The following is a 60,948-nucleotide window of genomic DNA, read 5'->3' as shown; positions in this document are numbered from 1 at the left end:
ATAAAAGATGTTAAAGCTAAGCAATGAGAAGATATTAACAAATGTTCCTAATTCTACTCATTAATACATTCTTTCTCAATCTTTGTCCCAATCTTTCAGATTTCACTGATTTTTTTCATTTCCTTGGGAATCTGAGTTGTCCTATCCTTTCTTGCCTACAGCACATCTCTTCACATAGGTCACTCTTCTTGGCAGAGACGCCAGTGAGGCTCCTTCAACAGTACCAATGTGAACCCTGCCACCTACCTATCGAGTTACCCGGTTTATGAATTCTTTAATCAATCACAAAGCACTCTAGAATCTTGCGAAGTGATCAGTCTTGAATGGTCTAGGCCTGCTAGTCTGAGTAACATTCAAGTAAAATGAGCTAAAGCAGGCTTACCAATTCTTCAAATTAATTAATTACATGATTTAAAAGAATCATTCAAACCACAGAAACCCACCAAGCAATATGGAACCTTTATTTTTAATGTAATTTCTGTACATCTGGAGGACAGTAATTCTTTTACAAATGGAACTGATTACTAGAATAAACAATGACAAAACCAAACTGGTAACTGATGTGAATCCACAGGAAGTTTAAGCTTCAAATCCAGCCAAGAAATTTGTCACAATCTCTTTCAGCTTTGCATCTGACTGTTCTGAGATCTTTCCATCAGTCCTATTGGGAAATGAAAAGCAGTTTATCAGTTCTATCTAAACAAAAATTCAATGACTAGCCACAAAATTCTAAAGATTTTTAACAAAACTTTGTATCTTAAAAATTATAAAAAAGAGGCCATCAACTGTGTTCATACCTGATATTGCCCAACAGAGCTTGGTGCTGGCTGATAACATGAGCCAAGAAAGCCTGCTCAAACTTTGTGATCTTGCTGGGCTCCAATTTATCAAGGTACCCTCTCACACCAGCATAAATAACAGCCACTTGTTCTTCAATAGCCATGGGAGCTGAAAAACAAAAGAATGCCAAATGAGTTGCTCAAATAAACAAATGCCATGTTAACAAAGTCAGAGAAACTTACCTTTTCTCCCAATGATTAACACGCCTTCTCTCTGTATCGCCTACTCTCACATTCTCTACGACAAACCCCACACTAATACGCTTTCCTACTTCTCTCCCCAGGAAAAACCTGTCCTTCCATCGCAAGCCTTCAGGTGTTACCTCGGAGCATGTCCTGTAAGCATGGTTTGTCATCTGGCAATATTTCTACTGTTTAAGATATAGACAGCTGCTGACGTTTCACAGCAAGGTAAACACATACTAACATTTTTTAAAAACGTTCATTTCTGAGAGGCAGAGTGTACATGGAAGAGGGAGGGAGAGAAAAAGGGGAGGGAGGGGGCATGGGGGGGGGAGAGGGAATCCGAAGCAGGCTCCAGGCTCCGAGCCTTCAGCACAGAGCCCAATGTGGGGCTCGAACTCATGAACCACTAGATCATGACCTGAGCCGAAGTCCGACACTCAACCGTTTGAGCCACCCAGGGCCCCCCATACTAACATTCTTTTAAATCTGCCCAACTGCATTCTCTCAAAGCCAAGGTGGAAAGGGGCAGAGGAAGGGATCTGATAGATTTTAACTCTCAAAAGTAGTAAGTATATTTAGTAAGTTCTCCCGGTTATTTACATAATGACAATAACTGTAATACAATAGGTATCAATCACATCCAAAACACTCCATCTCTAATGAAAGAAAACAGTATGTATTATAGCTCATGTGTGATATTCCCAGGCCCTAACACACAGTAGGAACCCCATGAAATGAAAAGAACAACTCACAATACTGTCCTTGCTTCAGCAACTCAGTCAATCGCACACCACGGCTCAAGAGTTGTTGGGTGGCAGCGTCAAGGTCAGAACCGAACTGGGCAAAAGCAGCAACCTCACGATACTGAGCCAACTCCAGCTTCATGGTACCTGCCACCTGAAATACAGAAACGGTTAAGTCATGAAATATAAAAATACTTAACTCATTGACAAAGAGCAAAAACATTTTGGTTTTAAACTGAAGACAACCCTTCTCTTTGACAAAGTGATGCAGATTACCTGCTTCATGGCCCTGGTTTGAGCAGCAGATCCAACACGAGACACGGACAAACCAACGTTAATGGCAGGGCGGATGCCTTTGTAGAACAATTCTGTTTCCAAGAAGATCTACAGAGAATACACATGCTAATGAGCTTAAAGAAATCAAGGACTTTCAGAGTTAAGTCAAAAAAGTGAAACCCAACATCTCCAAGGAAGAATGTTGTCTTCTCATGGTAAAGAGTCCCTCCAACCTTCCACAGCCCATATCAAACTGTATACTATTGGTAAGATTAAAAGCTGTGAGATGAGAAAAAAAAAAAAGATTACGAATTTATATTAAAATAACGCAGATAAAGTGATATGACCTCTGAGATTTGCTTCAAAAAATTATCTAGCAGGGAAATTAGTAGCGGCTATAAATGAAGCAAAAATGAGACCCACTATATCATAAATTGAAATGGGTGAGAGAGAGGTGGGGTTCATTATACCATTCTCCTTACCTTCCTATAATATTTGAAACTGTCCACAATAAAACGTAAAACGCATTAAACTTATAAACACCAGCCTCAACTCTGGATGCCTTGGAGTCATCCAAAGCTTTACACTTCTTTTACTCGTAAGATAATACCTGTCCGTCAGTGATGGAAATGACGTTTGTCGGAATGTAAGCAGACACGTCACCAGCCTGTGTCTCTATGACGGGCAGGGCGGTCAAGGAGCCACCGCCAAAAGAATCGTTCATTTTGGCTGCCCGCTCGAGCAGCCGCGAGTGCAGGTAGAACACATCGCCCGGGTAGGCCTCGCGGCCAGGGGGCCGGCGGAGCAGCAGAGACATCTGACGGTACGCAACGGCCTAGAGGGTAAAAAAGGGTCGTGAAGTGTAGTCATGAGAGGCCGAATCTGTCACCTTCCACTGCGGCGCAAACACACAGATTCTCAAACCATACATCCTCTGACCTGCTTGGATAAGTCGTCATAGATGATCAAAGCATGTTTGCCATTATCCCTAAAGTACTCTCCCATGGAACAGCCAGAGTAAGGAGCCAGGTACTGAAGGGGAGCAGCATCAGAAGCAGTAGCTGAAACCACGATGGTGTACTTCATGGCATCTGGGAAGAAAATAAATTTTAAGTTTTACTATGTTATCAACGTCTTGATTTTAGAGACTACTGCAGTAAGAATTAAGTGCTTCAGTAAGCAACCTACCCAAGCCAGATTAGCCAGAGCTTCTAATGGCATCTAAAGAAACTGACAAAAACCGTAAGATTTATCACTGTTTTACACTATTTTTTACTCGTTTTTGTTTTACTTATTGAATTAGACTAGTAGAAATTTCAATTCATTAGGGAGTAATTAAAACCAGTCTTCATTTAGTAAACGCTATCCTAAGATTAGCAACAACAGGACTCCCACAGAACAATAATGAGACAAAACAACTTCTTATAAGCAAACTCTACCTCCAACATAGAGCTCGAACGCACAACCCTGAAATCCACAGTCACACGTGCTACCAACTGAGCCAGCCAGGTGCCCCAGGACTAAAGTTCTTTAATACCTGCATCTGTAAGCCTCTTCACCAACTGGGCAACAGTGGACCTCTTCTGACCAATAGCAACATAGATACAGTATAGCTTCTTCTTTTCATCAGTTCCATCATTGAAACGTTTCTGGTTAATGATTGTGTCAATAGCAATTGATGTTTTGCTTTAAAAGAGAAAATAAACGTGAATCTTAGTAAATGCTTCAAAGGTTTTAACTTCAAATTTCAATACCACTGCTAATCCTTATCACATTCCATTCTCCTCATTATATACAAAGCATTTATTTACCATTCCAAGCCTGAAAAGTCATCTTTTCCACAAGCATATTTTAGTTTGAACTTTTAACAAGCTTTACCCAGTCTGACGGTCACCAATAATCAGCTCACGCTGACCACGACCAATTGGCACCAAGCTATCCACAGCCTTAATGCCGGTCTGCATTGGCTCACGCACAGAAATTCGAGGAATGATTCCAGGGGCTTTCAGGCCAACTCGCCTACGGGTCTTGGAACCAATTGGACCCTGGTAAAAAATAAAAAGAAGCCCCCAGAACAATTAGTTTTGATGTCTGTTAGAGGCTACAACCACATCTAATAAATGTTAAACATACCTTTCCATCGATGGCATTACCAAGGGCATCTACAACACGGCCCAACAGCTCCTCACCAACTGGAACATCCACAATGGCTCCTGTTCTCTTCACAATATCTCCTTCTTTAATTAGTTTATCATTTCCAAACACGACAACACCAACATTGTCAGGTTCTAAGTTCAGAGACATACCCTACAGAAAATACACAAACACCCATGAAATTTTAGTACTTGTTCCCCATAGATCAACACTACACATTATGAAAATACCTAATTAAAAAAAAAAGTAGTCTTGTCCTTTAGATCTGGTTTACTAAGTATTTTTCCAACAACCTTCTTTGGTCAAGACTACGTTATGATAAGCCTAACAGGCTACTTTGTCACATCCTCAAAGCCCTAGAAGAAGCAAAAAATCTGAACAGGTTAAGTCTATTTCATTGCATTTCTTTTGTCTATGGCTTTGAACTGGGTGATCAGTATGAAATAAAATGATCAACTGGAAATCTGAAGACACAATTGATTTACATCTTTTTATCTGTGAGAAGCTCCATCCACAATTTAAAGAAATATCTACTGAGAACTCATTACACTAGTAGACAGTGAAATTAAAAGCTACTCAAACAAGAACAAACTGCCATCTTCTAACACTGATGGGTCATCACTCATCATTACAACCGTATTTCAAAATGTTAAGATTTTTAGGTCCCTGATCTAAGGAACCTAAAGAAAAAATGTTATTCCAGGAACAGAGTCTGGTCAGTAATGGAAGCTTTGTAGAAGTACCGAGAACAAATACAGAGGAATATCATGAAACACCACTGGAGATACAAAATCTTTCATCTAAATCTTAGATATTCAATACAATAGTCATGAACCACACATGACTATTTAAAATTTGAATTAACACCATCTTACCAAAGTCAGAATAACGTACTTCTCTAATTAACACATCTCTACACATCACCTACTCTGTGAGAAACTCCACATTTTACACAGTCAACAGCCTCACATATAGAATAGTTACTATACTTAAAACAGCAAAGACAGGGGTGCTTGGGTGGCTCAGTTGGTTAAGCGTCCAACTTCGGCTCAGCTCATGATTTCAGTTTGTTGGTTTGAGACCCGTGTAGGACTCTGTGCTGACAGCTCTGAGCCTGGAGCCTGCTTCGGATTCTGTGTCTCCCTCTCTCTCTCTCTGGCCCTCCCCTACTTGTGCTCTGTCTCTCTGTCTCTCAAAAATAAATAAATGTAAAAAAAATAAAATTAAACAAAGACACCGAGTATTTCCATCACTGCAGAAAGTTGTATTAGGCAGTACTAGACTAAACTCTTAGATCTTAAAAGCTGAACAGACGGAGTTCATTAATTTCGCCTCACCTTTCAAAACTATGTCATATATGTACACCGAAGATAAGGGAGGTTAAATTTTTAGCCAAGGCCTAACACCAGACACTAGCGAGAGGACCAAGACTGTCTTTTCCCGTGTGCTGAGTGGGTAATTCACTCCCGTGGCCCACCCAGATAACATACTCTGCTTTCCTCAGAAAACAACAAGGTTCAACCTAGTAGAAAGAAGATTCTATCATCAGAGAGTTTCTGATAACTAAACCATTACTTTACCTCAACAATACGTCTACTCTTACTAGAAATACAAACTGAACGACTTTCAACTTTCCACCAGAAATGAATTTTACGATAATGACGCAAACACTGATTTGAGTCTCAAAACAAGTTGAGATTTAAAGTTAAAAAACAAAAAACACTGGCAATCTCTGAATTACCAAATGAACAACTCAGAGACCAATCCTAAAACACCAAAATCTCACTTTATAATTTACCTTTAAACCCGAAGAAAATTCTACCATTTCTTCTGCCTGAACATTTCTCAGGCCATGTACACGAGCAATACCATCACCAATGCTTAGGACACGCCCGGTCTCTTCAAGGTCGACAGAGGTGTCAGCTCCAAGAATGCGCTCCTCGAGGATAGAGGACACTTCGGCAGTGCCTATTGAGGACATTGCAAAAACAGCCTGGGCTCAAGATCGTAAACCCACCTCCCCAACAGTGTAAGAACTATCGTTTTGTAAACACAATAATCAAATTCTAAAATGCAGTATAATAATATATTTGGCTCTATTCAAAAAACCTTGGTATCTACTATTACTATAAAAACAAATCCAAGTGATTAAGAATTTGTATCTATGTTGAAACCATACTTTTTGGCTAACTCTATAGAAGTTTAAACACGCAATCTATTTTTAAAAGCAACTGTTAATGAAGTATAAGTATCTTTCTTTTCAAAAACATGCAATGGCACACTGAGGATGGGGTGGAGGTAAAGAGTGAAGAGGGAGTTTGTGTGTTCCAGTTTTTACTTCTCTGTGCTGTTGGAATTATTTCCATTTGATGTATAACTAGTATAATACATACTTGTATATCATTCAAGTTGTGAATAAAAAGATGACACATCGTCACATTTGGTTATCTATTTTACAAGGAACATACCAATGCCTATGAAAAAAGAACATGCAAATACTATTCATCTTAGCCATGTGAGAGACTTATGGATTATTTTTAATGTTTATTTATTTTTGAGAGAGAGACACAAGCTGGGAAGGGACAGAGAGGGAGACACAGAATCCAAAGCAGGCTTCAGGCTCTGAGCTGTCAGCACAGAGCCGGACACGGGGTCAAACTGAGGAACTGTGAGATCAAGAACGCTTAAGCAACTGAGCCACCCAGATGCCCTTATGGATTCACTTATTCAATCTTTAGTTCAAAAGCTCCAATCACACAGCTCCAAAAGAATTCCCTAACCTACAGCATCTTCCTATGCTCCCCTCCTTACTTCTCTATCCTTTTGCAATGTGTAAATTTATAGACTGCCGCATATAGATTAGCAGCTATCACTGCCTTTTACAAAGGTAAAAACTGCTTACTTTTTTCTAGGAGAGGAAAATGAAATCTTTCATAGTTCAGAAAGGAAGCCCAGCATCAGATATGCATACTTTCCATTTCCACCCAAGGGATATTATATCAGGAGGATAAAAAAAAAAGCTATAGAAGAGCCTGCATGGCTGTTAGTTGGGTGTTGGACTCTTGATTTCAGCTCAGGTCATGATCCCAGGGCTGTGGGACTGAGAAGTGCATCAGGCTCCACACTGAGCGTGGGGCCTGCTTAATATTCTCTCTCTGCTCCTCTCCCTTTCTCGCACACACACTCTCTCTAAAAATATTTTTTAGGGACGCCTGAGTGACTCAGTCCGTTAAGCCTCCGACTGCGGCTCAGGTCATGATCTCATGGTTCATGAGTTCGAGCCCAGCATCAGGCTCTGCACTGACAGCTCAGAGCCTGAAGTCTGCTTCGGATTCTGCCTCTCCCTCTCTCTCTGCCCCTCCCCCATTCAGGTTCTGTCTCTCAAAAAAATAAATAAAACACAGTAAAAAAAATTTTTTTTAATATTTTTTAAATAAGTGAAGAAAGGAATAAAGAAAAAGAGCTGTAATAACATGATAAAAGAAATATTTCACTAGAATAAGAAAACCTACTAAGATAGGGCTAAATGGCACATTATGGACTAAGAATCCAAGATGTGTGGTAACTAAATTTGAAAGAAAGAATTATCAAATGAAAATTTAAAACCAACAGTTATGTAACCTATGCAACTTATTTTTTGCTTACTGACAAGGCAGTAACTGTGGTGTAGGCACACTTAGAAATCCTGACTTACCAGTCTTCTGAAGACGAGTGTTAGAAGCATGGAGGTTCCTTGCAGCAATGAAGGATGATCCCAAAGCATTTTTGGAGACCTAGCACATAAACATTTTAAAAAATAAGATTTTTTAAAAAGCCTTTATAAAACTGGCATGCTTAAACAAATGTGGGCTTACTCTGATCAAGTTATCAGTGAAAAGATTATCAAAATATTTTGCTTACAATTGAAAGACTATTAATCACATACCAAAGTAGCTTTTGATATGAGAAGTTTTATTATGCAGTTCCTGACAACGCTGTAAGTACGCTATAAAAAGCAAATTTTAAAAATGCAGTCTAGGTGCACCTTGCTGGCTCAGTTGGTAGAGCATGTGATTCTTAATCTCAGGGTAGTGAATTCAAGTCCCAAATTGGCCATGGAACCTACTTTAAAAAAATAATAATGGTCTATTTTTTAAAAACGTTTCTAAATCATCTTTTCCTTTAAAAGCACCAGTTACTATTATTTCATCTTTAGATATATTTCAGTTGAATTGTGAAAATTCTCAGTAAGATAAACTCCTAATAGGGGCAAATATCAATAACATATCCTATTTTACTTAAAAATAAGAAAAGGCAAACAAAACTTGAGTTGTAAATGTTAGCGTCTGATTAGAAATGAAGTATGGCTGTTGACTCTTTTTTTTCCTGCCTTGGACAAAGCCTATAGCACTCTGGACCCCCTTCTTCTCCTTCAAGTTGTAATCCCCTAATTTTGGTCACTGTCAATTCTAATTCTACTCCTTTCTATAGGCCAGATGAAATACGTTAAAAATGCACTGACAATAAAATAGGCTTATTTCACCTTTGAAACTGAGATTATGTCTAACATGGAAAAAATATGTAAGCCTTAACTTCAAGGGCGATAAGTAATGCAGGGAGGGCACTGACCTTCACAGACATTTTCTAACCTACGTTCTCTTACTTGGGTTCTCAATCAGTATCTAACGATCCCTCAAGGAGGAAATCTTAAAACATGTCTAAGTACCACAACACAAAGCAAAATCTTTCTGCCTGAGGCAATTTAGGTTTCGCTGCTGTCACGGCATCTGCCACATGAAATGCACATTTGGGGCTGTGTTTCGCCATTTCAGTATTCAGCACTAAGAGCTCGCCTACTGTAGTGTTCAGAAAAGCACCTTCATTTACTGCTTTCCCCTGAACCGACCTCCGGGCAGAGGTGAAATGCCGGGGCCTGCTGACCTTCATACAATGTCAGGCTTCCTTAGACCGCTTCAACGAGACCTAGCTAGCAACAGTGCTCTGACCTTCAGCGGCGCAGACCCGGAGAATCAGCGGGGACAAACCTCGCCGTTTCAGAGGCATCGGAGAGCAGGCGCTCCAGCATTGACCTTCACGCGAGGCCTCTCTTGGGTAGAACTCGACTAAGTCGGGACCCTCCCCGAAGCCCCATCTCTGGCCAGCATCGAGGTCAGCACCTCCCCCGCACGGCTCTGCACCGTCCCGCACGGATGGCCAGCAGCAAGGCCGCTGCGCCGCCTCCCAGCCCAGCCCGAGCAGCCAACGGTGCAAGATGGCGGCGCCCGGCAGCCCCTCACCCTCCTTGCAGAAAGAGCTCTCGAGACAGCACACCATCAGCCACCCGCCGGGCCACATCCCTCTCGCCGGTTGCCCGCACTCACCAGCCCGGCCCGCCTAGGGAGGGCGCGGGCCACGGCCGCAGCGACGCGCACAGACAGCATCTTTACAGCTTTCTTTAGTGTGGTTCCTCTGCAGCCGCAGCCTCCGGACTGACTGGGACAAAATGGCTGAGCGGCGAGGAAGGTCAAGGCAGCCGGGCCACCTGACCCGGAAGTACCGCCCCTCACGTTCACCTCCGGACGCCAATCTGCCTTTTGGAGGAGGATTGGGGGTGGAGTTACTTTTTTAAAACATTGTTTTTAGATTTTAACTTAAAAATGAGTGATTAGACCTTTGCCAGCTCCGGTCCAGGCATTCGCCACATATTTATTTTGGCGAACTGAGTCGACCTTATGGTTGCCCCTGGCGACCGTGTAGGTAGCGGAACCTGCTATGATGCGGCTGTCAGGCCCTGTCCCCACAGGGAGACGGTGTTGGAGTCACGCTGTACCTGGGCGGCTGGTTTGAAGGAGACTGAAGGTTGATGATGTGGGGTCTCAGACTACAGCTGTTAAAGCCTTGGTGCTGTAGCAACGGTAAACAATCATCAGCCTGGGCCTGCTGAGCTCCTTAATGCGAAGATCGCTGGCCCCACCCCTAGACCGTCTTAAAGTCGAAGATTTGGAGGAATTTGTATTTTTGAAAGGCACCAGCACCATTCCAGGTGATCCAGTACGCACTCAAGTTGGAAAATTGCAGATCTTTGAGATTCTATCTAAATGCATTCTATATATTAGAACAATTTTTTTAAGGTAACAAACACAAGGAATTCGCACAGAATGGTCCCCAATTCTACCAAGAGTGGTCCAGAATCAGACATCTCACCCCAGACTGGACTAGGATTCAAGATTTCCTCTACCAGCAACTAGTTTCATGACAACAGGGACTATCCTTTTAAATTTGGGGAAAAACGGAATTGATGAAGAAAAAACCTTTTCTATACCTACACATTAGTATTGGGGCAGGGACGCCTGAGGTCTCTGTCGGTTAAGCATCTGACTTTGGCTCAGGTCATGAACTAATAGTTTGTGAGTTCTAATTCAGTGTCAGGTTCCATGCTGACCGAGCCTGGAGCCTGCTTCAGATTTGTGTATCCCTCTTTCTCTGCCCCTCCCAGCTGGTGCTCTGTCTCTCTCTCTTTCTCTCAAACACTAAATATGTATTATATATATAAAGATGGGGACAGAACTGGGGCACCTGGGATGCCCTGTCACTTAAGTGGCTCAGTCGGTCGAGTGTCTGACTTTGGCTCAGGTAATAATCTTATGGTTGGTGAAATCCAGCTCCGTGCTGACAGCCGGGAGCTTCCTTGGGATTCTCTCCCTCTCTCTGCCCCTCCCCGCTGCTAGAGCTTATTTGAGCTTTCACTCTCTCTTTTTCAAAATAAATAAATATTTAAAAAAATATATGGGTCAGAACTAGCCCCACACATACACACAAAGAATTTTTATTGAGATTTTCATGACATGGACAGAATTGGGGGTGTAGATAATGGATATTTTGTAATAGTAAAACTATTAATATCACCTTCACTTGTAAGTGTTCTACGAAGCATCTTTCAGCTTCATTCACCAGATCCTGGTTTAAACCTAAAACCTTAATTTGGGTGGGGTATATGAATACCAGGGTTAAAAGAATCATTTCCTAAAAGATGGCTTGCAAATATATCATCAGCAATCCCTTTCCCTAAAATTCTACTCTATTTTCAAGGTGAGCATCCTTCTCCTCATGAGTAATAGTAGACTAACAAAAACAAACAAGGAAAAGGTTTGTAAAAACAAAGTTGGAGGATTATTTTGTGAAATTTGTAGTAATGAAAGTGGACAAAAGGGATAAAGATGACTTTTCCCCACATATTTAGGGGCTATACCTACCTACCAGAAATTTGGTTACTAAGTAGAGATATATTTGACTAAAACAAAAAGAATAAACAAGCCATACAATATGGTATTGGCTAGTTAGTAAAATTCCTTTGAAAAGAAAGGTTTCATTACTTTAAATATGCACACGGCCTTGAAGAAAGATATTAAGTGCTAAGACTGATCCACAGTTTGGTCTTAAACCACATATATCAGACAGTTGAGTACACAGTCTACCTTTCCTGATGTAACAGTATACTATAGGAGGTTGCAGGCAGCAGTGTGGTCTAACTAGCCTTCAAAGATAGCACTTAATTGAAGCAAGAACATTATGGTCAGATTCTAGCTTCTACTACCTAATCTCTGTCAAGTCATTTAATCCACGAGCGTGCACACATGTGTGTGTGTGTGTTTTAACACAAAAATAGGTAAAATTTGTTTATTTTTACCAGCTACTTGTAAAAATGAAATAAAGGGGTGCCTGGATGGCTCAGTCGACTAAGTGTCTGACTTTAGCTCAGGCATGATCTCATGGTTCATGTGTTCGAGCCCCACATTGGGCTCTGTGCTGACAGTTTACAGCCTGGAGCCTACTTCAGACTTTTTGTCTATCTCTCTCTCTCTGCCCCTACCCTGCTTACGCTGTTTCTCTCTCTTTCTCAAAATTAAATGAACATTAAAAAAGAAAACTTAAAAAAAAGTAATGAAACTAAAACAGGAAAACATGTAGAAAACTATATATTGCTGTATAAACATAGAGAACCTCTAATAGTATCAACCACAGAGTGATGGATAGAGGGAGAATTTTAGGGAAGGCAAGAAATGATGGAAGAATGGCTGACCAGCAGTGACAGTCTCAGAAATTGGCTCCTGTCAACTGTTTCCTTTTTTTAAGCAAATGTTCTTCCTTTTTTAAGATGAATGTTTATATATTTTGAAAGAGTGTGAGTTTGCATGAGTGGGGGAAGAGCAGAGACAGAGGGGAAAGGGGAATGGACACAGAGAATCCCAAGTGGGTCCCACGCTTGGTGCAGAGCCCAATGGGGGGCTCATCCTACCACCCTGGGATTATGAACTGAGCTGAAATCAAGAGTCAACCAACTAAGCCACCCAGGCGCCCCAGCGTCTACTGTTTTAAAATAGCCTCCAGCACATATAGCTCTTTGGTAGTGAAAACTAAAGGTTAAGATTAAGATTGCTGCACCTCATATTGTTAGGGTAATATAAAAATTTTAACTTAATGCACTCCGTGTGAAAGAAACAAATATCAGCTATCCAAGAAACAAGTTACAGGTTGTTTTTTTGTTTTTTGTTTTTTAAAGACAAATGATAAAAGTCAAATAAAAATATCAGAAAAAAAAAAACCAGGCTGGTTCTAGGCTAGTGTACTTCTTTCTCATCCAGGAAATAATACCACGGAGAGCAGAGAAAGCCACGAAGCGTCAAGGGAAGAGAGGTTTATTGCTGAGTCTTCCACCAGCCTGGGCCAAGAACTCAGAGGCCCAGAGTCCTGGTAAAAAAAAAAAAAAAAAAAAAAAACTACAACTCCCAGAAACCCTGGGCCCAGAAGGGACACGACCAACGGTGTGTGGGCGGGGCCGTCAGAGCTAGCTGTGCACTTCTCCCGCAAAGAACTTGTTGAGAAGTGGCGGGAGCGGCGGCTATGGCAGCTCAGGAAGAGAAAGAGGCGCAGGTGATGGGGCGGGAGCGGGGGTTTGTGGCCTCCTGGAAACGGCGTCTTTGGCAACACGCTCCCGGCCCGCGGATGGGAGCACCAGTTTTACTTTTGTCCTTCCCTTGCTCCGCGGGTCCGTTTTTAGTCTGCCGTGATGATCTGGGAGCCCGACTCCCTTTCTTCCCCGGCCTCTCCTTGCTGGGACATGGGCTTGGACAGCGGTTGAGGAGCCCCTTGGTAGGAGATTCCTCTCGGCAAACTAGAGTGGGACTTCCGAATCCAAACCTTGCAGCTAAGCTTCACCGTTCACCGCTGCTTCCTAGTAGAATTTTCACTGACCTTCCCAGTCGGCATCCCAACTCTAGGTGCCTCCCGAAACAGCGGGGCTTTTGGTGTGTTGGGGGCAATTTTTTTTCAGACTTTGCGGGTATAAAAATGCTTGAACACCTTCATATTGGGCTTTTAAATTATTCGAGGGGCACCTACGTGGCTCAGTCGGCTAAGCATCCGGCTTCGGCTCAGGTCATGATCTCACGGTTCGTGGGTTCGAGCTCCGCGTCGGGCTCTATGCTGACAGCTAACTCAGAGCCTGGAGACTGCTTGGGATTCTGCGTCTCCCTCTCTTTCTCTGACCCTCCCCTGCTCGCACTGTCTCTCTCTGTCTCTCAAAAATAAATTAAAAGTAAAAAAACAAAAAAAAATATTCAAGTGATACAAATTAGTAGCATATACAGCTTTGTAGCTTTAGAAAAAGATGGATTGTTTTATGGCTTTTTTTTCTTTGTGCTTGCACAGCTTTGTTTCCTGACGTCTGGTATCTATCTCCGTAAAGATAAATTATAATGTGAAATAAATAGGATGTCAGAATATTTCTTCAACACATTGCTTGCTTCTGATCACTTCTTTCGAATATTTGCTTCGTGCTATTACAATAAACAAGGTTTATAATCTTTGTCTTTCTTTGAATGGTTAGGTTGCTGCATGGTTGAAAAAAATATTTGGAGATCACCCCATTCCGCAATATGAGGTGAATTCTCGGACCACGGAGATTTTATATCACCTTTCAGAACGCAACAGACTCCGGGACAGGGATGTCTGCCTGGTAATAGAGGACTTGAAGCAGAAAGCAAGTGAATATGAATCAGAAGGTGAGATTAGTAACAGAATTTTGAATGAGATAGTAACTCGAGATGACTATATTTTATATATAACGCTAAAGTATACAAGATTTAATTTAGCATAGACTGCTTGTTAGTTTTGCTTCTTTATTTTACCCAGATTTGCCTCCCATTCTGTTATAGCAACTTAATAAGCAATACATTATATTATAACGTAAATTTAATTGGTACTCTGATAGCACAACAGTAAACCCTAAAACATGAATCTGAACTTAGCCCCACATACAAGATGCCTGTGGTTTTTCACTTACATATCTTTTTGATATGTTCCCAGTCTCCGAGCCTTTGAGACATCTGAGGTGGCGGCCATGAACTGTGAGACTTGAACAAGTCACACTATCACTATGTATGCTATGCTTGTATAGCTTGAAAAAGTGTGTTTGAGAAACCTGTTGTTTTTATAATACTAACCACACACACACAATTGATAAAAATCTTTCTCTGGGTCAGAATATACAAAAGAAGAAAGAAGTGAGACCTGCAATTGCTGTGTAACTAAAAGTTAACATACAGCAAAATTGACTTTTTGTTTTGGTATATTGCTTTTAGAATATATATTACATATCTAAGACCCAACATACTTTGTATGCCTATTATGTTATACAATTGGTTTTTTAAATCATGAGAAAAAATATGCGTTTACACTCTTTATAATTCTCTAGCCACCTTTCCTGATATTCATCATTGTTTTGTGGGCATTCGAATTATTGTTTGGGGTCTCTTGCTTTTAGCCTGCAGAACTTCCTCTAGTATTTCTTACAAGTCAAGACTGGTGGCAACAAATTCTCTCAGTTTTTGTCTATCTGGGAGTCTTTATTTGCACTCATTTTTGAAAAGAGTTTTGCTAGATGTAGGATTCTCTGTTGACAGTTTTTCTCTTAGAACACTTTGACTATGTTCTCCCATTGCTTTCTGGCCTCCACTGTTTCTGCCAAGAAGTCAACTGTTAATCTTATTGGGGTTTCCTTGTAAATAACAAGTCATTTTTCTTTTGCTGTTCTTAAGAGTGTCTCCTTATCTTTTACTTGAACATTTTTACTTTGATATGTATGTTTGTGGATCTCTCTGCTTTTATCCTGCTTGGATTTGTTGAATTATTGAGTTATTTGTTGAATTATTCCTTGGATGTGTAGAGTATTGTTTTTCAATAAATATGGGAACTTTTCAGGTATTATTTCTTTTGACTATTTTTTCTCCTTTTTTTTCTCTTCTGTTGACCCATTGTGTATATGTTGACTTGCCTACTGGTGTTTCTCAGTTTTCTGAGGCTCTTTTGTCCCTTTTTTACATTTTATTTTAGAGAGAAAGAGCGCACAAGAAGGGGAGATGGGTAGATGGAGAGAGAGACAGAGACAGAAAGAGGCTCTGTTATTCAGCAAGAAGCCCAATGTGGGGCTCAATTCCACAACCTTGGGATCATGACCCGAGCAGAAATCAAGAGTTGGACGCTTAACCAACTCAGCCCCCCAAGCATGCCCACTTTTTTCCTCTCTGTTCTTCAGCTTCCATTATCTCTATCAGTTTATCTTCAAGCCCACTAATTATTTATTCTGCTACATAAAATCTGTTGTTTGTTTTCTCTAGTAAACTTTAATTTTAGTTATTGTACTCTTCAATTCTAGAATTTCCATTTATAATTTCTATCTCCTTTTGATATTCTCTATTTGATACAACATTGTCCTTATACCTTTTGTTACTTCTTTCATTGTGGTTTCCGTTGGTACTGTGAACATGTTTATTATGACTATTTTTAAGTCTTTTTCTTTTTTTTGATGTTTTTATTTATTATTGAGACAGAGAGAAACAGAGCATGAGCAGGGGAGGGGCGGAGAGAGAGGGAGACACAGAATGTGAAGCAGCTCCAGGCTCTGAGCTGTTAGCACAGAGCCCCATGTGGGGCTTGAACTCAGGAACCATGAGATCATGACCTGAGCCAAAGTCAGATGCTTAACCGACTGAGCCACCCAGGCACCCCTTGAGGTCTTTTTCTGACAAATCCAACATCTGTTCATTCTGACAGGCAATTTCTTTTGCTTACATTTTACCATGGGTCATGCTTTCTCATTTTGTATGACTATATATTTTGTGTTGGAAACTGGACATTTTAGATAATGTATTATAGCCACTCTGAGTACTAGTCTTCCAACACCCCCAGCTCCCCAGAGCTTGTTGTCATTGTTGTTTTCTTATTTGTTTAGTAACTGACTGTTTTTAATGAAGTCCATTTACCCCTGTTGGTGTAAAGCCTCTGATGTGGCTCCTCAGGGAGGCACATACTTATATATTCCCACCGTCACCCTCGGATGTCAGTGGTTTTGGTAGGACTGTGTTACTCTCTTTCATAGACCACATCCAGGTGTAAAATTCTGCTAATTGACATCTGATTATTGTTTTCAACAATGTGTGGGACACAGACTGTTCTATAAGCTAATTCAAATTCTGGCTTCCTAAAAGGAATAGTGTTGGAGGGCAGCGTTTGATATTTGTTGTGACCCAAGGATGGCTCCTCCTAGACATCTTACATTCTGGTTCTCCCATGTAAACTAACTAGCCCACAGTTTAACCTGTGTCTTGACTCTTCTCCCAATTGCTTTTTACTCCATTGTTCTTGTATTCTCCTTAGTCTTGGACTTCTTCAGGCTCTGTTGCAAATGAACTCCATCCCTTTGGGAAGATACTAGGAATTATCTCCTCTATGGCTTGTTCTTCCTCTGTACAAAATCTCTGAGCCAGCGATCTGGAGCTGAGGGTGGAGAGAACAGCAAGCTCTTCTCTAAGCGACACCCCCAGGGTAGAGGCTGAGTGCTGGGTGGATGGGGGGAGTGCAGCAACAGACTTCGGTCCTCTTGGCTTGACTTTCCTGGTATGCAATCGCCACCTCATGAGCTGGTGCAAGAGGCCTCAGGGCCCCAGTCTTCTCACCTTGGTAGAAGCTCACTCAGGTTAGAACTTGAACAGTGACCGGGTGGAGAGAGCCCACACCTCTCATCCACATTCACCTGGGACTTAGTCTCAGCAACAGATAGCTAGCGGCAGGGTGAGAAACATCGAAGTCTTATTCCGCCTGGAAAGAAAGCCCTCTGGCTGGGAGCTGGGGGCAGAGGAACCCCTGTGTACTTGACTACAACAGTCTGGAGTGGGGCCTCTGCCTCGATAAACTGGGAGGGAGAAGGAGAGTGGTCTTGGTTTAAATATCACAAACTCTCACCTTCCTTACCGAATTTTCATAGATTTTCTTCAATAGATGTTTCTTCATTTGCTATTTGTCCTTAGGACTATTTCCAGAGGCTTTAAATCATTGTGTTTTAGATCTGGCTTTGTTTTTGTGTTTATGTTTTTATGGGATTGGGTTTCTTTTTTTGTTTTTTACAATTTTCACCGCTTTCACTGGACATCAGGTACGCAGAGCTCCTTGCCCTATTAGGCTGGAAGTCTTAACTCCTGGTCTATTGATTTTTTTTTTTAATATTTTAGTTTTAAGTAATCTCTACACCCAACGTGGGGCTCACACCCATAATCCCAAGATCAAGAGTTGCATGCTCCATCAAGCAAGCCAGACAGGCCCCCCTGGTCTATTGATTTTTTTGACAAGGGTAACAATACAATTCAATGGAGGAAAAAAAATAGCATTCTCAGTGACTAGTGCTGGGATAACTGGATACCCGCATGTACAAGAGTGAGGTTGGACCCTGCCTCATACCATATGTAAGAATTAACTCAAGATGAATCAAAACCCTAAATGTAAGAGGTAAACCTAAAACTCAGAAGACAATATCAGTGTGTATCTTTGTGACCTTGAATTGGGCAATGGTTTCTTAGCTATGACTTCCTAAACACAAACAAAAGAAAAGGGAGATAAATTGACCATCGTCAAAATTAAAACTTGTGGTCTCAAAGGACACCGTCAAGGAAATGATAAAAACAGCCTACAGAATGGGAGAACACATATGCAAATCAAATCTGATGAAGGACCTGTATCTACAACATATAAAGAACTCTTACAACTCATTAATAAAAAGACAAATTACCCAATTAAAAATGGGAAAGGGATATGAATATACATCTTTTTCAGGAAGATATAGAAATAACCATTAAGCCAGCATTATTAGCCATCAGGGAAATGCAAATGAAAATCACAATTCCTTTTCACACCTACAAGGAGGGCTATAATTAAAAAGAAAAATATTTAGGTCTTGAGTTTATCACTTATTAATTTCTATGAATGATCACTATGCAAAAAAAAAGACAAATAATAAAAACTGTTGGTAAAACAAACAAAAAACTGTTGCCGAAGATATGGAAAAAGTGAAATCCTCGTACACTTCTAGTGGGAGTGTAAGATCATACGGTCCCTTTGCGGAAAACATACTGGGAATTCCTCAAATGGGTAAACATAGTTCCCATATGACCGCCACTTCCACTCCGAGGTGTATACCCAAATATGAAACGAGAAAAGACAAAGTGTAGATTAGTGGTTGCTAGTGCTTCATGGGTTGGGGAATTGGAATATGATAACTAAGAAATGTGGGGTTTCTATTTGGGGTGATGACAATGTTCTAAAATTGATTGTACTGATGGGTGCACGACTCTGGGAATATACTAAATGCTATTGAGTTGTGTACCTTAAGCGAGTGGATTGTATGGTATGTAATGAGTTTTCAATAAAGCTGTTAAAAATTAAAGTAAAACAAAAATCTTAGTCACCATAGAACTCTTATATTTTTTCAGCCAAGCATCTTCAAGACCTTCTCATGGGAAGTGTGAATTTTTCCCCTGCCAATCTGTCTGGCGCTGGTTCTAGGTACCTGAATGCTTTGGTTGACAGTGCAGTGGCTCTTGAAACAAAGGATTCCTCACTAGCTAGGTAATTCTTGCGACAGTGTTCATTTCTGTAATCATATCTACTATAAGGTCTCAACTAAGGACTTTTTGTTTCACTGGGGAATTCTATATAGGAAATTAACAATCAGTCCAAAAACACTGAATTTACTTAACTCCTTCTTATCATTGCTGGTAAATGTATGTATTTAATTGGGATAAACTTGACATTGTTTAAATTTTAGTGTTTTCTTCTTTCAGGATTAGGTTTGTGAAGGTTGCTTCTCATGTATGTTTGGAAAGAAATTAGGTAACACTTACATTGTTCCCTGTAAACAATAAGAAAAGCAGTAGCCTAAATTATCTTATTGAGCATAGTGGATTTTGGTCACTGTGGGTAGATTACAGACCTTTATTTTGTGATGGGCATTTCACTTATATAATGACATTATTCTTTCCAGCAACCCTAAGAGGAAACTAAAGCTCAGGAGGGGTGTATTAAATAACTTCTCTGGGGCGCCTGGGTGGCTCAGTTTGTTGGGCATCCAGCTTCGGCTCAGGTTATGATCTCACGGTTTGTGGGTTCGAGCCCCGCATCAGGCTCTGTGCTGACAGCTAGCTCAGAGCCTGGAGCCTGCTTCAGATTCTGTGTCTCCCTCTCTCTCCGACCCTCCCCTGCTCGCACTATCTCTCTCTGTCTCTCAAATATAAATAAAAAACATTAAATAAAAACAAAATGTAAATAACTTCTCCAAGCTGGTAAATGGCAGATTTGGGATTCAAACCCAGTCTGACTCCAAAGTCCATATGATTATCATTGGTGACCATATCTTAACTAGGACTACCACTGTAACTTATAATCAGAGAACTGTATAGCTATTCTACCTAAATGGCCATATAAAGACTTGGAATTTATATACATGCCCAGAAAGTAGTGTTTCCGGTATAAGAACATAAGAAACCTAAACCCCTGCTCATGCTGTCTCTCTCTGTCTCTCAAAAATAAATAAAAAAACATGAAAAAAAAAAAGAATGTACAGACTGTTGATAAGTAGCACAGAGAAAGGGGAAGTGAGTTCCAGAATGGGAGTAAATCTTATTTGAATTTTAAAAGACAAATGGAAATTTGCCTGAAGAAGGGCTCTCCAGACAATGGGAAGAGCATATAAAACATCCATAGAGGAGCACCTGGGTGGCTCAGTCAGTTGAACTTCTGACTTCAGCTCAGCTCATGACCTCACAGTTCGTGAGCTCAAGCCCCATATCAGGCTCTGTGCTGACAGCATCAAGCAGGCTTTGGATTCTCTCTCTCTGTCTCTCTCTGCCCCTTCCCCACTCTCATGTACACATGCTCTTTCTCTCTTTCAAAAATAAACATTAAAATTTTTTAAAATTATTAAATGCATAGAGGGATGAAACTGCATTATAGACGAATCCACATCAAAATAAAATCATTGTGAGAAATGAAGAATAATTGTCATTACTGTCCTTTATGTCCATTTATGTGACCAGATCCTTTCTTTAGTTTTATTCCTGCAGTGAATGATTTGACGTCTGATCTTTTCCGTACCAAATCCAAAAATGAAGAAATCAAGCTTGAGTTGGCAAAACTTGAAAAAAATCTAACTGCAACTTTAGTTTTAGAAAAATGTCTACGAGAGTAAGTAACTGAGTTGGAAACAGTGATGTTTGTTATACAGGCAGTAACGAGACATTGTCAGATTTGGTTTTGGCAGTAGATAGGATTTAAAACAATGTATTAGGAGCCAGAGTCCATAAATGGTTTTCTAAGTAAAAAATGACTTGGGTGGAGGTAGGGTTTGGGTACAGACTTTCATCTTTTACTTCATATAATTTCTTACCTTTTTTTCTCTTTTATAAATAGCCTGGGTTTAGGGGCACCTGGTGTCTCAGTCAGTTAAGTGTCCAACTTTGGCTCAGGTCACTATCTTATGGTTTGTGAGTTCGAGCCCCCATTGGGCTCTGTGCTAGCAGCTCAGAGCCTGGAGCCTGCTTCGGAGTTTGTGTTTTCCTCTCTCTCTCTCTGCCCCTCCCCATCTCACATTCTGTCTCTCTCTCTCTCAAAAATAAACAAATGCTAAAAAATTTTTTTTCGAATAATAAATAGTCTAGTTTTATAATTTTGAAAATGTATGTGAATTTTTCTTTTTAACTTATAAGCCGTGGTGCAACCTAAAGTCACATTATATTTGGCTGCCCCAGAGATTAGATGCTGTAGATCAGGAGTACAGATGTGCGTGAGTAATTTAGTGGGGTGTAAATTTACTTAACAAATACTAAATATGTATATGCAAGGCACTATATCATGTCACATTTAGGAAAGAGGGCTTTGGGACTTCCATAATTTTAATTGGCCTTAGAATATACCAAATCACTTTTTTAAGCGGCAGGTTTACCTTCTCCAAGAATAATCAGCATAGATTAATCTTAAAATTACTTAGTATTCCATGAGAAAAATCCCAGATGGCAACTTGGAGGGGAGGGGGACCTGAAAAGCACACGGTAGCGAGTCTGGGATATAAAATCTATGGTAGAAAAGCTAGCAAATATGTTGTCTACTTTTGGCTAATCTTTTTTATAATAACTCCCCTGAGGAAAGAAAGCAAATGTTTTCAACTGTACTTTTTAAAGGGATCTAAAGAAGGCAGAGTTGCATCTGTCTGCGGAAAGGGCCAAAGTTGACAATCGTCTTCAGAACATGGATTTCCTAAAAGCAAAGTCGGAGGAGTTCAGATTTGGAATCAGAGCTGCGGAGGTTTGTACAAAGGACTGAATATATTTAGTGCTTTTCAGACATCTTGACCTTCATCCCCACGGCTGGGCAGTATTCTTACCTTTTTGCAGATGAGGGAACTACGGAGAAGACAGGTAACTTACCCAAGGTCACGCAGCTGCTTAGCAGTGAGTGGATCCAGATTCCAACACGGACAGCCAGGCCCCACAGCCCGGGGTCCAACTCTTAGTGCTGCCCCTGTCTTGTCACAAATCTGTGACTGAAATGACCCACATGCAGCACAGAACTGCTTAGATGCGTGTCGTCTCTCATCTCTGATTTGTAGCTTCTCTTTACCATGTAGTGTGACGAAACTATGTCATGATGGTCACTTTCGAAATACTTTTTTCACTGAACTCCCTTTTTTGTAATTATAGGAGCAACTTTCCACCAGAGGCATGGATGCTTCTCTATCTCACCAGTCCCTAGTAGCCCTCTCGGAGGTGAGCTGACTTTAACCCAATTTAGCTTTCTCCAGAATCTTAGCACACAATCTGCCTTCTCATTTGCTTCTTTTTATAATAAAGAGCTTTCTTCACTATTGACCTGTTTTTCTTTACCTCTGTACTTTATGTTCACTAGTACTTATGCCTTTATTACGTGGCTGGCTGTATCCGTCCTCACATTTGTTTGGTTTCCTTTATTTACTAGTAGATGCTAGTGACACTCTTTGCTGGAGTCAGTTATATGTTACTGATTTATTTATAAAATAAATTCATTGCGGGATTATGTGCTAACCCTCTAGGTCCTCTTCTTCTCTTTCCATGTCTGGTAAAAATGCAGGTCCCCAAACTCCTAGAGGATGCAATTCTAGGTTTTTAGGTTGTATAAGTGTTTTGTGTATTTTGGTAGAAAGAGGGGGCTTTGTTTAATTTTCTATTATTTATTTATTCTTAAGATTTTTTATACTTTGATTTTTGGAATCTAAAGTTGACAATTGATGAATATGCATTTGAGATTCTAATCACTCCCTTACATTCTGATTCCTCTTAATCACATTATTATGTCTTCCCAGACGGCATACTTGGATCCTATTCTTTTCTTTTTGAGATTTCATTTATTTTTCATTTTTTAATTTTTATTTTATTTATTTATTTATTTTTAAATAGAAGGATTTTTTAAAATGATTTATTTATTTTTGAGACAGAGAGAGACAGATCATGAGTGGGGAGGGGCAGAGAGAGAGGGAGACACAGATTCAGAAGCAGGCTGCAGGCTCTGAGCTGTCAGCACAGAGCCCGATGCGGGGCTCGAACCCACGAACGTGAGATCATGACCTAAGCCAAAGTTGGAGACTTAACCGACTGAGCCACCCAGGTGCCACTACTTTTTAATTTTTTAAATATTTATTTTGAGAGAGAGAACAAGAGAGCAGTGGAGGGGCAGAGAGAGAAGGAAAGAATCCCAAGCAGGCTTCATGCTGTCACCACAGAGCCTGACACGGGGCTCAAAGTCAAGAACCGTTAGATCATGACCTGAGCCAAAATCAAGAGTCAGATGCTTACTCGACTAAGCCACCCAGGCGCCCCTTCAGAGATTTTATTTTTAACTCATTTCTACCCCCATTGTGGGACTCAAACATAAAACCCTGAGATCAGTAGTTGCATGTTTTACTGACTGAGCCAGCAGGTGCCCCACTTACATCCAATTCTTCCTAAGTAGGAGTATAACTTTTCTATTTTAAGCATCTAATAAGAATTGTTTCCATTGAAAGTGAGTTTGTTATTCATATGTCTTTTAACACATTGATACAATTTGATATATTATTTAAAATATCTTAATGTTAGTGCTTTATTATGTTTATTTCATATTGAGCAATGTTTAGTTGCATTATGATATCTCTATCACTCTGTGACTCTTGAATTTTTTCCACCCCCAGAAATTGGCAGAACTAAAACGACAGACTATACCTTTGAAGAAAAAATTGGAATCCTATTTAGATTTAATGCCGGTAATTATTTTTATGAATTAAAAAAGTCTTTTTCAACGTTCCACAAGGGCACTAAATGATCATGAAAATACTGGGTTCACGTTTAAGGATTTCAAGTCTGTGCTAAGTTTCAGCGTTGTGTATACACCACATATGCTCTCTGTAAGGTGTTTTGCCTTTTGAAAAAGACTTGCACTTTTTCTCCTTGAGTCCTAGTTGAAGCAATATAACCTTTCCTTGTTTTCTTTCTCTTTAAAAGAATCCGTCGCTTGCTCAGGTGAAAATTGAAGAAGCAAAGTGGGAACTAGTAAGTAGTTCCAGTTTTTTTCTTCTTTATTTTTAAAAAAGCTCCCTCCGCCCTTCTTTCCTTCCTACTCCGAGGTAAACGACGGCCCCAAAGCTCTGTGTGTCGTTACCGTGCATTTTTTAAAATGGTTTTTTGGATATGTGTATGTATTTCTTTCCATAAAAAATACACAGTGATCTTTTCTGTCTTTTACATTTTTTCATAGATTTTCCTGGTTGGAAAAAGGGGGCTTGCGAGACAATATTCATTTTTGTTTTTTTAAGATTATTTATTTATTTATTTTGAGAGAGAGAGAGACAGATCAAGTGGGAGAGGGGCAGAAAGAAGAAAAGCGAGAATCCAAAGCAGGCTGCATGCTAACAGCATGGAGCCCGACCCAGGGCTCAATCTCACGAACCATGAGTTCATGACCTGAGCTTAAACCAAGAGTTGGATGATTAACCAACTAAGCCACCCAGGCACCCCAAGACAGAATATTCAAATCAAAAGAATTAACAAAGGTGTGCGAGCTGAAAAATGGAGGACTTTTCCAAGCTTTGGCAAGCAATGTGGCCTAGCTGTTTAGGGGTATGCAATGGACATTAGGGCTAAAGAAGGTCAATTGGAACTTAAATATAAAGGGAGTTGAACTTGGAGGCTGTACGAGGCCACTGAACATTACTGTGTGTGCCTTAATCTTCTAAAGAAAGGAAATGTGATCACAGCTGTGCTTTTTGATTAGGCCAGTTCTTTAGGAAGATTATTCTGGAATCAGTGTATAAGGTGGATTGGAAGAGGGAGAAAGAAAATTGCAGAAACCAGTTGGTGTATTTAGACCAGGTGAGAAGTAATGAAAAAGTGGCAATGAGCGTGGAAAAGAGGTGACGTGAGAGATGTTGAGGCAGTTCGTTGCCCAAGCAGCAGAGATCAGAAAAATGGAACTGATACACCGATTCGTCTCTCTAAAGACATTTTTCCCCCTTGAGATGTTTACTAGAGTCAGGGGTCTGAAAACCTTTGGGGTGTGGGAAAGAGGGGGACGAGGTAAAAGCGAGGAATGTCTAAATACATATTTAATATTTATAATGGTATTTAAAAATTTTTCTGTTCTAATGTTTTTCTTTTTTGCTTCCCGTATTTTAAATAGCACTAGAAGTTAGAGCACCTGTTTCATGTCCTTATTTATAGAATTTATGGTATTTTTTCCTTCCTTTAGGATGCCATTGAAGCTGAGCTTACAAAGAAAGTAAATATGATGGAACTGTGACCAGGATCCAGTGAGCTTCGTCTTCCCTAACAGAGTAAATGGAATAGGACTTGAAAGAATCGTTTCCTCTTCCATTCCTTAATAATTTAACTCCTGTGTTCTTGGACGCGATAATCATGTCACTATTGATGGAACAGTGATTTCTGGTTGTGTATTGCATTTCTGTACCCAAATACACGGTTTTCACATTACAAAGCGTTGTGGGTTTTCTATGTTGCTGACAGTTGGTGTCCCTCAGTGGGTCTCTTTGGGGAACATTATGATGGATGTCATACAACTGAGGAGGCCAGCGAGGTGAGGAGTTCTGTAAGGCAGTCGTGTTTCCCCCCACCCTCCTGCTAGGATTTTGCTGCCATTCCTTCCCATCTGACCTGCCTCCCTCCAGATGTTAATGTATGCAGGAATTTAGTTTATGAAAGAGATGACCTTTTAAACCCGTATTGGAGAGATAGATAATTCAACCCCCAGTGCTATGTCCTTACTTCATGCCTTACGTCAGGATAATCCCAAGAATCAAAGATTTAAATGTTAAAAAAAAAAGAGAAACTGAGGAGAAGCTTTAATGTTTTGACTGTTAAATAATGATAGGGTCAGTAACAGAGGACTCAAATCCAGGAGCTGTGAATGAAGTGAGAAATACTTGAAGGTTTGGATTAAAAATTTCTGCCCGGGGCGCCTGGGTGGCTCAGTCAGTTAAGCGTCCAACTTCGGCTCAGGTCATGATCTCACAGTTTGTGGGTTCGAGCCCCGCATAGGGCTCTGTGCTGATAGCCCAGAGCCTGGAGTCTGCTTCACATTCTGTGTCTCCCTCTCTGCCCCTCCCCCCCACTCACTCTGTCTCTCTCTCTCAAAATAAAATAAAGACATAAAAAATTTAAAAAAAAATTTCTGCAAGGCAAAATCTTTCATAAGTAAAATCAAAGGCCATTACAATTGTGGTATAGGGAAAAAGAAGGAGAAATTTTTCGTTTGTTCCTTTTTGTACTTTGAAAATTTTTGTACCATGTAATTAAGAAGCAACTGATTTAATTTTTAAAAAAGAAGAAAATGAAGCAATGAGGATTTTTTTGCAATCAGTTTTTTTAAAGACCAGCTAAATGGCCTTAAAAATGTCCTTCTCCTTTCCCACTAATATGTGGAAATACAAAATACTGAAGACACTTGTATTTCTTTTTTTGAAAACTGTCCACATTATTTAGCCATGTAGGTATAGCGATTTTTTCTTTATCTTAACAATTTACGGGAGCCCCTTGTGTATTAGCTAAATTAATCTTTTGTGATTTGCATTGTAAATATTTCTCCCAAGCTGGTCATTTGTCTTTTGACATGCGACTCTTGATCTCCTGGTTGTAAGTTCAAGGCCCATGTCAGATACGGAGATTATTTAAAAATAACATCTTTCAAAAAAAGAAGAAGAAGTCGTGACCTAGGCCAGGGCTTGAGTTTCCAGCGGAAGAGGACTAGCCATTATAGCTTCTGCTGCTGGGAGGCACGTGAGCTCCATATTGGGTTAGACGTGCAGCATGAATGAGAAGAGGTTCCTCGTCAAAATGCCTCTGAAGCAATTTTAAGAGTAGACCAAGGACTGTGTGTGGATGTCCTTGGAGCCTGTTTGGTTGCCAGGGGATCTTTTTTCTTGTGAGTCATCACGGGAGCACAGGACCGATGGCGCACCATTGTCTGGCTAGGACCCTGTTCCTGCTTCCGGGCCCTGATGAGACACAAGCCACAAGCCAAAGGGACCTCTGCCAGCTGCATTCGGTGCCGCGCTGCACACATGTCCTTCTGCCCTTAGCTCCCTCTCACCTTGTACAGATACATAGTTTTCGGTTTATCTTACCATGCCCAGCTCCCACATTTACAATTTTCTTTAAATTCTGCAGCAGCGCTCGTGGGCTGACAGCCTGCCTCTGCTGCGTTGGGAAAGAGAATTGTTCTCTCCCACAATTTCAGGATCCAGATTGTCTACAGCATGTTCAGACACTGAGCACGAAACCGCCTTCTGCTTCCTGGCGATGTGACCTTGAAGACACCACGTAAACTCTCCGGTGTCCAAAGGATATGAGTTGTCCTCCCTTTCTTATCACCCATTCATTCATTCACTTATTTATTCACAAGCTTTATTAAATACTATATGTTAGGTTGTGGGGCCTTAAAGATAAATCAGAATTTCCCTCTCAGTCTCAGGCGGTTTATAAATTCACAGAATATCAGACTGAGAGGGACTGTCCAGTCCAAATTTTAGTCTGAGAGACAAGGAAACTGAGGCCCAGAGAAGTAAAATGACTGGCTACGTGTCACACCCAGTCAGTGACCGAGTTGGGATTAGAACCCAGCTTTCTTATTTCCCAATCCAAGGATCTTTCCTCTGTATTACCCACTTTTGGCTAAACCATAGTAAGTCTCAATGTCCCTTAGATGGCCTTGCATTAATACTGTAAAACTAGGGATGCCTGGGTGGCTCAGTCGGTTGAGTGTCCAACTTTGCTCAGTCATGAGCTCACAGTTCGTGAGTTCCAGCTCTGTGTTGAGCTCTGTGCTGACAGCCAGAGCTTAAAGCCTGTGTCTCCCTCTCTCTCTGCCCTGCCCTGACTCACACTCTGCCTCTCTCCCTCAAAAAGAATAAGTAAAACATTTTTAAAAAGCATTGTAAAATTAGTATCCAATGACTCAGAAAATATACAGTAACAAAGCGTTAATATGAGGTCAGAAATTAACACAATATAAAATGGAAATTATCAATTGGAACTTATTCATCAAAACATCTACAGATATTTGAAAAATATTTTAACATCTTTATTTTATTTTTTTTTATATTTGAGAGAGAGCATGTGAGCAGGGGAGAGGAGCAGAGTGGGGGAGAGAGAGAGAGAGAGAGAGATTGAGAATCTCAAGTCGGCTTCATACTCAGTGCAAAGCCCAATGCAGGTGTCTATCCATGATCCTGGGATCATGACCTGAGCCAAAATCAAGAGTCAGATGCTCAATTGACTGAGTCACCCTGGCACCCCTCGATTTTTTCCATCTTTTTTCTCTCCTCCAGTCTGGATATTTTTACCAACCTATCTTCCAAATCACCAACTTTTTTTGTTGTTGTTTTATTTATTTTTGAGAGAGAGACCACATGAACAGGGGAGGGTCAGAGAGAGACACAGAATCTGAAGACAGGCTTCAGGCTCCGACCTAGCATCAGCACAGAGCCTGACACGGGGCTCGAACCCACTAACCGTGAGATCATGACCTGAGCCGAAGTTGGATGCTTACCCGACTAAGCCACCCAGGCACCCCCTAGATCACCAATCTTGTTCTCGTTAATCTGTTGCTGTTAGACATTTCTCCCTCCCACCCCAATCAATACACAGCTCTTATTGTGTTTTTAAAATATCACAAATAAGTCTGAGGAATCATCTGGTGTCTTGCTGTTTCAGTAGCTGGGCAACTCAACTCTTTTTTTTTTTTTATGTTCTTTATTTATTTTTGAGAGACAGAGAGAGACAGTGGGAACAGGGGAGGGTCAGAGAGAGAGGGTGATAACAGAATCTGAAGCAGGCTCCAGGCTCTGAGCTAGCTGTCAGCACAGAGCCCGACGCGGGGCTCAAACCCACAAATGTGAGACTGTGACCTGAGCCGAAGCCAGACACTTAACCGACTGAGCCACCCAGGAACCCAGCAACTTAACTCTTATTCATCAGTCAGCTGAACTGTTCCTTCTTCAGAAACAGATACCAACCCAAAACTTCCTGATATCCTTGTTTTCAACTGTTGTGGCCTGCTGAATCAAAGCAGCTGAATTTGGTACAAGTTCAATGTCGTTTCCTTCAAGAATTAACTCACATTCTGGGCTTGAGGTACTAAAAAAGTAATGCCAGGCCTCAACTGAACCCCATGGGTGTATTTTTCGCCCAAGAAATTTTAGATTTCAGTAAGAGAACCGTTCTCCTGAACAACAACACTGATGGAGAAGTGAGCGCGTACAGACCTCGTCATGCAGTGGAAGCCCAGTGTGACACCCTCAATCATGCTCTGTATATGACTGTAGATTATGTGAGTCGTCGCCAGTTCCTTTCTATTTCTCGGCCACTTATCAATGCAGAGCCTCTCCTTTTTCTTTTCAAGGACAATGAGTTCTACATTGATGTGACTGAAAGTCCTCCACAGTGTCCCTCTGAGGCCCTTCAGGGTAACCGTGCACCCCCTTCTGAGTGACGTCAACACTTTCTGGAATGTCGACAGTCTCATTATGAGAACAGATTTCATTCTCCCAGCAGATGCAGCAAAGAGAGAACCTTGGCAGGCACTTCTGTTGTATTATTGCCCTGCTTTCAGCTTTCCTCTCCCACACCATTTATGATTCAGCACATTTTTCAAAGGTGGAAAGAATTATTAGACTTTTTTTCAAGTTTATTTATTTGCTTATTTTGAGAAAAAGGGGGATGAGGACAGAGAGAGAGGGAGAGAGAGAAACCCAAGCAGGCTCTGCACTGTTATCACAGATCCTGACATGAGGCTCGAACCCACGAACCATGGAATCATGACCTAAACTAAAACCAAGAATCAGATGCTCAACTGACAGAGCCATCCAGGTGCCACATTTATGCTTTAATGTAGATTTCTCTATATCACCCCACTTAGTCTGAAATTTATACTTCAGTTCACATCCTTTTATAGGAAGCAAGTATCATCTCAAAACCCTGATATCAATTAGATGTGTTTATAACTGACTTAACAGACTACTTGAAACACTGTGGACATATAAAGTGCAAACATCATAGGGCCGCCTGGCTGGCTCAGTCAGTAGAGCATGTAACTCTTGATCTTGGGGTTGTGACTTCAAGCCCCACCTTGGCTGTAGAACTTACTTTAAAAAATAAGAAATAAATGTTAAGGGGCATCTGGGTAGATCAGTAGGTTAAGCGTCAGACTTCATCTCAGGTCATGATCTCATGGTTCAAGAGTTCAAGTCCCACATCAGGTTCTGTGCTGACAGCTCAGAGCCTGGAGCCTGCTTCATATTCTGTTTCCCTCTCTCTTCCCCTCCCCTATTTGCACCCTGTCTCTCTCTCTCTCTCCAAAATAAATAAACATTTTAAAAATGTATTAAAAATAAATTTTAAAAAAGTGCAAACATTGTAATTCATCTTTCTTCTCTCCTTTTATTATTCACATGGGTCATAAGTATACCCATTCACTTCAACACTGGATGGATGCAAACATTGTGGACAAAGCTTTAAGTCCGTCAGTTCATCTAATAAAAATCATTGCCCAAAAAAGAAATTCCAGAGGGAAGGTGTCCAGGCTTGCTCTCTGAGCAACAACATCTGTTTGGAATAAAATGGATTTCTTAGGAAAACATATGAATGACGCAGGATATAGTAGGGGGCTTTTTATGTTATTTATCTGAAATTCAAATTTAACTTGGCATCTTGTATTTTTATTTGCTTAACTGGCCACAGGTGTGTATCCAGTTGCTGGTGTCTCTAAATGAAAGAATTGATTCCAGTGTTACAGAAATCTTGACAATGGAGTCAAAACATTGGCCATTAATGCAAGTAAAAAATGGAAAGAAATTGGTTTTGAACCCAGCCCCTTGTTGAATTGTCTTATTGTTCTAATTCTTTCAGTTGGTTTTCTTGGCTTTTACAGACATGTAATTATTTCACCACAAAAAATGATGAATTTATTCCTCCCCATCAATTTTGATTCTTCTCATTTTTTTTCTTAGGAGGTACTCTCGTGGTAATATCAAAGTGATGGTGGTGGTAACAGTAAATGTTTTAGTCATTACTGCTGTGTCGCAAACTAGCCCCAAACTGGCATGAAACAACCACAGATTCTGTAGATGCGGAATCTGGACAGGGCCCAGTGGGCATGACCTAGCCTTGCTGCTTACTATCTATCGATGGTCTCAAGTTGGGAAGATTTAAAGGCTGGGAATGATTCAGCAGCTGAGGGGTGGAATCATTGATGTCTTCACTCAACATATCTGATGGTTCTTGCTGGCTATTGGCTGCGCTCCCAGGCTGCCAGGCTCTCTGAGTGATCTCTCCCAACACGGTGGTTGGCGTGACAGAAGTGGAAAGGCAGAGGCATATTGCATTGTTATGATCTAACCTGAAAAGTCACAAAGCGTCAGGGCTCCTATGCGGCTCAGTCAGTGGAGCGTCTGGCTTTTGATTTCAGCTTGGGTCATGATCTCACCGTTTGTGAGTTCAAGCCCCAAATCAGGCCCTGGGCTGAGAGTGTGGAGCCTGCTTGAAATTTTCTCTCTCTCTGCCCCTCCCCTGTTCGTGCACACTCTCTCACTCTCTCTCAAAATAAATAAACCTTAAATGCTTTTTAGCTTAATTTATTTTGAGAGAGACAGAGGGTGCATGAGTAGAGGAGGGGCAGAGAGAGAGAGGAAGAGAGAGAATTCCAAGCAGGCTCTGCACTGTCAGTACAGAGCCCAGTGCAGAACCATGAGCTCATGATCTGAGCTGAAGTCAAGAGTCAGTTGCTTAACCAACTGAGCCACCTAGGTGCCCCTAAATAAATAAACTTTGTTTACATTAAATTTTAGCGTTTATTTATTTTTAAGAGAGACAGAGTGTGAGTGGGGGAGGGGCAGAGAGAGAGAGAGGGAGACACAGAATCTGAAGCAGGCTCCGGGCTCTGAGCCATCAGCACAGAGGCCAACACGAGGCTTGAACCCACAACTGTGAGCTGAAGTCAGCTGCTTAACCAACTGAGCCACCAGGCACCCCTAAGCTTTTTTTCTTTTTTTTAAGTCACAAAGCATCACTTACTATATCTTCCCAGGCAGATTTGCAAAGACCACCACAGAGTTAAGGTCAAGGGAGAAACATAGACTCTTCACCAAATAGTTGGATTGTCAGTATTACATTCTAAGAAAAGCATGACGAATAAAAGATTTCCTTGTGGCCACCTTTGGAACATACAATCTGCCAAAAGGAACAGCCTTGTGTTCTTGAGTTGAGTAAAAATTCTTTCACTAAATGGATTTCATCTTTTTTTAAAAATTTTTAATGTTTTGTTTATTTTTGATATATAGAGAGACAGAGCATGAGAGGGGGAGGGGCAGAGAGAGAAGGAGACACAGAACCAGAAGCAGGCTCCAGGCTCTGAGCTAGCTGTCAGCACAGAGCCTGACACGGGGCTCGAACCCACGAACGTGAGATCTGACCTGAGCCGAAGTCGGAGGCTTAACCGACTGAGCCACCCAGGCGCCCCACGAATTTGATCTGTAAGCCTCAGTTCAGGTTTATTTATTTATCATGTCAAGAAAGCCCCCCATTCTGATTTTTTAAGTTTTTAAAAAATAAATAATAGATGGTGAATTTTTTCAAATGCCTTTTCAGCATCTATGATCATCTATTGAAGAGGCAAAAAATACGGTAAAAATGAATGAGGTTGTATTTGCTTCCTCTGAGCCATGCCTGCAGTTGATCCCTTCATTCAGTGAGTATTTCTCAGCACTCATGTGTCAGACCCTCTGCTAGGCACTCAGACAGAAGCAGAAGTGGTTCCAGCTCTCAGGAAGCTTTTAGCCAAAATGATCCAGATCCATTTAAGTACCTGAAATCCAACTTTTGTGCTAACAGATGCAGAAAGGGTTGTTACTTCTCACCCTCCCACCCAAATCCCAAACAAACTCAGTAACCTGCTTGGTCCAGCACACGCTCACTTCCCATGGGGTATTTACATACATAATTTTAGCCACCAGAGGGCAGTCACACTTAAAAAACTCTTCCAAAGGGGAAGAAAAAAGACCAACCCATTCCTTGAAAGGCTGTGGGGATGGGTGGGGAGGTTCCTGGGCTAGAGTTACAAGCCACCTGTTGGGACTCATTCCAATGGGGACATAGCCCAGCACCCAAACCACTTCAGGCCTGGGGATCACACCAGTTTATCATGGGGCTCTGGTCCCTTGAGTGCAGGATGATGCAATGGAAACTGACATGGACCATAATGAAGTAGATCAGAGGGTCTCCCAAGCCAAACACTTCAGACGAAGTTAACTACATAGGAACCCCTACAGGGAAGGGCCTCGGGCACCCACACACCTACCACCTTTCAAGTCCTCACTGAAGAGAGTCAGTCAGTGAACATTTATTGAGCAGTATCTATTCAACAACCAGCCCTATATGCGCAGGGGAAAAACAGACTTGTTCGGGCTCCCAAGAAGGGTCTCACTGGCACAATATTATGAGAAATCAGTAAGGACAGCCCCAAGGCCAAGAGCGTCCAGTTAGGATGTCCCTGCTCTCTGTTCCAGGAGAAGCACGCAGGAGGCCACCCAAGACAATAGCTTCTCCAGATGCAGCATGCAGCCCTTACCCTTGGGGTCCTGCCTGTGAAGGTGGTGCTTTCAGAAAACCTGGCCTTCTCTTTCCTAGACTAGGGTGAGGGGCCTATTTCCAGTTTTTTGTTTTGTTTGTTTTTTGCTTGTATGACCTGTTTTATCAGAACTGCACACCCCCTTCTCAATCCAGGGCTTGAGCAGCTTTGGGAACACACAAGCACCTGAAACTGTCCAGCTCTTTCCTACCCAGCCTCCTCCCACTTCCACATCAATGAACGCCAAGCCCACCCAAATGAGAAGAGGGAAAGGGAAGAAAATGGTTAATATCTCAAAAATAGTTTCTTTCCACAGGGCTGTGAGACTGTACAAAACTTAGCCTGAATCTGGCATAGGGTAAAAACTTGATGAGTGTTAGTTATTATAGATCGACAATCCCTTGCTAGAATTTCCAAAGCTCTAAAAACCCAAAGGTCTTTCATAATTCATGTGGCAAAACTTATCTGACCTGAATTCATTTGGGAACAAAACCTCACCTGAAGCACGACGCCACTGATTTTGGTGGATGTGGACCACTTGGTAGGGGTCTCATGGATTCCGCAGCAGAGGCCGACAGTACTTGGTCACAGGATGTTGTCTCAGACTCTGCTGTGTGTTGTGAGATTATGGTGTAAGCATTTAATTGTTTTTCCAAAATCAAACATTCTAAATTCTAAAACATAACTGGTGTCCCCAGGACCTGTTTTCATATGAAATCTAGGGTCTATATCTTATCTCTCTTATTATCTAGCTAGGTGACAGTAAATATGGTAGACAGACACTAGGGTGGCCCTAAGATTCATGTCTCCTGCATTACCCATGCCCCTTTGAGAGTGGGCAAGACCTTGACTTGCTTCTGAGTAACAGAATATGGCAAAAGTAAAGATCTTGAAGATGTAATTAAAATCTCAAATCAATTGATTTTTTATTTAATCAAAGGGGAGATTATACTGAGTGAACCTGACTTAATTAGGCAAAAGCCTTTAAAAGAGGGACTAGGCCCTCCCTGGGGTCAGAGACTCTGTCAGTTGTTGGCTTTGAAGGGGCTGCCGTGCTGTTAGAGGGCCTCTGGAGAGGGCCATTTGGCAGGGGACTATGGGCAGCCATTAGTAACAGAGCATCCACCTGACAACCAGCAAGCAACTGGGACCTGAGTCCTGCAACAATGAGAAGACGAATTCAACAGGGAAGGAATTCTGCCAGCAACCTGAGGGGGCCTGGAAACAGATCCTTCCCCACTTGAGACTCTGATGAGACAGCAGCCCCAACGGATACCTGGATTCCAGCACAGCAAAATTCAGAGGCAGTGGACCCAGCTAAGCGAAACCCGGGATCCCGATTCATGGAAACTGGCCTAATAAAGGTGTGTTGTTTTAATCCACTAGATTGTGGTCATTGTTATGCAGCATAGAGAACCAGCCCATCAGAGATCCCTTAACCTGCTTGGCCTCCAGTTGTTCATCTACAAATTGGGGAGTGGTCACACCTGGGAGTCTTTTTAGCTGTATCTTTTAGAGACTCTATGGATGGGGCAGATGCTGGGTGCTTTGGTATTAGGAGGAGAGAGAACAGTTCTCTCAGTGGATAAGCAGATGCAGGGAAGGGGCTGTGGATACCAAGATGTGCCGTTGAAGGAGCTGGTGCACAGGCAGAGAAAAATGCAGGCAGCTGAGGACTCACCCTGAGTCCCCAGTGACCCGGCTGCCAGGCTGGACACTGACTACAGCTGGCATTGCTCCTGGCTGCAGGGGTGATCATCTTTCAGAAGCAGGAAAAACAGGCATCCTCTTCTCACTGCTCTGGAAGGGAAGCTTTACCGTGCTGGGCACCCACCCCCATCTCTGTCAGCTTAGGAAAGGGCAGAAGATTCCAGCTCACAATCTTCATCTGCAGACACCTAGAGCTCTTGCGCCGGTGACCTCAAGAACCGACCAGGGGAATTCAGGGGGAGCTGAGTCAGGGAGGGCATCAGGTTTCCTGTGAGCTCTTGGCAACCGTCTGAAGTGGGTGAGGCTGTGCTTCTGTGTTCTCCTACCAGGCCAATCCATCACGCCCCCTTGCTTCCCATACTCATGCTGCCTATCACAGGGGCCCCAGACCACCGACAGGCCCCAGAGGTGGCACATCAACTCTCTGCCTTCCCTCCCCCAAATACTCGCTCAGACACAGCTGACATGCTCATTTGACTGGCTGAAGCGATTGTCCCTTATTAAATTCCTTGGAGGATGACCTCATTAAGCCTTGTTATGGGTCACTTCTATTTCAGGGAGAATAAATTTGCTGGAATCTTTCTATGGGCGGCTAGTTAATTGAAACCTGAAGTAGGGGATGTGGGGGAGGAGGAGGCATGGGTGAGGTGGTGAGCGGGTGACCAGTGTAGACTGGCCGAGTGAGAAGTTGGGAGCTCGTGGAAGGAGGCAGGGGGTCCATATGAAGGGGACGGATAAGAAGGAAGTCACAGGCCGTGGAGGGGGCGGGGAGACAGAACAAGAGCACTCTGCAGCCTGATCTGCCAAGATAGCCTCCTAGCTGCCTCACAGGCCTCTGTGCTCAACCCTGCTCGACACATGAGTCCAGACCAGCACGAAGTGATAAGGGCCCAGGCCAGGATGTGGCAACAGAGATGGAAAAGAAGGAGATGTGAGAGGACTTGGAAACCAATTTGATATGAGGACAAAGGAGAGGAAAGTGCCCAAGATGACCTTGAAAGATCGCTGGAGAACTGGGGAGACGTGCCAGCAAATAAACCCAGCAGAGGCCTCAGATCGATGCCAAGCTCATAGCTCTATTGTTTAAAGAATCCTTCTTCGCCCACTTCTGAAAGAATGATGTTCCCTGTGTCCAGTTTCCTAGCTCTTCAGCCATGATGGGCTGACATGAACTGAGAGTCCACTGTGGATTGGACCCTGTGCTGGACCCTGGGGATGCAAACCCCAGATCTTTCCAAGCAGTTAGCCACTCTCAGAATGTTTACTTCGATACCCTGTACCAACAGTTGTGTTGATCTTCAGGATGGGCACTTCGTAGAAGGAGGGCGTAAAAATGGGAGGGGGTTTGGGGCGGGGAGACCTTAACATCACATGAACTTGTGACATTTGGTACCGCTGGAAGACAGAGGTCCTCTAATTAGTCGAGTGGCCCCTGGCTGGTCTCTTGAATTTCCAGGTCTGGCTTCCTTCACCTGCAAAGGGAGTGAGGAGGATTAGGTGATTCTTGATTCCTGGAAACTCTCCTACCTTTCTTTCTATGCTTTGTTTCGTGAATGTGCAGTGTTGAGAAGTTTGATTTCTATGGAAATGTAGGATGCTCCTTTATTTCGGAAAACAGTAGTCACATGAGCACCCATGGAGTGGGTACGGGGCGTGACGTGGGGACCTTCACTCCCTGCTCCTTGTCTTCTAATCTGGAGGCGGCTCCACAGAGCCACATTTCTGGAGTCTCCCTGGTTTCTGTCTCCATCTCTTGCCCTCTCTGGAGGAAAGACATCTGACTGGACAGTCAGTTTTAGGAAAGAACTGACCATGCTCCACCACCACCCGCTTCCTAAATCCTCATGTTGAAGCCCTAATGCCCAGCACCTCAGAATGTGGCTGTGTTCGGAGATAGGACCTTTCAAGAAAGGATTAAGCTGACACGGAGAGAGGACCTTTCAAGGGAGGATTAAGCTAACAGCCCGCATCCTTGGGAGAGTAGGACCCAGTCCACACAGACTGAAGAGAGGCCAGTGAAGACATTGTAGGACCATCTGCAAGCCAAGGAGACCTTAGAAGAGGCTAACTCTCTGACACCTTGCTCTTGGACTTCCAGCCTCCAGAACAGTGAGGAAATAACTTTCTGTTGTTAAGTCCCCTGCCTGGGATACTTTACTATGACAGCCCTGGCGAACGAATACAATATTTTCTTTGGGACTCGCCTGCCCACAGAGGATGTGTATTCGGGGCTGCTCATCAAACAGCAAACCTACTTTTGGGGGGAGGGCTGAGTCTGTCCAGGTCTGTGTGCTGCTGGGTGAATGTCTGTCTGCAGTGGCTAGGACACACTAGGAAGTCCCTGGGGACTGACATGTGCACCGTGTCCTCCAATCCAGTTTCCATCTACCATAAAGTTGACATACAAATGTTCATCTATTTCCTGTGTTTTATTTCTCAATCGGTTCCAAACCAGAGGAGGAGCTGGGATGGGGCTGTTTATTGCACGTCCACCACCACCTCCTCCAGGAAAGGAAAAAAGGCAAAAGTACCAGAGCCCATGTTACACAGAAGTGTTCCCTAGGAATTAAAAAAAAATGTTTATTTTATTTTTGAGAGCGAGAGCATGTGCACACACACGGGCATGTGGGGGAGGGTCAGAGAGAGAGAGGGAGACTGAGATACGAAGAAGGCTCTGCACACTGACAGCAGTGAGCCTGACTCAGAGCTCAAACTCACTCGGGGCTTGAACTCATGAACTGTGAGATCATGACCTGATCCAAAGTCAGACACTTAACCAACTGGGCCACCCAGGCACCCTTCCCAGGGGGATTTTGTTCTTTTTCCCAAACCCCTCTCTCACTGGTGCCCTAACCACTCCCAAATGGGTACTTTACGTCTAGGACCAGTCATTCCAAGGTGGCCTGGTTCTTAGATTCCACTGGAATGCCTGCCTAGAACACCTTTCCTCTTCTCTGTGCTGCAAAATTCTCTTCATTCTCTGAGTCTTGGCTCAGAGGTCTCCGCCTAGCTGGGTCCTCCTTGGGGCCCAGGTCACACTCACAGCTTCCTCATGTCAGCTCTTATGACTCTGGGTGCATATTTCTATAATTTTGTCATACAGTCCTAATGTTAGGTGACCTCATGTCTGTGTTCTCTAGTAGGACAGACTAGGCTGAGCGCTGTACCCAGAAGGACTTCCTCTGGTCACATCTGTGTCCCCAGGGCTCACATGGTGCTTGACTCCAAAGCATGTATGAATGAGTGGCAGGATGACATTTTGACATATTAATCCGTGTGTTTCTCATAGTTTTCCACCCCACCCCTTCCATTTTATGTGGACTGACTGGTTGGTAATTCCTTAATTTGGGTTTGGCGCAAAGAGGAGCCTGAGTTCAAGGACTTCCTGTTCTTTGAAAAAAAATCTAAACTCACTGGGCTTTCTGTGCATTGTGGGGGAGGGGGAGGGGTAAAGAGGGAGATGACTTTTGAGAAAGAAGAAATGAAGGTCTAGAAGGGGGGAGAGAGTTGTGGGTACCCTCACCCTTGCACTCTCACTCTGTCCATGATGGAGCAGGCCGACAAAAATTTTTGCTCCCCAGAATGACATGAAACAGAGCCTGCTACTACCCATTACTGGGCTTTGGCACATGATGTGCCTGCATGGATGAAAGACAAGACCCCATCCCTTCTTTCTGGGCACTTGCGATCTGAGGGTCCTAAGTGGGGAAAGGAAATGAAGCTTCAGCAATGACTGACATGGACTTTCCTGCCAGGTGGGTCCTTGGAGTAGAAATTAAGTTGATCTAGGGGTGCCTGGGTGGCTCAGTTGGTTGTGTCTGACTTTTGATTTCAGCTCAGTTCATGATCCCAGGGTCATGGGATTGAGCCCCATGTCAGGCTCCAGAATGAGTGTAAAGCTTGCTTAAAATTCTCTCTCTCTCTCCCTCTACCTCTCCCCAGCTTGTGCTCTCTCTTTCTAAAACAAAAAAATAATATAAAAACTTTTAAATTAAATTGATTTGTAGGGTATGAAGAGGGACACAGGTGGGCTGTTGATTCCCTCTTTCCTCCAGAGTCTTCTGTCTGAGGAAAGGAGGGAAGCCCCAGAGCACGCAGCTGAAGCAGAAATGTGGGCCTAGAAGATGTGAGCCGGAGCACAACGCAGGAGCAGAGGGTGAAGAAGAAGATGCAGCAAAAGAATGGAGAGAGGAAAGGAAAGGGGATGGTGATGGGGAGGAGAAGACAAGACAAATGTGATTGGTCCCTGTTTGGGGGAGAGATACAAGCCCAGCAGAGGCATGCTGAGGCAGCTGGGGACCCTCTGCAGAGCGCCTGGAACTGGCTGGGGTGAGGTCGGCGCCTTTCCTGCCACTAGAATCTGGCAGGCTGGCCGGCAGGTACAAGAGAGCCTTGGCAGTGATGGTACATCCCCACCCCCTGGTAGCCAGGGGCAACCTCTTTTGGGCCTTCCAGGAAGATAAGCAGCCTCCTTAGCATTTCTGGCTTGTCTAGTTCAACAACGTCGACTTAGGGTTTCTGGCTGAAAACACACCTCTCCCAAGAGGCAGATTAATGGCAATATGATTATACAAAGGGATCGTGACCTGCCAGATGGAGGCGAGCTTCCCACAGTCCCTGTGGCAATGGGAAATCCGCGCTGGGGTATGGTTGCCACCCTTACTCCAAAGGGTTGGGCAGATTTGAGGAGATAGGCTCTTGAAGCTTCTGATGTTCACAAAGGCCTGGAACATCCTATGTTTGTATTCTATTTAGACTGTGCACCCAGTCTCACCCCACCATGGAGTAGGACTCCACCCTTACAACACTGACTTTTCCTTCTCTGACTTGTTTGAATACTAATAATCAATAGCCCAGATTTATCTCTCAACTGTCTTCTTAATGTTCTTTCCCTTTAAGTTAATTCTTGTCTTCTTTAATTGTACATTCTAGAGTTTCCTGGTTCCTGGTGTACCAGGACTGTGAAACAGTTGGGATTGGGGCTCAGTAAGGACACGTAGATGAATGTGTGTTAGATAGGTCCTCCTTAGGCTGTCAGATTGTTGTGATTTGAGGATTCTGAAAATGTGGCTAACCAAAAATACTTCCCTCCTCCCAGCCAACCTGCCTTGCTGTCTGAAATTTCTATCTTTTATGTCATTCCTTGATGACTTCCAGAGAAGTGTTTATTTTAGTTAGACAAAATGCCATCACCTGGGAGAGGCAACGTGTTAGTCAGCTATCACTCTAGTAAGAATTGGGCTGCTAAAATAATTGTTGTTAAGATTTGGAGACTAGAAGCCTTAGAAATTGAGTCCTAGGCCAGGATGTTTTGGTTGTCAGAGTCGGGGAAGAGAGAGGCAAAGAAGCCTTGACTGGTGACAGCTGACAGCAATGACTGAGTCAAGGAGGGTCCTGGATGTACTGAAAAGACACCAATGAGAAACTGATTTTACCGTTTTGCCTTAGTAAGTCCACCTTGTACATCCCATCAGCAAGGTCGTAGTTCTCTGAGGGTAGGGACTGGCCAGTATACATCTTGTGTGTCCTTCAGACTGACCCACAGTACACGGGCGTGTGTTCTCTTGGGTGAGAGCATGGAGCCAGCTTTGCAGGCGTACTTCATGCAGTGAGGCCTCCCCCTCATTCCAGGGAGGGATCTTGAGATGCCTGCCTGGGGAGCTGGTCTTTTGCTCTTCTGGGGACTCAGGCAAAAACCACAAGTGGAATTAAAAAGCCAGAGCAGCTCTACTAAGCACGTTAAGGGACACATTTCTCCAAAAAGCAAAGTTAATAAAAGAAAAACCAAAACTTGTTTTCTGCAAAATAAAACAGTGATATCTCAGGTAGGTCCCCTTTCTTGGCCTGGTGGTTACTTGTGGTTCCCAGAGAATGACAGGTACTCAGGAGGAGGGAGTCCTTTGGAAGCTGCCTGGTTTCCTGCATCCCTGGGGCTTGCCCGTCCGGCTGGTGAGGTCCCTCCCAGCCTGCTGCCCCTACATGGGTTCTGTAAGTCTCTGCTTTGTCTTTCCCCCAGGGGCCCCATCCTGTTTCCCAAAGCCTGGTGCCTTTGCACTGACTCCTCAAGAGAGGAGTCACATGAGATCCTCTGCTTCATTTAATTTTAGGTTATTGTTGCTGCTGTCAGTCTATTGAAGTACTTTAATGAATGCTTGTATTGTTCTCAGGCTGGAGCCTTTTTCAAGTGATCAGCACATTGTAAAACACAATAATGAGTCTAATTCCCACCCCCCCAACACATGTGCACACAAACACACACACAATGGCATTGCTAAGTCCCCCAGATATGTACAGAGGTGAAGACTCCGGGGTTCAGAGGCAGCAGAGCCGGGTTTGGTCCTGACTCTCCTGTCCAGTGGTGGTGACCAGAGACAAGTCATTCATTCATTCATTCATTCATTCACAGGAAGCAATTATTCAGTATCTCCTTGTGTCAGCTATATAATCTCTGCAAAATGTTAATAATACCTGCACTTACTACCTTTCCTGACTGTTTAGAAGAGCTAAAGAAATCATAAAGTGTTCAAGGCAAACTGTACATACATATGTTGTTGGCTTTCACCACAAAAAGATTAACATGATATTGGGGAAGGGGGCGGTGAGGTCCCAAATCAAAGCACTTGATACACCACTCATGCACTACTGTGATTTGTTTCTAGAACGAGCCCTGGAACTAGACAGACAGTAGTGTTCTGGAAGGAGGTGTGAGCTGTTCTTTTCCAGCAATCGTGGCTCTGGCACTCCAGCTCATGTAACCTTGGTCAGGTGCATTGTTTTCTCCGAGCCTCAGTCTCCTGTAAAACCTACCAGCCTTTGCTGACTGTGGTGAGGATAAACGAAATACCACAAGTGAAGGGCCTAACACAGTGTGACTTGCTTTTTAGTGGGCAGGCTTGCAATAGATGTCTTTTAAATAAAATTGAAGGGCATGCATGCATACTTCTTTGGGCGCTCCTAAGACACACACTTAAGAGGTGCCAGTGAGGCAGGGCGCCTGCATTGCTCAGTCGGTTGAGCGTCTGACTTTGGCTCAGGTCATGATCTCTGGGTGTGTGAGTTTGAGTCCTGTGTCAGGCTGTCTGCTGTCAGCACACAGCCTGCTTCTGATCCTTTCTCCTACTCTCTCTGCCCTCCCCTGGCTCTTTCTCTCTCAAAATAAATTAATTTAAAAAAGTAGGTGCCGACTGGCTGGTTAGCTCAGTTGGTTAGAGCGTGGTGCTAATAATGCCAAGGTCGCAGGTTCGATCCCTGTACAGGCCAGAAGTGGCTTCTTTTCCTAAAAAAATAGGTGCCAATGAGGAACGTTGGGATCATCTCCACACAGGATTTGGTACCTGAAATACCACCAGGAAAGATTAATTTCTCCTCAAAGTCACTCCGTTATGTTTCAATACCGCTGGGAGAGACAAAACACCAAACCACTCCACCTCCTGGGGTCTTGGGTACCGGCAGCACTGGCCACCAGTGAGAAGGGAGAGACACAACTGGGAAGGGAGGTGAGGAGTCTGAAGAGAGATTTGGTAGGATTGGTCTTGCTAAAAATAACATGTTTATTTAAAACATATATTAAGGGGCACCTGCTCGCTCAGTGGGTTAAGCATCTGACTTGATTTCAGCTCAGGTCATGATCTCATGGTTAAACCTCACGTTGGGCTCAGTGCTGACAATGGGAAGCCTGCTTGGGATCCCCCCCCTCCCCCCGCCCCCTCTCTTTCTCACATACACAGACACACACAATAAATAACTAAATAAACTAAAAAAATAAAACGAAGTATATTAATTTTCAGTCCAAGTTTTTAGGATCCCGACTGGTTTTCCTCTGACAACAGTTGGTGTTCAACAATTCACTTCAGTTTTGACCTTAATCACCCAGAGTTAGTGTAGACCCCACAAGAGGGCCCCCACTTCAGATGCCAGTGCAAGAGAAGTCCCCAGGCTACCCACACTTATGCTGGGCAGACTACAGATTTGGGGGTCCCCATGGCTCTTCCATAAAGTCCATAATTCACTAGAAAGTCTCACAGAAGTCAGGAGGGTACTTCACTTAAGACTACTGGCTTTCTATAAAGGGTACAACTCGGGAAGAGCCAAATGGAAAAGAAGCATGGTGGAGGGGGGTGGGGGCTGGGGCGGAGTTTCCATGCCCTCCCCCAGGGCGCCCTCCTCCTAGCACCCCAAGGTGCTCACCAGCTTGGGGGCTCTGCGAACGCCATCATTTAGGGATTTTTACTGAAACTTCAGGACGTAGGCACAATTAACTAAATGAGTGCCATTGGCGACTGAACTTATCTCCAGCCTTTCTCCCCTCCCTGGGGTCGGGGTGGGGCTGAAAATTCTAACCTTCTCCTCGGGAGGTCTGTCCCTGGGGCAGCCAGCCCCTATCCTGAAGCTACCTGCGGGCCCACCGAGAGTCCCCTCATTAGCACAAACTCTGAAGTGTTTGAAAGGGCTTTCTTAAGAATGACAAAAGGCACTTTTATCATTTAGGAAATTCCAAGGCTTTTAAGAGCTCTGTGCCAGGAACTGAGGACAAAGACCTTATAGTTTTAATTAGGCCACAGATCCTCTGATGTTGCTTTTACTTAAATACCATAGTTTTCAGAGCTGGGAAGGGGAAGGTGGGGAGACAGGGGACCTTCTCCATAAGGCTGGTGTTTCAGTTGCTCTGAAGCCCATGAGTTTTTCTTTCAAATCACGGTGTATCTTTGGAACTCTTCTTTTTTTTTTCATTTCTATATTTATTTTATTTTTGAGACAGAGAGAAACAGAGCATGAGTGGGGGAGAGACAGAGAGGAAGACACAGAATCTGAAGGAGGCTCCAGGCTCTGAGCTGTCAGCACAGACCCTGACCCGGGGCTGGAACCCACAAACCGTGAGATCATGATCTGAGCTGAAATCGGTCGCTTAACGGACTGAGCCACCCAGGCGCCCCTATTTGGAACTCTTTTATCTGCACTCGCCCCAAGGAAGGTCCCTAGGGCTTCAGGCCCTTCCCTTCTTTCCTAAGGGTTTCCTACCCTCTCCTTCAACAGTAACCAGATTTAGCCTTTTCCCTCCCCGAACCCCACCTGCCCCCTACTGTGATCAGCGTGGGGACAATGCCTTGCCACGTTGTTTGTGGGCAGAGAGGATCCGTCTGTGGTCTTGATGGTAACGCTCGGTAGAGGCAGAGATGTCCCATCCAGCTTTCCTGCTGGCGCTTAAGGAACGCAGCCCGGCGGCCCGGACTCCTACGCTCTCATTCAGCGCCCGCCCGCCCTCCTTCCGCCCTTCCCTCTCCTCACCCACTCCCCTCCGCTCTGCAGCCACAGGCAATCTGGCCCTGGGGTTGTCGTCCTCCAAATATCCCAGGGGCTTTTCCACCTCTTGGCCCCCTTTCCCCCAATGTCAGCCTCTCTGCATACTCTTGTCCTCAGTCATAAACATTTATAGGATTGTCCTGTCTGCCAGGCTCTGTGCAGGACACCCAAGGGGGCTTGGAGAAAGGAGGCAGGAGCTTTATCCTCCGTGCGGACTCTTCCTCCTTTTTAACAGAGGTGGGGCAGGCTCCAGGTTCCCTCAGGCATCTCTCCTTGCCCTCAGCTGCAGGCCTGCTTCCTCCCAGCCCCTCATCCACCTGGCATCTGGCGCCACTTCCTTGTCCTGACATCCTTTCAGGTTTCTGTGTCTCCCCAGCTAGATCCTCAGATGGACTTCCTCCATTCACACCCACGTCCGAGTGTCTCTCTCTGAGCAGGGCCCGTTCTCTCCGGTGAGTCAGATGGGTGAGACAGAAGGGCATGCACGACAGGTACATGGCAGGGCAGACGTTAGGAAGGGAACAAGCCCTTCCTGTGATGGGCAGTGGGGGGCTAGTCTGATTGCACCTTTTATCCTGGAGGCCCCGCAAGGTCGGGTGCTGTGTTGTACAGATCTGGTCCTTATGTGAAAAAAATGAGAGGGCAACACACACTTGTTGAAAAATTTTAAACTGTCCTTTGCATTTATTTTCACATTTAAAAAAATACAAGTTACAGATTTTCTTGGGGCACCTGGGTGGCTCAGTAGGTTAAGCGTTCAACTTCGGCTCAGATCATGATCTCACGGATCTCACGTGGGTTCGCCCGGCATAAGGCTCTGTGCTGACAGCTCACAGCCCGGAGCCTGCTTCAGATTCTGTGTCTCCCTCTCTCTCTGCCCCTCTCCCACTTGTGCTGTTTCTCTCTCTGTCTCTGTGTCTCTCTCAAAAAATGAATAAATATTTTAAACAATTTGTTTTAAGTTACAGATTTTCCATATAGAAGGGGGACCAAGGGGGTCACCTGATTGAAAAGAAGGACAGGGAACCCAAGATAGAGGAGCTCACTCAGCCACCGCAGTGAACAGGGGAGCTGAGGGAGGTGTCCCCTCCCAGCCACCCTTAGCCACAATTGGCTCCACTTTCATGAGATACTCTGCCCTGTTCTTGCTCCATGTGAACTTGGAAGTTGAGATGGCAATATCATTGTGCCTAACCAGTGTGAGTCTGTGCCTGTACTAACCAGGGAGGTACTGGCCTGGACTGTTGCCATGAGAACAAAGACCCGTTTATGGAGTGTTCTGTCTGAGCCATCAATTATGCCCCTAGCTTGACACACACAACTCACTTCACTTAACCCTCAGGACGACCTACAAGGTAGTATCAAGAGTCATCTGTGTTGAACAGGTGAAGATGCTTGGCAGGAGTCACAGCTAGAGGGAAGCAGAACTGTTACCAAACTCAGATCTGCCAGACTCCAGAGAGATGACCATGTGACCTTCCGTTACTTGGAATTCTTAGAATGTTCTCTAGATGGCCTTCCATATGGAGGACATAATTCTGTGAAATGATGCTCCAAGGCAAAGCAGGTAATGTTAACTCTGGAAGTGGTGACCTGTTTGAGGTTATGTGACCACCACGGGCAGAGGTTCAACACCCACTATACAGCAGTGCTGGGAGAGTGTAGTGAACGCTGGTTATGCTGGGAGTGGAGGGTAGCGGGTGCGTGGTTACACTGAGGGAGGGGTAGCCCAGTTCTTAGCCATCTGAGAAGAGTGGGGGCAGCCCAGAGCCCAGAGACGAGAATTCCGTCTCTCAGATCTCCCATTTTCTTCATCTAGAGAGTGGTTCTAATAGTAACATCCACCTTGCAGGGGAAATGGCAGAAGTAGCCTGCTTTGTCTAGAGGGAACAGACTACAGTCAAAGCAAGGCCAGCCACACTTTGATGCTACTGTTCAGGCCACCATTTCTTTAAAATTTTTTTTTAAAAACATTTATTCAGTTTTGAGAGATAGAGCTCAAGTGATAGAGGGGCAGAGAGAGAGGGAGACATGGAATCTGAAGTAGGGCTCCAAGCTGTCAGCGCAGAGCCCAATGCAGGGCTAGAACCCATGAACCATGAGATCATGACCTGAGCTGAAGTCAGACGCTCAATCAAGTGAGCCATCCAGGTGCCCTGAGGCCACCATTTCTAACAGGAACCTGCTACAGGCCAGCCCCGGTACAGGTGATGCATCAGGTGCAACAATGATGGTGCAGAGTGATTCAGATAAGCCTGGCCTTGGCCTCCAAGGCTTATGACAGAAGTTGAGAGAACCGTTGCTATAATTCAGTAATAGCATTGCAGGTAGTCCGGGGGATGGACATGTTTGTAAGACAGTGTCTGTGAACAGAGGGGTCTTGATAAACTTCTATAGAGACCATGGGATGGAGAGGGTAGGTAGCTAGTGATGTGGATGTTGGCTGGATTGAGCTGGTTTAATGGAGGTGAGATTTCGGGAGCCTGCAGAGCTGACCATGACATGCACATGAGATTCTGGGAGACAATTCAGAATCTCTACAGCACTGATGAGATAACATTGTCAAGGAAAAACTATGGGGGCTCCTGGGTGGTTCAGTCAGTTAAGCCTCCTACTCTTGATTTCAGCTCAGGTCATGATCTCATGGTTTACGAGATTGAGCCCTGCATGGGGCTCTGTGCTGACAATGTGAAGCCTGCTTGGGATTCTTTCTCTCTATGCCCCTTCCCCACATAAATAAATAAACATTAAAAAAAAAAGATAGTCAAGGAAAAACTAGAATGTATTAGTCCACTTTAAGCTTTCACTTCAGAACTGACAGCTGTGGTCTTAGTAGTTAAATTTTCTCTTTTTCTTCTGAAAGAACTTGGCCTCTTATCACTACCCCACAACCTCTCAAATTCTTTGGGGATTAAGGTAGCAGGGAAATCAATGAATAAACAAATGAATGAGTTAAGTGAAATATCATACATAGACAAGATGTGTATCTGGCACACAGCATGTTTTCGGTGAGTCTCAAAGAGGCAGTTGGTAGTTGTTGAGAAAACAAGCTCTGGAGTTGGATTGTTTGTATTGGGGTCCAGTACCAATATGTGACCTTGCCACTTCTGTGCCTCACTTTCCCTTTTTGTCACCTGGAGCTGGTAATAGTACCAAACTCATAGGGTTGTTGTGAGGATTAAATGACTGAATCCATTTAAACTCAGGACGCACGCGCGCGCACACACACACACACACACACACACACTCTGTATGGCACAGTGCCTGGCACATAGTGGGCATTACAAAAAGTTAGCTATTAATATAAAATGATTTTATCAATTTATTCATTTAGTCATGGATGGAAAATTCCCTTGCTGTGGGGAGTCAACGTAAATGAGTTAACTGGGGCAGCTGAAGTGCCTGATCTGATAGGGACACTGATGTTAAGGGAAACGTGGTGTGATTTTCGTAATCTCCTCTTGGGTAGTGGTCCCCCCAGGTTCCAGTATGGCTCCTGAAAAAGTAAAGACCCTTTATATTTTCTCCTCAAGCTATTATTTATTCATTTATTTTTCAGAACACTGCCTTTGGGAGTGCTGGTCCTTGGCTAGATCGCCCTGTACTGGCCATTGCCCACTTCACTTTTCCTCCAGGTTCCGCATATAACACGTTTCTTTCTACCATAGACCTCAAAAAAGGCCTCGAAAACTCCTAGAATGAGTGGGCGCGTCACCCTTCTGACGCTGAAGTGCAAATGAGAGCAGTGACTGCAGAGGTGGAATTTGGGGCGTCCACAACGGGTAGCACAGAGCGGGGTCTCCTTGGCTGATCCTGTTTCACCAGCAGGTGGCGGTTCTATATGCCAGGCCTCTAAAGTTCCTCACCAGAAACTCAAACCGGGTGTTGATGCTACTGCAAGAGAAGAGTACAGCCAAATGTCCATGAGCAGAGCTGTCGCCAGCTGCGAAAAAAGTGTGGAGAAAATGTTATGGCAAATACCAGGCGCTCGGGAAGAGACAAACGACATGCACTCTGGGAATCAGAAAAGACTGTTTATTTCGCAGCGGTGCTGGCCCAGCTGAGTCACCTCCAAAGGCTGAGCACCCAGCTCCATTTTATTGATCCTTTATACATATGTGCTTGCCAACCGGACTAGTACAGTCAAGCTTCTAGTTCCTGGCTGCTCGCTAATGTAAGAGGCAAGCAAGATTACAGAAGCCAAAAACATGCCAGGTAGTATCTGGGCTTGGACATCTGGCTAGCCCTTTTTATTTGTTCCTACCGGCTTTCCTTCTCATTCCCCCCTCTTTATTCTCAAGCTGCTATAGCCACTTAGAGAAAATCAGTTTGTGGGGTCAGGGAACTTTGCTGCCACGAGAGGAGGAACGAAAAAGGTCACTCAAGGATTTAGACACTAGGAGCTTCCCGCAGGAAGGCTTCAGAAGGGGTGAGTAGTGAGAAGGGCACAGAAAAGGGAGAGCTGTCCTTCTGTTAGGACCTTATCCTTGGTCTGCGCTGGCTGATTTCCGACCCTCTGGGAAGGGCATTTCTGGAAGGGAGCTGCCTGATGGATGGAGCGCGAGAAAGAAGCCGGGGAAGCTGGTGCCCGCCCCGGAGGAGCGCGTTTTCCCATCCGCTAGATGGCGCTGTCTGGTTTCCCCTTGGCTTCCCGCGCCAGTCCCTGGAGGCCGCCGCCGCAGCGGCCGCTCTAGCTGACTGGCGCGGCCTCTGTGGTTCCGGGCGGAAGTGAGGCGCCGAGCGGAACGGCCTCTGGTGACATTTTCTCCGGGCGGCGCGGACGAGTGAAGGGACTTGGTGTGGAGGCTGTGGAGGTGGCGAGATTCGCTTTAGCCCCGGCGGGGCTTTGACTGTGACCCTCTGCTCACTACCGGGGCTTGTGCTGAGGAGAAGAAAGCGGCGGTGGCCGTCGCGTTCCGAGTCACCGCGGCCGGGGGAGTCCCGGCCGGGGGGTCGGTGCGTGCCCCGACGGGGCGCGCGGAGCGGGCGAGGAGGTGCAGAGCTGCCGCGGAGCGCAGGTGAGGCGGGAAGGTGCGCAGGGCCGCGGCCCGGCTGCGGATCGAGCAATGGGACCGGGCTGCGTCCCGGGGAGGGGTCGGGTTGAGTTGAAGGGGTTCGGGCCGCGGGCGTGCGATCTGCGGCGCCGGGGCGCCCGGGTCTTGACGGGCCTGGCCGGCGGGCGCCGAGTGTTCGCGCCCGGACTTGGCGGGAGGCGCGGCCCCGGTGGGGGCTCCCGAGAGGAGCCGAGTCGCCTGCGTCTTGTTCGCCCGCCCGCCAGTGACCCTCGGGTTCTCCCGGCTCCGCCGAGGTGGCGGGCGGAGCTCCCTCTCCTGTTCCCCGGGCCGCGGGGTCCCTGTCCCCGGGGGCTAAGAGGAGGCTGGAGATGCCGCAGCCCGTGGGGCTGCGCGGGCGAGCGGCTTTTCGGCCTGGAGTTGTCTTCACGCAACTTTGCTGCTCCCCGGCCCGCCGGGGAAGCGGCGGCGGCAGCTCTGGCAACTCTGCCAGCTCCGCGAGCCGGGATCTGGCGCCGACACCTGCCTCTGCTCCCCGGAGCCCAGGCAGCCGCCCCTGCGCCGCCGCTGCCGCGGCCTAGGAGGGGAGAGCGAAAGCTTCGTTTCGTTTGGCTGGCGCCGCCTGCCTCTCGGCGCTTCCACTACCTTGGGTCGGCCGACGCCTCCAGTCGATGGGAGGGATGTGTCAGCCTCCAGAATTGACTTCTTCTGGAGAGTTTGTCAACTTTATTTGGAAAATCAGCGCAGATGTTAAACTGACGGATCCCAAGTTAAAGACCATTGCCTTCTCTGGCTCTTCCCAGGGAGCCAGAGTTTTCACTTCTCCCCATTAGCGCTTCCTACTTTGTAGTTTATTTAATAGCCCCGACCTCAGTTTATTATTGGGGCAGTAGCCCCCACGAGAACAGCAGGTCATTCATTCTCCCACTAATTTACTTTCACTTTAATTTAATTTTATTATTCTGAGAGAGAGGAGAGAATCCCAAGTAGGCTTCCAGCTGTCAGTGCAGAGCCTCATGGGGGGCACGGGGGGGTGGGGTGGGGCTCGAGATCATGATCTGAGTCAAAATCAGGAAGTCCACGCTTAACGGACTGAGCCAACCAGGTGCCCCTTATTTTCTCATTTAAATCGTCCTCTCTGCTGTCTCAGAATAGAGCCTCTCTGGTTGAAGGAAGGAACGTCTGTCTGTACTCGTTCTTCCAGCTTGAACCGCCTGAGCAGTTTATGCTTAGATGTGCTTTTCACTTCTTGACTGAGCTTTTGCTTTCTGAATCCTTCCACCTAGTAGGATGAAAATCCCACTGGTGATGCTTTGTCAAGGTTGGACCTCTTAATTACAAATACATCTGGCAGTTTTGTCTAGCCCATTATTTTGTAGTGCTGTTGGGCACATGCTAACAGTTTGAATCACTCCCTTTCTTCTCTTGGGATATTTTAAGGATGGAGGCTATTAACTTTCTAATGTAGTTTTGCTGATGTAGGCAATCTGGATTTCTCTCCAGTAAGAGCATTGCCTTTTGGTTTAACAAGCATTTTTAGAGGCCTACAATTCATAGTTATTACCTGATGTCCTGAGGAGTCATAACGCTAACCGTTTGCTAGTAGTAAGTGTAATATTTTGGTTGTCTAATTAGTAGGAAGTGTAATATTTTGGTTGTCTAATCTGGCCAATATGATGCCTAATTTAGTGCTTTATGCACAATAGGTGCTCAGTAAATATAAAACTGAGTTAAATTTTTAATCGGAATTAGTTTGGGAAACTAAAATGGAATTTACTGCAGTGACCTATGCTACTTTAAAAAGGATCTCAGTGAAGTTTCATGCAGCCTTATTGAGAAATATTAAAAATATTTTTTAAATGTGTATTTATTTTTGAGAGAGAGAGAAAGAGCACGAGCAGGGGAGGGGTAGAGAGAGAGAGGGAGACACAGAATCCAAAGCAGGCTCCAGGCTCTGAACTGTCAGCACAGAGCCCGACGCGGGGCTCAAACCCACAAACTGCGAGATCATGACCTGAGCCGAAGTCAGATGCTTAAGTGAGCCACCCCGGCGCCCCAGGAAATAATATTTTTAGTCATTTTTTGGGTAATTTTTAAAAATGTTTTTATTGGTGTGCCTGGGTGGCTCAGTCGGTTAAGCATCTGACTTCAGTTAGGGCATGATCTCACAGTTCGTGGGTTCAAGCCCCGCGTCAGGCTCTGCTGACGGCTCAGAGCCTAGAGCCTGCTTTGGATTCTGTGTCTCCCTCTCCCTCTACCCCTCCCCTACTCATGCTCAGTCTCTCTCTGTCTCTCAAAAATAAACGTTAAAAAAATTTTTTTTTATGTATTATTTATTTTCGAGAGAAGGACAGAGTATGTACATTCAAGCACAAGTGAGGGGAGAGGCCCAGAGAGGGAGACTGTCTGAAGCATGCCCCAGGCTCTGAGCTATCAGCATAGAGCCTGAAGATGGGCTTGAACTCGTGGACCATGAGATTATGACCTGAGGTGAAGTCTGATACTTAAACTACTGAGCCACCTAGGCACCCCTTTAGCCATTTTAAAATCAGAATGCTTTTCAGTATCACTGTACTTTAAAAAAAAAAATGTTTATTTTTGAGAGAGAGAGAGGGACACAGTGTGAGCAGGGAAGGGATGGAAAGAGAAAGGGAGACTGGATCTGAAGCAGTCTACAGGCGCTCAGCTCTTAGCACAGAACCAGCCCCGGGGCTTGAACTCAAAGCGGTGAGATCATGACCTGAGTTGAAGTCGGATGTTCAATTGACTGAACCACCCAGGCGCCCCTAGTATCACTGTACTCTTACAACTTCAAACCATGTATTTCATAATGTTAACATGTAGATGTAAACTTCAATATGGGTGTATACAATATGAAAAGCAGAGAGAAACTGCAAGGTAATTATACCTAAAGCATCAGCTAAGTAATTTCTTAATGAAAACATTTTTTTCTGACTTTTTTTGTGAAAAATGAGTGGCCTGGATTTCCCTATTGCTAGCTTCATATTACGTTCACAATGTAGTTGTTAAATTACTCACTAATTTAGTTTATATTACTCTTAAATGCATTTATGAACAAGTGCCATAATGCTCTTTGTTTTATACTCTTCATGATTAATCCAAGATCTGTGTATTAAGGGCAAATTCAGCTTTAGATTCTAATTTAATACAGTTCTGTTGGAACTGAGTGTTCACTGTATGTCCTTCAAAGATTTTATTTTATAAGTGACATTGGTACTTTAAGGCTCTTTACTATATGGCCAGTAACTTTTATGTAACTTACAGTAATCTCATTAATCAAAGAATTGTTTTGCTGGGATCTTCAGTTTTACGGTTTTGTTCTGACATGTGCTTGAGTAAATTTGATGTATGGGCAATTAGAATTTTTAAATTTTGTTTTGTTTTCTTTTCTTTTTAAAGTTTGGAACTGGTATGTACTAGAGACCCAAACCCTACATTTATAATTTTGACAGACCATCTTAGACTTTTCTAATTTTCCTGTATGTAACTAGGGATATGGAAAAACATGTATATTCATGCTTGCAATTGACAGTACTTGAGAAGACCTGTTAAATATGCTCCTTTTGGGGTGCCTCGGTGGCTCAGTCAGTTGAGCATCCCACTTTGACTAAGATGATGATGTCACGTTTCGTGGGTTTGTCTTTGCGTCACTCTGTGCTGACAGCTTGGAGCCTAGAGCCTGCTTCAGATTCTTTGTCTTGCCCTCTCTTTCTGTCCTTCCCCTGCTTGTACACTCTGCCTCTCTTTTTGTCTCTCTCTCAAAAATAAGTAAGTAAACATTTAAAAAACGTTACTTTAAAAAAAAATTTTTTTTAAGTAAACACTACACTAAACGTGGGGCTTGAGTTCCTGACCCTGAGAACAGAAGTCATATGCTGTACCGATTGAGCCAGCCAGGCATTCCTAAAAATGTGCTATTAATGTGTTTTCTTTTGAATCATACTGATTTTTCAGTATTCTATATTGTTTTAAGAATCTCGGGTCAAATAAATTTTCTTGGATGGCTGTAGTAAAAATGAAGTAGATGCAGTAATAAATGAGTAAAAAGCTGACTGTAGAAATGAAGAAGAGCTGTTGAGGAAACAGGACAAACCGTTCAGGTAGAACCCCTTTATTCTCAGGACACTTACTTACTGATTGCTTACTGTGTGCTGGTAGTGCTCTAGTTGCTAGAGCTATACTTGGTGAATAGGACTGACCAGGTCCTGATGCTAAAGGAACTTAAACATTTAAACCGGCATTTGTGGGGTGCCTGGGTGGCTCAGTCGGTTAAGCATCTGACTTTGGCTCAGGTTTTTGGCTCACACAGCTCATGGGTTTGAGCCCTGCATCCGGCCCTGGGCTGACAGCTCAGAGCCTGGAGCCTGCTTTGGATTCTATGTCTCTGTCTCTTTCTGCCCCTCCCACCCCCTTCAAAAATAAACAAACATTAAAAAATTTATTTAAACCAGAGTTTGAGATGGGTTTCCAGGTGGGCATTGTAGGTTAGCTAACAGCTTACGTAAAAGTCATGAGGATCAATAATCTTGGCTGGTTAAGTATGACCAGTGCCTTGAATTTACAGAGGGATAGGTTGTGAAGATACCTTAGTCTGCTAATGAGTTATTTTCTTCTTTTAGGGAAAAAAGATTCAGGTAGAATATGAAGGATTTGATAGGTATTCCTTTTAAAAGATTTTCTTCATCTTTACATTCAGTGAGTAGAAATGCTACTTTTTTAAAAATTTTGGGTTGATTTTTATTTGTCAGGCTGAAGTAATTTGATAGTTTCTTCTTTAGTTTTTAAATTCCAGTCCTAAATTTAAATTTGATTGTTGTTTTAAAACTTTTCTAAAACCATTTAGCATTTCTCTTTTTTTTAATGTTTATTTTTATTTAAAAAAAATTTTTTTTTTAAGTTTTATTTATTTTTGAGACAGAAACAGAGCATGAGCAGGGGAGGGGCAGAGAGAGAAAGAGAGAGAGGGAGACACAGAATAGGAAGCCAGCTCCAGGCTCTGAGCTGTCAGCACAGAGCCCGACACGGGGCTCGAACCCACGAATGTGAGATCATGACCTGAGCCAAAGTCGGAGGCTTACCCGACTGAGCCACCCAGGCGCCCCTTAGCATTTCTCTTTAATTGTACCTATATTCCTTACTCTTTCAGGGGTTATGATTGAACTTAGGGGAAATATACTGTTTACTGCTTCTGTGTGGGCAGCTTCTCAGCACAAGTGGGATTGATGTTCAGTCAGTTTTCACACTCAGCCTCCAGGTCCTTGTGAAAGGAAGGAGCAGGGTGAAACTAAGATGCATATTCCTTCTATATTACTGAACTAAGGGAGGAGATGTGTGTTGTATATATTATACATATTTCTCATAACATTAGCAGCAGATGATAATAGTAAACATGGTTTATAGTTTAAAAATACCGTAAAATAACTAGTATGACTCACTTTTGATGATTGTCTTTTTTAGGTTTTGTGGCTTTATAGCGTTCATTGAAAGTTTTGTTTCTGTTCTCTTTCATGTCTTTATTCGAAACAAGGACCTGATCAGCTCTATCGCTTAGTAGCAAAACGTTAGGTGGTATAAACCCTAACTTGTTAATTTCACTTTATTCAATTTTAAAACTACCTAGATGAGTATTTTTTAATTAAGTGAAGATTAATTAAAAGTAGAAACCAATCATAGAACTGACTTACGTGTATGTGGGGGTGTTTATAGCTGATTAAAATCCCATTTACTGAGTATTGTGCCAAGTAGGGCTGGGCAGAAAGATGGAAGAAACCATTTCGGCCTCAAATCCAGTGACCCAGATGACTTTTGAGTTTTTTTCCTGCTCTAAAATGTGAAGAAAAGTTGTGCGTCTGGTGGCTCAGTTGGTTAATAAGCATCTGACTTTGGTTCAGGTCATGATTTCAAGGTTCGTGGGCCCTGCATCGGGCTCTCTGTTGTCAGCATAGAGCCTGCTTTGGATCCTCTGTCTCCCTCTCTCTTTGCCTCACCCCTGCTTTCTCTCAAAAATTGAATAAAAACATTAAAAAAAAAACAGTAAAGTTCTGGGGCACCTGGGTGGCTCAGTCGGTTGAGCGTCCTACTTTGGCTCAGGTCATGATCTCCTGGTTCAAGCCCCATGTTGGGTTTTGTTTGTGCTGACAGCTCAGAGCCTGAAGCCTGATTCAGATTCTGTGTTTCCCTCTCTCTCTGTCCATCCCTTGCTCTCTTTCTCTCAAAAATAAACAAATATTAAAAAATTTTTTTGTAATGTGAAGAATAGGAGGTTATAGGAGAAAATAGTACTGTCAAACAAAATAATTTTATGATTATTATAAGTAATGGATTTATTTATTTTAATTTGAAATGTTATTCTTTAGCAAATTTGGGCAGGGAGGGGGTAGAGGGAGGCAGGTGGCAATGGGTGGCCACATTAGGACTCAGCTAATTTATTTTTTTAAAGTTTACTTATCTGAGAGAGCACGTGTGCGCAAGTGGGGGAGGGGCAGAGAGAGGAGAGAGTATCCTGAGCCGGCTCTGCACTGCCAGCCAGTGCAGGGCTCCAATTCACTGCTTATGAGATCATGACTTGAGTCAAAACCAAGAGTCGGATGGTCAGCACACTGAACCACCTAGGTGTCCCTCTTTTATTTTTGAAATGCCATTTTTCTTAAATGGGTCTCTAAGTGTAAAAGAAAATGTGGACTTGAGTGTTCTTTTTTGTACTGCCACTTCATTTACAAGTCCACTTATTAATAAGTTCTGGTCATTTGTTCAAAGAGCAACAAAATTAAATCTCTTAAAACTTATAGCAGTCATTCCCAAGAATGTGGATAAACTAGGATTGTGCTTAAGTAATTTAGAAATTTAAGTTTTCAGGGCACCTGGGTGGCTCAGTCGGTTAAGCATCCAACAGTTGGTTTTGGCTCAGGTCATCATCTCATGGTTCATTAGTTTTGAGCCCCACATTGGGCTCCGTGCTATCAGTGCAGAGCCTGCTTGGTATTCTCTCTCTCTCTCCATCTCTGTCCCTCCTCCCGCTTGTACTCTCTCTCAAAATAAATAAGCTAGAAATTTTTTTTTAAAGTAATTTAAGTTTTCATTAGCATGGCAAACATTAGGGAAAAAAGATACTGACCAAAGTGTTTAGAAGTTATTTTTTACTGAGTTGTCCGGTTTAAAAAAATAACTTTTATGATGTTCTGAGTCAGCATTTTGCTAGATGCCTTATAATTAGAGAAAGGTATTGTTGGGGTTAGGGAAGTTGGGTGTGGACTAAAACTGTGGGAAAACAGAACTGTTTTCCTTTCTGTGTTAAGAACAAAAACCTCATGTGGTTAAGATTTTAAGCAGTATCCTGTCTGCTTTAGTTAAAAACCTTTTTTAAAGTTTATTTTTATTTATTTTTTAGAGATAGAGAGCAAGCGGGGGAGAGGCCGACAGAGAGGGGGTCAGGATTTTAAGCAGGCTCTGCACTGTTCGAACAGAGGTGGATGAGGGGCTTGAACCCACCACCGTGAGATCATGACCCAAGCCAAGACCAAGAGTCGGATGCTTAACCAACTGAGCCGCCCAGGCAACCCTGGCTACCTTAATTTTAACCTAACATAGAAGCATAATTTATTCTTACATCAGTACTTTATTCAAGGGTTTCCCATTATTTTTACTCCACTGTAGTCCACTAAATGAATGATTTGCTTTGATCGGTTTTGGTGCCATTTATCTTGGGCACCTCAGATCCCACCATGTGGTGACCCATCTTTATGTGTTCTGTATTCTGAGGGAGATAGAAATGGCCAGAGCAGAAATCTTGGAGAAAATCTAGAACCTGTTCTTTATTCTTAATTTGCACACTGATGTTGCGTTTGAGTGCCTTTGAGTAGAGGGTCTCTCATTAGCCATGGTGCATTCTTTGCACTTGATAACTTCCTTGGCTCTTGATGCTGGTATATTCACAGCCTGGGGCTGGGCCAGATGCATGTCAGTAGTGGTAGTATCTGTAACATGAGGTGATTTGAGCAGCCATTATCACTCTTGGCCTATTTATAGAGCTTATATCAGTGGAGAAAAGGTTGGCTGGCAAACAAGCAAAAAGCTGCTCTCTTCCCTTGGTTGCAATCTCTCAATTTATGTTTCAGTCTGGATAGGCCAAGTCCATTCAGCTGCCTTCATTTCAGCATTCCTTTTCTGTACTCCAGTTTTTTAGCACTGCAGTTTCTTAGTCAACTTCACTCTTAAGAAAAAAACCCAAACAACTATTACCACACTGAAAATAATTAGTATTAATTCCTTACTATAATATGATATTTAGGGTTCAGATTGCTCTGTTGTCTCATAAATGTATTTTTATACTTTTTTTAAATGTTTTTTAATTTATTTTTGAGACACAGAGAGAGACAGCGTGAGCAGGGGAGAGTCAGAGAGAGAGGGAGATACAGAATCCGAAGCAGGCTCCAGGCTCTGAGCTAGCGCTCAGCACAGAGCCCGATACGGGGCTCAAACCCACGAACCGTGAGATCATGACCTGAGCCGAAGCTGGACGCTTAACCGACTGAGCCACCCAGGCGCCCCTGTATTTTTATACTTATTCAGAATGAGTCAAATAAGATCTGTAATATTTTGTAATTTAAAGGTTTCCCCTTCTTGTTTTTTTCCCGTGGCAAATTATTTGTTGAAGAAAATTTTCCCAGTTTGAATTTGTCAATTCTATTCTGATGGTGGTATTAAACATGTGCCTCTGTCCCTTTGGTTTCTTTTTATTTGGTATTGGATTTAGAGGCTTGATCAGATTTAGTTTCTGTAATGTATATTCTCTTTCTCTCATTTTTCTTTAAGGGGGAGCAAACATGTTTTATAGGTAATGTTGAGTACTTGCATCAGGAGGCACATAATGTTTGGTTCTCTGTGGTATTAGCAGCTCTTGATAATCATTGCTGAGCTCCATTACTTAATTACTCATCATTCCTCGCTCTGAATGCCCTTCATCATTCCCAGTTCTGAGCCTTTTATACTGTACCTTGTTTATAGCCTCTTCAACCTCTTCCTTTTGAGAGCTAAGGGAAGGAAGGGATAGATTGCTGTGGAGAAAAGAGCTATTTCAACTGTATTAGAGTTTTAATTTTTTAAAAATGTTTTATCTGTTTTTGAGAGAGAGAGAGAGACAGACAGCATGAGCAGGGGAGAGTCATAGAGACACAGAATCAGAAGACAGGCTCCAGGCTCTGAGCTAGCTGTCAGCACAGAGCCTGACGCAGGGTGGAACCCACCAACCGTGAGATCATGCCCCGAGCCGAAGTCAGACGCTTAACCGACTGAGCCACCCAGGCGCCCCAACTATATTATTTTGTAGGAGTTAATTGTATCAGTCCTGATCTTTGGTTACTGCATTGTCCATTTTATCCTTGCAACAACTTCTCGGTGGAAAACTAACCCCAAATCCAACAAATAATCAAAAGAAATCCTTCAAAAATTATTATTAAGTGGGGCGCCTGGGTGGCTCAGTCGGTTAGGTGTCCCACTTCGGCTCAGGTCACGATCTCACTGTTCAGGAGTTCCTAGCCCTGCTGTCAGCACAGAGCCTGGGGCCTGCTTCACATTCTGTGTCTCCTTTTCTCTCAGCCCTTTCCCTATTCATACTCCGTTTCTCCCTGTCTCTCAAAAATGAATAAACGTTAGAAAAAAAATTAAAGGGATGCCTGGGTCGCTCAGTTGGTTAAGTGTCTGACTTTGGCTCAAGTCATGATCTTGCAGTTTGTGGGTTCGAGCCCCACAGCAGGCTCTGTGCTGACAGCTCAGAGTCTGGAGCCTGCTTAAGATTCTGAATCTCTCTCTCAGCTCCTACCCAGCTCTAACTCTCTCTCTCTCTCAAAAATCAACATTAAAAAATCCCAAAACTTCAAAACAGCTTAACTTGGGCCTTTTTTCCTTTTTTTTTTTTTTTTAAGTTTTTAGGTATAGGATAGTCGGAGTTTAACAAAGAGCTTAGAAAAATGGCTTTAAAGACTTAAAAATGATTGTCATGATTTCTTTTTTTTTTTTTTTTTACACCTTGGTCCCAATTATTAGGAAAGCTATTCCTACTTTAAAAAAATGAGTAGTAGATGCAAACTGTAATCTGCTTTATATCATAACTGTCTTGGAGGCAGAAACTTCTTTCAAAGGTAAGCTACATTGTTGGTGATAGATACTCTCATGACTTAAGTTCCATTCATGTAAGAATTTTTACAACAGTGTAGAAGCAGTCTAGTTGCTTTGATTTTTAGTGCTAGAAGAGTGCATCATTTTTGAATCATAGTTTCAATAATAAACATACAGTTGAATATTTAAACTGTAAAGAAACTCCACAATTTTTGAATTTTGAAGGAAGCTTTTTGAAAAAAATAAAACAATTTGTTTAGATTGCTGTGAGGCTATTTATTCTTTTTTTTAAAAGATTTTATTCTTTTTAAGTAATTTGTACACCCAACATGGGGCTTGAACTCACAACCCAAGATCAGGAGTTGCATGCTCCACTGTCTGAGCCAGCCAGGCGCCCCTGCTGTGAGGCTATTTAAGACTACAATTCCCTTGCTTAATAAACTCCTTCCCTATTAATATGGCAGAGTTTTTACTTCTATTGATTACTTGTTTGGTATGCCTTGGGCATAATTTTAAGTGCAGTATGGAAAAGTATTATCTATTTTTTTTCAAATAAGAAGATACTAAAGAATTGGTGGTTGTGGGGTTTCTACAAAGTGAATAAAAGCAATGGATATTTGTTTTTAGGGAAAGTTATCAAAGGGTAGCCTGTTTACCTCTTAAGTGTAAAATGTAGATATACTTTGGTTTACATAAAATAAGGTTTTTTGGTTAAAATTTCTTTAATTTTTTAAAACACTCAAATAGACAGAGAGAGAGAGCACGCGCGTGTGCCAGCAGGGGAGGGACAGAGAGAGAGGGAGACCGAGAATCTCAAACAGGCTTTGCAGTTGCCAGCACCAAGCCGGATGTGGGGCTCAAACCCACAAACTATGAGATTGTGACCTGAGCGGAAACCAAAAGCCAGATGCTTAGCTGAGTCACCCGTGCACCCTATATAAATACATATATGTATGTAGTAATTTCTACATCCAACGTGGGGCTTTAACCCATGACCCTAAGATTAAGAGTCACATGCTCCTCTGACTGAGGCAGCTGGGTGCCCCACAGAAGATGTATTTTTGTATAATTGTGGGCAAAACCAGATTATGA

At 43.4% G+C, this 60,948-nt stretch overlaps 3 protein-coding genes and 1 non-coding gene across 8 annotated transcripts in view; 3 read left to right on the top strand and 1 right to left on the bottom strand.

Annotated features, from left to right (window-relative positions):
* Window positions 1-438: 438 nt before the first annotated feature.
* On the bottom strand, window positions 439-9,693 carry ATP5F1A (ATP synthase F1 subunit alpha). The gene is made up of 12 exons (XM_029922514.1): window positions 9,559-9,693; window positions 7,893-7,971; window positions 5,997-6,166; window positions 4,178-4,351; window positions 3,923-4,089; window positions 3,582-3,730; window positions 2,984-3,135; window positions 2,655-2,879; window positions 2,045-2,152; window positions 1,778-1,922; window positions 798-948; window positions 439-661 (listed from the first exon to the last, which is right to left on the bottom strand). Exons 1-12 carry the CDS (start codon window positions 9,616-9,618, stop codon window positions 580-582), a joined length of 1,662 nt encoding a protein of 553 aa, XP_029778374.1. The 5' UTR covers window positions 9,619-9,693; the 3' UTR covers window positions 439-579.
* Window positions 9,694-13,016: 3,323 nt separating this feature from the next.
* Window positions 13,017-25,558, top strand: HAUS1 (HAUS augmin like complex subunit 1). 2 transcript variants are annotated; one of them, XM_029922187.1, is made up of 9 exons: window positions 13,017-13,108; window positions 14,064-14,238; window positions 18,997-19,132; window positions 20,612-20,746; window positions 21,739-21,862; window positions 22,258-22,323; window positions 23,760-23,831; window positions 24,070-24,117; window positions 25,313-25,558. In XM_029922187.1, exons 1-9 carry the CDS (start codon window positions 13,079-13,081, stop codon window positions 25,361-25,363), a joined length of 837 nt encoding a protein of 278 aa, XP_029778047.1. In that variant the 5' UTR covers window positions 13,017-13,078; the 3' UTR covers window positions 25,364-25,558. The 2 variants fall into 2 exon arrangements, with proteins under 2 accessions (XP_029778047.1, XP_029778046.1); XM_029922186.1 differs by lacking the exon at window positions 13,017-13,108 and adding an exon at window positions 13,134-13,327.
* Window positions 25,559-42,596: 17,038 nt separating this feature from the next.
* Window positions 42,597-42,670, top strand: TRNAI-AAU. Its single transcript has one exon. It is a non-coding gene; the product is annotated as a tRNA-Ile (tRNA).
* A 6,774-nt stretch (window positions 42,671-49,444) lies between these two features.
* Window positions 49,445-60,948, top strand: part of C14H18orf25 (chromosome 14 C18orf25 homolog) — a 77,957-nt gene continuing 66,453 nt past the window's right edge. For all 4 annotated transcript variants that reach the window (XM_029921957.1, XM_029921956.1, XM_029921954.1 and 1 more), the window contains exon 1: window positions 49,445-49,728. The gene's annotated coding sequence lies outside the window, so the exon portion shown is untranslated. The remainder of the gene's footprint in view (window positions 49,729-60,948) is intronic.

This window comes from Suricata suricatta, chromosome 14 (genome assembly GCF_006229205.1).
Source record: "Suricata suricatta isolate VVHF042 chromosome 14, meerkat_22Aug2017_6uvM2_HiC, whole genome shotgun sequence".
Taxonomy (NCBI): Eukaryota; Metazoa; Chordata; class Mammalia; order Carnivora; family Herpestidae; genus Suricata; species Suricata suricatta.
The sequence above is the reverse complement of the archived record's forward strand: the minus strand, read 5'-3'. Positions and strand labels throughout refer to the sequence as shown.

Bases quoted from the DNA above. Each gene is read 5' to 3' on its own strand.
- HAUS1 (XM_029922186.1), top strand. From the start codon at position 13,181: ATGGGAGCACCAGTTTTACTTTTGTCCTTCCCTTGCTCCGCGGGTCCG. The intron at 20,747-21,738 runs GTAAGTAACTGA...TACTTTTTAAAG, and splicing joins TTAGAAAAATGTCTACGAGA to GGATCTAAAGAAGGCAGAGT. The intron at 22,324-23,759 runs GTGAGCTGACTT...TTCCACCCCCAG, and splicing joins CCCTAGTAGCCCTCTCGGAG to AAATTGGCAGAACTAAAACG.
- ATP5F1A (XM_029922514.1), bottom strand. From the start codon at position 9,618: ATGCTGTCTGTGCGCGTCGCTGCGGCCGTGGCCCGCGCCCTCCCTAGG. The intron at 4,090-4,177 runs GTATGTTTAACA...ATTTTTTACCAG, and splicing joins GTAATGCCATCGATGGAAAG to GGTCCAATTGGTTCCAAGAC. The intron at 3,136-3,581 runs GTATTAAAGAAC...TTTTCTTCCCAG, and splicing joins GAAGAGGCTTACAGATGCAG to ATGCCATGAAGTACACCATC.